The sequence below is a fragment of the Hakea prostrata genome, chromosome 7, assembly GCF_041222555.1.
Source record: "Hakea prostrata isolate BN-2017 chromosome 7, UWA_Hpros_2, whole genome shotgun sequence".
NCBI lineage: Eukaryota > Viridiplantae > Streptophyta > Magnoliopsida > Proteales > Proteaceae > Hakea > Hakea prostrata.
Window position 1 is genome coordinate 69,016,107 of NC_142606.1, and position 72,089 is coordinate 69,088,195.

General features: G+C 36.7%; 2 protein-coding genes, 2 long non-coding RNA genes and 1 pseudogene across 9 annotated transcripts; 2 read left to right on the top strand and 3 right to left on the bottom strand.

Annotated features, from left to right (window-relative positions):
• Window positions 1-9,997: 9,997 nt before the first annotated feature.
• Window positions 9,998-11,961, top strand: LOC149011858 (uncharacterized; annotated as a pseudogene).
• LOC149011859 (uncharacterized) lies at window positions 11,275-15,327 on the top strand. 5 transcript variants are annotated; one of them, XM_089164488.1, is made up of 8 exons: window positions 11,275-11,471; window positions 11,567-11,686; window positions 11,774-12,112; window positions 12,643-13,044; window positions 13,330-13,848; window positions 14,095-14,253; window positions 14,431-14,520; window positions 14,811-15,327. In XM_089164488.1, exons 3-8 carry the CDS (start codon window positions 12,061-12,063, stop codon window positions 14,942-14,944), a joined length of 1,356 nt encoding a protein of 451 aa, XP_089020614.1. In that variant the 5' UTR covers window positions 11,275-11,471; window positions 11,567-11,686; window positions 11,774-12,060; the 3' UTR covers window positions 14,945-15,327. The 5 variants fall into 5 exon arrangements, with proteins under 5 accessions (XP_089020614.1, XP_089020613.1, XP_089020612.1 ...); XM_089164487.1 differs by having other exon boundaries at window positions 11,567-11,660; XM_089164486.1 differs by lacking the exons at window positions 11,275-11,471; window positions 11,567-11,686; window positions 11,774-12,112 and having other exon boundaries at window positions 12,378-13,044; window positions 14,811-14,912; window positions 15,070-15,327.
• Window positions 15,328-26,053: 10,726 nt separating this feature from the next.
• Window positions 26,054-27,685, bottom strand: LOC149011860 (uncharacterized). 2 transcript variants are annotated; one of them, XR_016174702.1, is made up of 4 exons: window positions 27,459-27,685; window positions 27,191-27,375; window positions 27,007-27,099; window positions 26,054-26,892 (listed from the first exon to the last, which is right to left on the bottom strand). It is a non-coding gene; the product is annotated as an uncharacterized LOC149011860 (long non-coding RNA). The 2 variants fall into 2 exon arrangements; XR_016174701.1 differs by having other exon boundaries at window positions 27,007-27,375.
• Window positions 27,686-27,782: 97 nt separating this feature from the next.
• LOC149011861 (uncharacterized) lies at window positions 27,783-37,699 on the bottom strand. Its single transcript, XR_016174703.1, has 4 exons — window positions 37,580-37,699; window positions 37,409-37,469; window positions 34,391-34,504; window positions 27,783-27,869 (listed from the first exon to the last, which is right to left on the bottom strand). It is a non-coding gene; the product is annotated as an uncharacterized LOC149011861 (long non-coding RNA).
• A 22,919-nt stretch (window positions 37,700-60,618) lies between these two features.
• Window positions 60,619-65,183, bottom strand: LOC149011862 (AP2-like ethylene-responsive transcription factor AIL1). The gene is made up of 9 exons (XM_089163234.1): window positions 64,988-65,183; window positions 64,132-64,732; window positions 63,923-64,005; window positions 63,735-63,743; window positions 63,428-63,516; window positions 63,194-63,267; window positions 62,953-63,003; window positions 62,734-62,810; window positions 60,619-61,407 (listed from the first exon to the last, which is right to left on the bottom strand). Exons 1-9 carry the CDS (start codon window positions 65,148-65,150, stop codon window positions 60,779-60,781), a joined length of 1,776 nt encoding a protein of 591 aa, XP_089019360.1. The 5' UTR covers window positions 65,151-65,183; the 3' UTR covers window positions 60,619-60,778.
• Window positions 65,184-72,089: the final 6,906 nt, after the last annotated feature.

Sequence of the window (72,089 nt, forward strand, 5' to 3'; positions counted from 1 at the left end):
GAGCTTCCATCCATTAATGTAATCATTCAACTCCTCTTTATGCTTAGGCAAATAGATATTATGTATCCCATGTGGGTTGGGCCCCTGTATATCACTCTCAAACCTAACTATCTCCTCAATCATAACCCTAGTAGGCCTTTGGGCTGTATGTACTGGAATACTACAGTACATAGCTCACTTGGAGAAAATTATCTCCACTTTCTCCTTTACACTCCCCCACAAGTGCTTCAACTTTGTCTGCTTTTGCTCAGGCCTCCTAAATAGGGCCGGATCATTGCGAAGAATCTCCAAATCCAGATCTATAGCATGTGCTGATGAAGCTTGACCCCTTGTTGGGGCCCATGGGATAGGAACCTCCCGGCCTCACACTCGACTCCTCTTCACAGGGACTTGGGAGCTGCATGTGCCTCCCATACCTTCTAGCTCTCTAGAGGACCCACATCCCATAGCCCTCTGATGCCTCCTCATATCATCGATCCTCATCTACTACTTACTCATCATTATCGTCCTCTTGATCTGTGCAAGCTCTAGATCAGGGTCAAATCCATACTCTCCTTGCACCTCTAAATCAAAATCCTGCATTCCTAGCTTTGGAAGATCATCTAGGCATGCATCATCAAACACCTCCCTCTGTAATCCCTTCTCTTTCCTTTTTTGCTTTCCCCTGCTAAGTATGAGGTCATTGCCTTCTTCACATTTAAGGGCACCTTAGTGCATCCTACAACATTTTTATCTCCCCCAGCTATATGAACATTTAGTCTAGTGGCCCCATTTCCTCCTATTTGTTTCTTGTAGTAATTACACTCAATCTTCTTCCTATCAGTTGTCAGTGGCTTATCGTGTTGCCAAGCTATTCTAACATCTTTGAAAGATAGTGCCGATACAAGAAATACCAGACTAAGCATCTTAAAAAACCCCATAATATACTCCAAAAATTACATACATGCTTCTAATAATAATCTTTTATTTTTAGATATAAAACAAAAAAAATTAAAAATTTTTAAAAAAAAAAAAAAAAAATTTAATATATATATCATACTACTATAATAAAAGCATGTACTCTACCTTTTGCGTAAATCTTTTTTTGTTCTTTTCTGTCCTTAGAATTTTTCTAAATACCAATAATGTTGTACTATTTGTTATTTCTGTAGTTATTTTTGCAAGGCTAATTTGGACATTGTAGTCATGAATTATTATGAATTTATCCTTAATTTTAATCCCGATTTCTCTTGACCTCTTTCAATCTCTCTCAAACTCTGTTGCTTTATCCCTATCCTTCTCAAACTCTCTCTAAATCTCTCTCTAAATCACCACTATTTCTTAACACCTCTCTCAATTTCAGTCTCTCGCTCTTTATATCCCTTTCCCTCTCGAACTCGCTCGGAATACCTCTCGCTCATAATCCCTCGCGATCTCTCTGAACTCGCTCAGCCTCAAGTGTTTTTCTGCGATCTCTTTTCAGACAGTGTTTGGTGTTTGATGACGATGAAAGGGTTGTTATCGATATCAGAAAATCGGAATGATCGATTTCTTAGGGTTTCCAGTTGGTATCTACAAGAGGTAGGCGGAAACAGAACTCTCTCTAAATATCTCACAAAATCAATCGATCTCTCGAAATCTCTCGCACTAATTACTTGCGTCATTCCGACGAATTTTGTAACATTGCAGAAACCCTGATTTTGTAACATTGCAGTAGATGTTGGGTTTGCCTGTAAGTCTTCTACCTTACGATCTTATCGCCTCCATTGCCAATATTCTCTCTACATGTCGTCTAGAATAAGGCTTGGAGCTGCTGAATTGAATTGTTTGAGAATTTGGTGTTTCGTTGCATTATTTTTCTTGACTCTGTTTGCTTTCGGTTTAAATAAGTTATTTGTATCTATTTGCATTATTTTTCTTGATTCTGTTTGTTTGAATAAGTTATTTGTATCTAGAAGTTGTTACAAATTTCACACGTTCCATATGAATTCACACAACCGTTTATTCTAAGGCAATAACTAATTGCAGAAATTTCAGTGATCTCTAATAATAGAAGAACCAGAGAAAGCATTTAGAGATCACACCATTCAAGAAATCATCCAACACAACGTCGAGATCCGTGCGATGCACGACAACATCGAGAGAGCCATCACAGAACATGTGTGCAGCCTATACGTGTAAAACAGAACGATTTAGACGGTTGAAGTTGCATCTCAATCGATTGATGGGTCCGACAAGTTGAAATCAAGGGATATGAAAGATACAATTTTTAAATCATGGCCCTACCCAGGAGATCGCTTTTATTGAACCTGAAACCTAACTGCATATACTGATTGACATACGGATCAAGTATTTAACTACTACGAGGTGGTAGAGTACGTGAAGAATGGGGAAAGAGAGCTTTTCAGATCCTTGTGAAAGAGTACAAGCATCAGGAGTAGAAGAGTACAAGCATCAGGATTAGAAACTCACCAATGAGTAAAGCGATGAGAAGGTCTTGCTTGCTTCACCTTCAAGCTCCCACCCAGACTCCTTTCTCTCCCTTCAAGATATTTTAACTTTATTTTTCTTTAAGTGACTGAAGTACCCCTCCCATTGTAGTTTCTACTTTCTACGCTAAAACTCCAATTGAGCGACATGCAGGAACATTTAGTGGTCGTTGATTCTCGGCTATTTGCTTGCTGATTTTGCTTTTTCTGTTAACACTCCCTTTACTCTAGCCAGTTCAATCCTAACCTCAAATCCAGCCCGTGAAGTTGATGTGATCTCGAGTAATGCTTATCTGAATCTTACAAATTTGAAATATGATGAACCAAAAATCTAAGGCAAAGCTCTTACTTCGCTTCCAAAATTTTATTTTATAAACAGTAAGATTCTAAACTTTTTTTGATCATGAGCAGAATTGAGCTGCCAACGGTCCAGATGTAAAGTGGTTGTCGAGATTCGATCTCGATCACCCGTTTTGCTTTTGTTTTTTTTCCTTTTGGGTTTCAATTGTGTAGTTCAAAAAGAAAGAAAAATACCAGAACGGGTGGTCCAGATTCAACTACATGTCAATCCCAAATACATTTAAACCCATAACATGTTTTGCCATCTTAGCCAATCTTTTGGAGACTTCTATATAGATATTCTTGACCTTAGAGGAATCACATGATTCAATTTTTTGTTTTTATTTCTTTTGATTGATACTAAAAATTCTTTGGATAATAATTAATTACCTTCTAGATTCATAAATTGAACTCACACAAAGTCACAAACATATAGGAAAGAAATGGACCAAACTATCCTTTTCAAGAAAATGGAGCATTCTAGAAAAAAAATCAATTGACTCTTCATATCCTTTTTCGATTCCATTTAAAAGCAAAAACATACTTCAAAATCCCGAAAATTTTCTTATTAATTATAATTTTCCTCATGAAATTCCAATTAATTAAGCAATACGCTGTCACATCAAGATCTCTGCTATCTCTACGACTCTACCCATGATAAATGCACCAAAAAAGTGGGACAGCAAGGCTGTCGACAGGGTGAAGGGAGGGGAAAAAAGGGAAATAGGCAGCAGGGAGACTTCCATACAAATAAAATTATACCTAGGATTTAATGATTAGGGATCTAGGAATAGTGTGTTATAGTTTTAGAGTTGTGGTTCTTAGGATCTAGGGTTATGGTCTCACTGTTTGAGATATTGAACTTTGTTTCTTTTGCTTAATAGATTTCTTTGTTTGTTTTGCTCTTATTTCGTTTCCTTTCTTTCCTTTCATCTGATTTTTCCTTTTTATCATATTATTGTTTCAGTTGCTCGCAGTTCGTATGATTCCTTGAGCAAAGCGTAACCTTAATTATACGGCACATGCACTCATCATATATGCAGGTACTATTGATACAGTTCTGTTTTATGCAGCATTTTTGTTAATACTAGCTTGAAAATCTTGCATGAAGTGTATGTGGCTAGATTTTTGAATCCATTCATTCATTTCATTGTTGCCAACTATCTTTATTTAAGTTTATATTTTTTAAATCCATTCATTTATTTACTTATCTCTTTAGAGTACAATGGCAACAACAAAACTGTCTGAAAATCAACGTCAAAGATATAATGAGAAAAGAAGAATCATAAAAGACCACACAAATGCAAACAAAAGAAGGAAAAATTTGTATTTATCTTTAGAGTCCTTATCTTTTTCTGTCCGTTTTTGTCTTTATCATTGTTTTAAATACCAATAATTTTGTACTATTTGATATTTCTTTACTAATTTTTACAAGGATAATTTAGACATTTTAGTCAAAATTGAAAATACCAATTTTTCATGCAATAGCAATATAGCCGGACTTAAATATTGTGTTCTTCCAATATAATATCTTTAGTTGCTATCTCCTTGTATGACTATTGAGTCTAGCTAGGTTGTTGGAGTTCTTCCATAAAACCAGCTAATATAATAAACTCTGACATATTAGTTTCTTGTCACAAACTAATGCGTTAACCAAAATTGAAGGATTGGCTTAACAGTGAGTATGGTTAAGTTTAGATCTTGGTGTGTGTGTTTTTTTTTTTAGATAATAAAGTTTATATAAAATTTTCTTTCTGTTTTTTGACTCGATATCTTTTCTCTCTCATATGGCTACGTGCATTTGCACGTGTCTTACTTTGCTAGTATATATATATATATATATATATATATATATATATATATATATATATATATATATATATATATATATATATATATATATATATATATATATATATATATATATATATATATATAGAGAGATAGATAGATAGAGAGAGAGAGAGAGAGAGAAAAAAAAAAAAAAAAAAAAAAAAAATGAAAAAAAAAAAAAAAAATATATTAAAAATATTTTAATATTTAAAAAAAAAAAAAAAAAAAAATAAAAAAAAATTATAATATATTAAAATAAAAAAAAAATAAAAAAAAAAAAAAAAAAAAAAAAAAAAAAAAAAAAAAAATTATAAAAATTAAATTAAAAAAATATTAGGTGTTTTACATACATTAATTTGAAGCTTATACATCTACTATACAAAAACAATTTTAGCAATATACATAATTTACAAAATAATTTTTAATAAAAAAAAATTTTAAAGTAGGAAGAACCAAAAATTAATTTTGACACTACAAAATAATAGATCAACACTCTAGAGTAAACATACTTCAATTTGAAAGCAATCCAAAAAGATTTAAGGCACAAACAAAACAAAAATAAAAAAATAGGGAAGTCGGAAACTCACCTAGCAAGATTTGAGAAAATCCACCCATAGATGACCAAATCTAGTGTTTGAATAAGGTGGAGTTCCAGAAATTAGGTGAAATTAAGGATGAAAGCAATAAACTCAAAAAAATTAATTTGAAACTAGTTGAAATCTCCATTTGCAATAGAGGTGAAACTTTCGAAAAGTCGAAATTTATGGTTTTTTGCACGAAGCAATTGATTTTATAACCTAAAAAAGTAACATTTCAACATAAACATTTCAATACGTTTCGAACAAAATTTTGATATGTTTCGGTCAAAACATATACCTTTAGGGAAAATTTTTAAATCTCGTTTCATTTACAGATTTATTGGATATTTCAGTCGGAATTTCAGTAATTTCGACTGAAAATTTTTCCATGCTTTGACTAAACATTTCCTGGCACAGAATGAAGATGTAAAGACTCAGGGACCATCCCTACCTAATCCCTTGTGAAGGACAATCCTCTTAGTCAAGTCACCATTAACCTTTAGGTGACATTTAACTATGGTGATGCATTGCATCATCAACTTTTAGGTGATGCATTGCATCATCCACCTTTCCCACTTCTCATCAAAATTAAAACTCCTTAGGGATGCCTTAATAAGACTATTCTAGGTTATCTAAGCTTTGCAAAGGTCCAACTTAAGAGCCATATACCCCCTCTTTAACCTAGATTTTTTCATGAAATGCAAGTACTCATGGGCCACATTATCATAAATAGCCCTCTATGGGACAAAAGCACTCTATGCTTGGCTAACAATGTTCCCTAAAATGGGTTTTAAACGTTAGCCAAACACTTGGCAATTATCTTGTAGGAGAAAGTGCATAGACTAATATGTCTCAGATAGAAAACTTCTTGAGGGTTAGATCTCTTAGGTATAAAGGTGATCACAGTCTTATTGAGGCTTCTAAGTATATGGCCCTTTCAAAGAAATGTTGGATACCTTGTCAAACCATTGCCTATGGTTTCCCAATTCCTTTAAAAAAATCAAGCTAGGAGACCACCATTGCTAAGGGCTTTATTGCCCTTCATTATAAACAAAGCCTTTCTAATTTCTTCATTTGTGAAGGGTTTATATAGAGAATCATTTACCTAGCCACCAATACATTGTGGGGAGCTTTCAAGAAAATCATAAGGGGGAAGGGGATCAGAAGATCTATACAAAGAAGAAAAATGAGTCCAAATTTCACATTTTATTAAACTTTCCTCAATGATCTAGTGACTATTTCTATCCTTAAGCTTGAGAATAGAGCTATTTTGCCTTCTTAGGGCAGTGGAAGCATAGAAAAATTTAGTATTTCTATCCCTTTCTCTCAACCAACTAATTCTAGACCTTTGAAGCCAGTATTTTTCTTCAGCAATTAAGAAAAATCCAGTGGGTGTCTAAGTCTCAATTCATCCTAAGTGTTTTGATCACTAGGAGGCCGTTGTTGGCAAACCTCTAAGTCCAGTTGGATCCTAGCAGTTTCCTTGGCTGCAGATAGAAATGTGTTTTTACTCCAATGTTTAGAACCTTTGTACAATTATTGATTTTCTTTTGGAATTTGAACATGTCTGAGCCAGTACCATAACATTCCCATCTTCTTTGGATCTGGGTGAGAAGATCAGGGTGATCTTCCCACTTCATTCTGTAGTGGAATCTAACAGGTTTTCTTCTAGATGGTTGTAAAAGGATTTCCACTAAGGTATGATCAGAGCCCACTGTTGCATGCCTATGGCCTGATAACGACCCTGAAGAGATGGAAAAAATCACTATTTGCAAATGCTCTATCCAAACACACATCTACAAGTGCCCCACCCTTTCTCTTGTTAAACCAATAGAATTTTGACCTATAAAATCGAATTTCATGCAAATGACACCTATCTATTGCCTCCCTAAATCTATCCATTTTATTTTGAGGTTCACCTCCAAATTTATCGACATGACACAACGTTTCATTAAAATCACCAATGATAATCCAAGGGTTACTTATAGTGCTTCCAATATGAATCAAATTGATCCAAAATTGTGCTCTATACTCTATTTCTGGAGGCCCATAAATCAAAGAAAGTTGAAACTCTACACCAGAAGAATTTACATGAATAATTACATCAGTTTTATTAGGGTTCAAAGAAATTAAAGAAAGAAATACATTATCATTCCAAAAAATTGTAGTTCCACCAAACCAACCCACATGAGCCAAAAGTAAACAATCCAAAAAACCTAACCTTCAACTTCCAGCCTTAATTTTTTTTAGTTGCTCAGTGATCTTGTAAGAGGATGAAGGCCTTTTCTTCTCATTAGGAAGTGTTTGATCTGAATCAGAATTGGGTGGTTCCTCAATAGAGGCTAGATTTGAAGCTAAAGAAGCCGGCATAATAGAGGGCTAGATTTTTCTAATAATGATAGGGGGTGCTCTTGTTGACGCTCAGGAAATATCTGAGTGGTTTTCCACCTTCTCTCCAAACCCATTGGACTGTCCCAATATTTCCTTACCCCTGTATGAAGCCCCCTCATTAAGGGTTTCATTTTTTGAGGACTCTAAGACTAGGATAGCATTATGTTGTGTTAGAAACTACCAAAAAGTCATCAAGAGTTAGAATGTCTTTGAGAGCAAAAATAGAGCCTTCAATAAAGCCATAATTGACAAATAGTTCACTTTCTCATTAATAGGCTTGATTTCTGAGTGACCCTTTATAGAAAGAGAGTTTGGCCCATTAAGATTTAATGATTGGAAATTACTTTCCTAGACCTCAACAGACATGGACTTCAATTTTTTGAAGTGAGCTAGCATTTCAAAAAGCTTTACCATTATTTATTGTCCTGGTTTTGTGATTACTACCAGACTAACTTTCTTCATCAACTGTTTACCAAAAAAAAAAAACTTTCTTCATCAACTAAAATTACATGGACTTGAGCCGGAATACTATCCTGCAGTGAGACTCTTTCAATCAACCTGTACGGGCTTAATTGAAGCGGACTTGAATCACACAAATCATTGCGCACACCCATGTCAACTCCCTCCTCATTTAGGGTTTGTAACAGTAATTCTTCTCGGTGGCCACCGTTGAGCTAGTTTGAGTTATAGGAAACTATCTCTATCTGATCATCTTTGGTCCTTAACAAATCAGCTACATAGTCAATGAGTGATGATGGAGCTACAGTGAATGCCTCGTTCAACTTAGGTAGGCGAAACTCCATGCTCAATCAATAGAGCCTTAGCAAGAAAAAAACATTGTTTTGCAACCGATGATCAAGCCTCCAGGCTTCCTAAACATAGCCAATCCCTAGATGTGCTATTGCAAAAGTTTACACAGTCACTCTGTTAGGGATTGAAACCTTGGATGACCGCCATTTACAATAAGAAATCTAACCTCATACTTCCTAGAATCGTGTCCAATAACTCCATAAAAATAACTAATTAAAGGAAGCTTAACGTACAGTATAGCAATCCAGATTGGAGCCTTTCTAAGACATGGAAACCTCATTCCAAGTTTAATAGGCTCAAGTATCTTTCTTTCCACACAGATAGCAAAGGGTTTTCCAAAATCCCTCAGGCTGCGTTTGTTTGCAAAGGTGGGGTGGGAAAAAAAACATGTGGGCCCCATGTATAGTGGGGTGAAGGAAAGGAAAGGGTTTTGTAGAAAAGTGATAGTAGTGGGTCTCACTTTTTACTTTTTCAAACTTTTTCACAAAGTCCCACACATTTTGTGGGGTTTTGAAAAGGCTTAGGGTGGGAAAGTTGAGTTGCCACCTCATCAGACAAGTTTCTTTGATTTAAGGAAGCTTGTCTCTCACTTTCCCACTCCAACAATTTACACTTTTAGAATTTAAAGGAAAAGTAAGAAAAATTTGATTTTTTTCAAGAATTTTCCCACCCCACCTTTATTCCAACAAACAAATGCAGCCTCAGAGATTTAGGGGACTTCATACTCTTGAAGCGGCCCAGTCTTTCCCCTATGAGTCTAGCAATTTTCTCCATTTGTATGCTTGCAAGAAGATTTAGAGCATGTACCCATGTTTTCAAACTTCTCAAAACTTACATCCTCAAAAGGAATATTAGGATCCAGAATCTAAAGAGCAAATAAATGGTTTTCACAAGCCACCGTCCATAGTTGAGCGTTGTTACAATTTCCCCAAATCTGCTAGTTGCATAAGGAAATGATGGCTGCCCATTTGCCTAACCTACAGCACTCTGTTCAAACTTCGTGTCTCAGTAAGGGTACTACTTATAACTGGAGCTATGAATCTTTGGATGAGAAGATTTTTCCAATAATCATCATATCCCATTCCAAGCCCTTTGTGTTTTTTTTCTTTAATAGGTTTTCTAATAAAGCTTCAAGAATGGACAAGTCAAAAGAAAAGGATTCACGTAATGGACCGGACCCTAGAGAAATGCTATTACCAAGAAAGGAAATTATAAACACAACCTATATTGCAAGAAATAGAAGAGACGAATCACAGATGTTGCTGTTAGTTTTCCAAAAAAAACTAGAGTTTTTTTCATGCCGCCCGCTCAAATTGGGCCACAACTCTTGTCTATCTACTTAAGTGACAAAATTTGCATGTTGCCGACACTAGCCATTTTGAAAATTTATTACTCTTAAATTGACTTTGAAATTGAAATGATCATTTTTCCCATGGGGTTGACAGAATTTTTTTATTTTACCATTTTTTTCAAATTTACAAACAAACTCCCTGGTTCACTCTAAGTCACCTGAACTCATTTTCCCTTTCGAATTCGGTTGCAAGAGAGAAGTAGAGAACCAAGAAAGGAAGTTTATGGATGAAGAAATGTGAACTGTGTAACCATCCTACAGGATGTATTATGAGTCCAATCAGCCGAGTTTGTGTTGGAACTGTGATGCCAAGGTTCATTGTGCCAACTTCCTCGTTACAAGACAATCGACGAGTTTGCTCTGCCATGTCTGTCAATTGCCAAACCTTGGAAAGCTTCAGGTTCTATGGTTGGATGGACAATCTCAGTTTGCCAAAAGTGTCCGAATATCTGAAATCCCATAGATGAAGGAAGTGAAGTAAATCAAGAAAGCAAAAGAGCAAATGACGAAGATGATGAGATCATCTGAGAATTAAATGCTGACAAGGATGAAAATGAAGATTAATATATACACTGATGATCTTGATGATCATGATGATGAAGATGAAGGTGGAGAGAATCAGGTAGTCCCCTGATCTCCCACTTCGCCTCCACCGATCGAGAGCTCTTTGAGTGGTGATGAATCTTCAATTAGGAGTCATAAAACCGGTTTTGCAGGATCGACCATGCCGTTACCATCAAAAAGGATGTGTGAGAATGCAGATCTCGATTTCCATGCAAGTATCGTTTTGCATCATTTTTTCTTAGAATGGAAAACAATCTCAAATTCAAATCTTCATCTGATCATGTTTCTTCATTTCACATCAACTAATCCTAGCCAGGGGATGAATTTGGCTACTCATCTTCCAAACCAAACGAACATTTGCAAGTAACACCAACTGAAGCGGTAGTTAGGGTTTCAAATGACGAAGAATCATCTTCTTGTGGCTCATTCAGGCCTTTTACTGATTTAGCGTAAAGCAACAATTTTCTCTCACGATCTATGGTAGAGATGTTATCATGTAGAAGATAGGTGAAAGAGAATTCCTTCGTCCAGTTAAGGGTGAGTGAAGTGCATTATTGTCATTTAGGAGTGTTTAGGTCCATCAAAACTTCAAAATATAACAATGAATAACTTGTAATTGTTTAAAATGGTGGGGAAGTGGGTAGCATATAAATTTTGCTTTATAAGTTGGCGGACAAGAGTCTTGTCCCAATTTAAGTGAGCAGCACGAAAAACCCCCAAAAAATAGGTAAGTAATAAAGAAGCCAACTACCCGACTACCGAAACAAAGAAGTATAAAGACCTCAAAAAACAGGTAAGTAATAAAGAAAGCCAACTACGGACAGTAAGTAGCATAAAGACCTCAAAAAATAGGTAAGTAATAAAGAAGCCAACTACCGACAGTAAGTGGTATAAAGTACTGAAAGTCAAGGAGTATAATGGAGATAAGAAGTAGAGGAGATCGTGTATTAACCACAGAACTCGGCAACGAGGCAGAAATCATCGCTTCACAATGGAGAATAATGTGTGGTGTTACAAAACAGTGGAGAAGAAAATGTAGATTTGCCAAGGAAATCGCTTTGAGAAGAGCCTAATCGCAGGCGAGAGAACAGATCTTAGCTTTCTTTGCAGGGAAGAAGACTTGCCCCTAGTTATATGGTACTCTTTGTTACACTATTAAGAGTAATTAGAAGGTAGAAATTTTCTCTTCTGGAGTTCACTCAATTCGAATGTTGTTTTCTCTTTCCATTTAGCTTCATCGATATCAAGCACCATTTCTTGTTCTGCATCCAATACTACTTAATTAAAAGAGGAGAGAATCACTGCTTCACTGCTAAGACATGGAAGGTAAAGGACAAAATTACAGAATCCATGTAAACACCTCTTCCGGTACTTTCGAAGTTCGTTTCTATGCATGTCAGTTGAAGAATGTATAATTTGGTTTCTTCATTCATATATAGGTATGGAAGGACAGAAGGAAACTGATGTGGCATCAGTAACAGAAGGGCTCAGCGATGAAGACATTCCTATGCTGACGGAGGAAAACCATGAAGAATGGAAAGATGAAATGGAGAATTTCTTGAAGAAAAAAGGACTTTGGGATTATGTGATTGGAGCAAAACGTGAACCTGAAAATACTTTCAGCTAAGAATATGAAGATTGGCTGCAGAAGAAGAAAGCAATCATATCATTATTCAGGAGAAAGTGTGAATATGAGAAACTAAAAAATCTTGAAAAGCAAGACATCATGGTACATATTTGGGCCCAATTGGCTTACATGTATACAACAAACACGACAGGTAAGCAATGTTAAAGCAAAAATATTACAATTACTATCTTTTCTTTTTCATTCATTTTGTTTTTACTTGTTATGTCTAACCCGAATGCTTTTATCCGACATTGAAGATTCATCTGATTCAACATATTTTGGTGGGCAATCTAAATGACTTGATTTGTGAGATCTATGATGCGAAGAAAGACCTGGGAGCCTATCATTGATCTCATTTTCAGAATTGGGGAGGTAGGGGGGGGTTGGGGAAGGGTGTACCCCCATTAGATATGGTACGACCCAACCTAATGGGTCGACCCATTTACCCTATTAGAACTCTATGTGAGTTTTGTAATTTATTGAGAGGTCTCCACTATAACCTTTTCCCTTCATGGTGAAAGTTCTTCATCGGTAAACGTAGCACAACACGTTGGTGGATGAACCACGTTAAATCTCTGTGTTCATTCAATTTTTATTTTCTACTTCTTAGTATTCATTCTAGCATCAATAATATAAATGGATTTACTTTCTTCCTAAGTGAAACTGATGAATCATCAACAGATGATGATCTTTACGAGATTCCCACTCTGACAGAAGAAAATGATGGTCTTGACGAGATTCCCACTCTGACAGAAGAAAATGATGAATCATCAACAGATGATGATCTTGACGAGATTCCCACTCTGACAGAAAAGAACTATAAGACTTGGAAAGATAGTATGGAAAACTTCTTGAAGAAGAAAGGATTTTGGGATTATGTGGCTGGAGCAAAACATCAGCCAGAAGATAATTCCAGAGAGTATGAGGATTGGCAGAAGAAGAAGGAAGAAATTATACCAATATTCAGAGAAAAATGTGGAGCCAGGGCACTACCATACATTGACGAACTAGACAATGTCACACATATTTGGAGCCAACTAGTTATCATGTTTGAATTCACTTATCCAACAAATACTACTCTAGGTAAGTAATCAATGTACATGCATGATTTCAACTTTCTCTTCACCTACAGTATTTCAAGTTATAAAATGTTATGTGTCACTCCATTAACTGTGCCTAACACCAATGATGGATCCGCACTGACATTTTTGTGGGCAACTTGGATAACCCAATTCATGAGATCCCTGATGGCAAAAGGGCTTAAGCCTAGCCCATCACTGATTTCTGAATGTTCATTCTAATTTAAAATACAGTATGTACATTAAGTACTGAGCTAGCAGCTTAAATGAAAGTGGTTGATCTTGGCAGGGACAACTCAGAGGAGCACAGCTTACACATGGTGTCTACCTTTGTACAAAGCTATTGTTGATGGCAACCGGAAGACTATGTCTGAGTTACTCTCGGAAAATAAGGGAGCAATTAGAGCTAGGCTCACCACGAGAGGAGAACTTCCAATTCATGTGGCAATTCAAGAAGAAAAAGTTGAAATTGCAAAAGAATTGATAAACATGATGTCTGTAGATGATCTATCAAGAGAAGACAAAAACGGTAGAACGGCCATCCACATTGCTGTTTCTATGGGGAATGAAGAGACAGTCAAGGCCATGGTAGAAAAAGATAAGAAACTAGTGTTGCTTCAAAGCAAATTCTATGGAGATACAATTCCAATAAACATTGCCGCAACGACCGGCAACAAAGGTGTGGTGAACTATCTTTACTCGATCACCATATGCCAAGATGTAGGTGCTCAGAAGCAAGACTGTGACGGCGAGTTTGAAAATTCTAGAACTGCAATTCTTAGTTATCTAATTGAGGGTGAATTCTATGGTAAGTATATATCTTTATGTATATCTCCCACTCCAAGAAGGTTTTCTATTTTTTTTTATCTTTTTTTCTTTTCTTTTCTTTTTTTTACGGGCCAGGGGTGTTGTAAGTAAAAGTGGCATCTGCTCTAATTTAAAACTGATGAATCCACTTTATTTGTCTATCAATAGGCAACCAAATTAATTCATTTGAATGTTGGGTTTCCCAATAATTTTTTATTTTTAATTAAATAATTTATTTGTACTGCAGGCCTAGCTCTTGATCTAGTGCAGAAGTACCCACATTTAGTAATGACCAAGTTCCGTGAACAGATAGCCTTGACGAAACTCGCAGGCGGGAAAACGGCATTCAAAAGTTCATTACCAACCATAAGTTTCGGGAACATAGCATATTATTTTATCTACTCGTGTAAGTATTTTGTATTTTCTTTTAGCTCCACAGTTTTAGTTTTCTTCTTCTTTTTTTTTTTTTTTTTTTTTTAATGTTGATTTTAGCTCTACTGTTAATCGACACAAATGGAAAATGACTCATTCTACCTATCTGAAGTAAAAATTCTCTCTATACGTATGAATATGACCTGAGCAGTGCTAGATGTTCATGTCGATGCAAAAAATACTTGGCACACGATGAGAGATGTAGAAAATTCCTTCAACTCCAACGGACAAAATAGTCAAGGTTCTCTCTCTCTCTCTCTCTCTCTCTCTCTCTCTCTCTCTCTCTCTCTCTCTCTCTCTCTCTCTCTCTCTCTCTCTCTCTCTCTCTCTCTCTCTCTCTCTCTCTCTCTCGTGGTGCTTTCAAATTCAAGTCCAGATCCTCTCCATGAGTGTGGGACCCACACTTGCAGGCCTGGTTGTGTTAGGGCAAGGCAAGGCAAGGCATTGGGTCTCACACTCATATAAGTAGCGGTATATGGCTGTATGAGCAGGTTAGGTGGGAAGGATCTAAATTCTAACCTACAACTACAGATTCCACTGACGAGCCCATGCCTGGTCCAAGCAAGAACCTCTGTCTTCAACTTTTGAAGTCACACTTTTGCATGCCATTTCAGAATATACTTATTAAATCAGGTAAGAAATGGAGCATCACCCTTCCCCATTAGCCAGTCATGATCATCTCCCTGTCGGAGGAACACATATTGTTTTATTCCCTGATGCTTTTTCACAACACAACAGATGTATAGCCTACGTCAAAATACTAATGAAAGGTTTCAAATGCAACCTGTAGTGGGTCATACGTGGGTGCTACCCCTATAGGGGGGTGAAGAAACATCAGGAAGCAATGCATGCTCCCCCAACAAGAAGGTGATCCGGACCCGCCATCACATCATCATATACATTGAAAGATAATCACTCACTCTCTACAGTGGATGCATGGTGAACAGTGCCTAGTTGCAAGGACATTTATGAAGACAAGTTGAAGCATTTTCAAGCCTTAAAGCTACTAAAAGAAATATGGGGGGAAATGCTATTAGAAGTTGATAAAGTCGAGCAGGTGGAGGCAGGGCCTCCTTTCGCAATGTTTTGGGCAACCAAGAATGGAACAGTTGAATTCATCAAAGAATGCATCGAGACCTGTCCTCAACTTTTGAGATCAGGCTCACAAGATGATGCAACAATATTCCACTATGCAATCAAACACCGCCAAGGCAAGATTTTTGGGCTTATTCATCATGTAGGCCCATTGAAGAATGATCTTGCACTAATGCCCAATAAATCAGGAGACTACATATCACATTTAGCCGCCAAAACACCAGCTAATATCGAAAGGCTGAATCAAATTCCTGGTGCAGCTCTTCAAATGCAACGTGAGCTACTCTGGAGTAAGGTGATTCATTTTGCTTTTCATGTAGTCATCAATTCGTGCATTCAAAGTTTGAGTAGTCATGACCATGATGCATGTATCTGAATTTTAAGAGTTCTTTTTCATCTACATGTAGGAAGTGGAATATATTATGAAATCCAACTATCATTGGATTGAAGATAAAAATGGCCGAACACCAAAAGCAATATTCACAGAAGAGCATAAAGAATTACTAGGGGAAGGAGCAAAATGGATGAAGGATCCATCAACACAATGTATGGTGGTAGCAACGTTGATTAGTACCATAATGTTTGCAGCAGTGTTTACAATACCAGGTATCGACTCTGGCCGTATTCTTACAAGAGGAGGAGGAGAAGCCGATAAATACATACATGACAAGTTTTCTACAGTTTTTGTCATATCAAATGTGCTAGCACTGTCCTCTTCCGTTGCTTCATTGTTGATGTTTCTAGCCATCATAACTTCACAATTTGCAGAAGAAGATTTCTTGTCAACTTTGCCTCGAATGCTAGTGTTGGGCCTTTCATCTCTCTTCATCTCTATAGTGGGGATGATGATATCTTTTGTGGCAGCTGTCTTGTTTATGCTTCCGTCCGAGGTTCGTTTATGGGTCTTTTTCCCAATAGTCATTCTAGCAATTATCCCAATCAGTATATATGCACTGGTGGAACTTTCATTATTTGTGCAATTGGTGTTTAACACGTCTTCCTCGGATGTCTTTGGGAAGAGAACCAAATAAGCATGCATGAAAGGGTGTACTAGTAATTAATCACCCACTGGTGTGTTGTTATGGTGAACAATGTGTAGAGGAACTATCCTGTGTGACTGTGTATTAAGTAAAATTTACCAGCTATTGGGTGCAACTATTATTGCAAGTTTAAGCGTTAATGTTCCTTATAATCTTTTTTATTTTTCTTCTTTTAACAAAGCTCATCTTTTATTAAAAAAAAAAAAAGTAAAATTAAATAGCTCGATGGAAAAACCTATCAAAATTTGAAGAAGGGCCAGTCTATTCTATAAAAAGAGCTTTGCAACTTTAGGTATTGGAGCATTAATTTGTTATATATCATAAATATAACGAATATTTGAAGAGTATGATGATGTAAACAATGGTCTAGGGCTAAAGGTATGGAAGTAATTTCCCTAGTTTAGGTTTTATTCCCAGGAAATTCCAGCAAAGAAGAATGAAAATTCTAGGGTTTCAAAGGGGTTTTCACTCTCAACCTCAGTTACAATGTAAGCAGGTTTCTGGATATTTTTATGAATCAGAATTTAAGGCTTTGTGATGGCTCGGCTAGGGTGGATGATGGGCTATCCTTGCTAGTTCTGTAATTTCAGAACTAGTGTCTATAAGTTTGAATTATAAAGTAAGGCCAGGAGTGTGGACAGGTCTGGATTTTTAGAGTTTTAAAAATTCTGTAGAATTCTTAAGGAAGAAGATGAAGTGCAGAAATTTTCTGCATTAAGGGAAGCTGGTTTAATTGGGAAATTAATGATAGGGCTGATTGTGTGATCCCAGGGCAAGGGGAAGGGAGTCTAAAAGGGGTTGGGGAAGCTGTTGTACTTACTTGTAGGTTGAGGATGCTTGCTGGAATTATTGCTTGAATGCTGAAGATGCTTGAAGGAGTTGCAAAACTGGATTGAAAAAGCTTGAAAAATGTAGAACTAGACGACCACAGAATCCCCCTCAAAGGATCCCTATCAACAATTCTGGCCGCAATAATTCAATAATCTTTATTCATCAAAAACTGAAAATTACAATGCACAAATGGGCTATTTATAACCTTCAAACAAAGACACTGACTTAGGTTGGGATTCCCTAATGGACAAGAGTCCCACCTCTTGACCACGACACTTAAAACGGAATATAATTACTTGAAGACTTCAACCCTAGATTTAGAATTTACTAAAACACAAATGTTAATCAAACTATAAATTAACTTATAAAACACAATAATTAAGATAACTTAAGACTCATTTAAAATAATTTAAAACAAAGTAGAACTCTTCAAATCAAATCAAACTCAACTTAACTTACTAATTTGGACTCAACTCAAATTATAAAAACATTAAAAGGGCAAAATGCCCATTTAGTCTCCAAAAGGTGGTCGAGTAGCTTAGGGTAGTTTCTTGGAACCATACTAAGGGCTCCACTTGAGATTTTGGCCAGGGGATCTTTGTGTTCACATCATATGGCCACTTAAATATGGACTTGTACTAAATCTAGAAAATGTTTTTATACAAGGACAATCTAGATTTGACTCAAATCATTGTCCTTATACAAAGACTTTATATCCAACTTCATACTTTGTTATCATGTACGTCAAAAGAAAGTGATAAGAATCATAAGGAATTAAATTTCATAACATATTTCTTGTATGTCATTTCATCCATACTTGATCAAAAATGTGTATAGCTAAGAAGCAATCTTCTATAGGAATTATAAGGTAGTCTGATTATTTAGTTTATATGATACTAAAATTTTCTTAGTTGGTCTCCTTTTTATTATCCTCTTATAGTCTGATCGCAATGTGCAAAGGACTTTCCACTTTGATGATATGGCTGAATTTTATCGTTAAGTTCAAATTGATATTGACACAATGTAACAACCGTGAACTAATAAGTACAATGTGTTTCGGACCTTTCAAATTGATATTGACACAATTATACTATAAAAAAGTAAGGCTTTAAAAACATCTGTAAAATATTTTTCTGAGGCACTAACAAAAAATTGTATTTAATGTCTTATTTTAGAGACAATGTTAATAAATGCCTAAAAAGTGCCACTATTTGTAGATATTTAGAGACATTTTTATGCAAACACCTTTAATAATTAAGTTTTAGAATCATTTTTTTTCCCAAGTTTTTTTATAGGTCACACACCTTAGTGGGAATTAAACTCTAAATACTTCACTTTAGTGGCCTAAATCACATATTATACACTTTAAAATTACAAGTTGCACACTGTTAAAATTTCATCCAAAATTCTTTTAACTCATAAATTAAATGATCATATAGCCCTCACTTAAGTATAATGACATAATTACACCCATTTAAACCCTCCCATACCTAACCCTTAGGTGTGTAAAAGAAAAATCCCTTCACCTATCTTCTACCCACGCCTTGCTAAAAAGTGTCCACCTTCGCCGAAAACCGCCAAACCCCTAAAATCTTTCTACCCCACCGACACATGCCGGAAATCTCTCTTTCTGCAAAGACCAAGTCTAACACATGGCTTCAGGCCGATTTCAATCTAAGATTTTTTTCCTTTCATTTTTTTTTATTTTTTTTGGGGGGGGGGGGTGGAAAATGTACTTTATCAGGACAAAATTTGTTTGCACCTGCCAGTTAATCTGCCAAAATGTTGCTAGACCTAGTTATATCACAAAACTTAAAGATAGAGGCTGTCTATTGATGGCTAAAATAGCAGGTTTACAATTCGAAATTATTGAACTGAAATTGCAACAAGAACTGCATCGCGAATAGCTTTAGGTTCCACCATAGAGGCCGAGGTCGCCTTTGCTCACTCGTCTTTGCTTCGACAAAAGCACTCCCAGGGTCCTATACAATACAACCACATGCTCCTTGTGCTGCAGGTGACTCGCCACGCACCATCTGTGCATATAAGAAAATCCCTGTTAGGTCTGGCTGGGTTGGAAAGACCAAGAATCTTGTGAAGTAAGGGTAGCTGTATTCTCAAGTTATGGGGTAGCTGTATTCGCAAGTTATCAATGTATAACACATCTCTTTGTATCTTGTGATGGATGGGTACCTGTATTCTCAAGTTATCTGTATATAATGCATATACCTTTGTTCAATTTTGCATTAAAATTGCATCCTTATTTAATTCCTTCTGTATTAAATTATTTTACCTGTGTCTTTCCTTTTTTACATCTATAAATAAAGAAGAGTTTGAATGTAGTCACAAGGCAGAAGATTTCTCTTCCAGAGTTCACTCAGTTCGAATTATGTTTTCTGTTTTCATTTTGCTTGATCAATAGCAAGCATCATTTCTTGTTCTGCATCCAATACTCACTCCGCAATTAGAGGAGGAGAAGAGCACTCTATTACTGCTAAGTCCTGGAAGGTAATGCACAAAATTACAGAATCCATGGAATCATCTCTTCTGGTACATTTTTACCCCAAAGAAAAACCTCTTCTGGTACTCTTGAAGTAGGTTTCTATACATGTTAGTTGAAGAATGTATAATTTGGTTTGTTCATTCATATATAGGTATGGAAGGACGGAAGGAAACTGAAGTGTCATCAGAAACAGAAGGGCTCAGCTATGAAGACATTCCCATGCTGACAGAGAAAAACCATAAAGAATGGAAAGATGGAATGGAGAATTTCTTGAAGAAAAAAGGACTTTGGGATTATGTGATTGGAGCAAAACGTGAACCTGAAAATACTTTCAACGAAGAATATGAAGATTGGCTGCAGAAGAAGAAAGAAATCATATCATTATTCAGGAGCAAGTGTGAATATGAGAAACTAAAAAATCTTGAAAAGCAAGACATCATGGTACATATTTGGGGCCAATTGGCTTACATGTATACAACAAACACGACAGGTAAGCAATGTTAAAGCAGAAACTTAACAATTACTATCTTATTTTCAATCATTTTGTTTTTATCTATTATGTGTAACCCGAATTCTTGTATCCGGCATTGAGGATTCATCTGATTCAACATATTTTTGGTGGGCAATCTAAATGACTTGATTTGTGAGATCTATGATAGGAAGAGAGACCCGGGAGCCTATCACTGATATCATTTTTGGAAGGGGGGGGGGGCGTACCCCATCGGATAAGGGTTGACCCAGATCTATGATAGGAGGAGAGATCTGGGAGCCTATCACTGATCTCATTTTTGGAATTGGGGGGGGGGGGGGGGGTGGCATACTCCCATTGGATATGGTACGACCCAAGCTGACAGGTCGACCCATTTACCCTATTAGAACTCTATGTGAGTTTTGTGATTGATTGAGAGGTCTCCACTATAACCTTCTTCCTTCATAGTGAAAAGTATTTCATTTGTAGACGTAGCACAACATGTTGGTAGGGGAACCACGTGAAATTTCTATGTTCATTCAATTTTTATTTTCTACTTCTCAGTATTCATTCTAACATCTATAATATAAATGGATTTACTTTCTTCCTAGGAGAAACTGATGTATCATCAACAGATGATGATCTTGACGAGATTCCCACTCTGACAGAAGAAGACTACAAGACTTGGAAAGATAGCATGGAAAACTTCTTGAAGGAGAAAGGATTTTGGGATTATGTGATTGGAGCAAAACATCAGCCAGATGATACTTCCAGCGAGGAGGATGAGGATTGGCAGAAGAAGAAGGAAGAAATTATATCAGTATTCAGAAAAAAATGTGGAGCCAGGGCACTACCATACATTGACGAACTAGACAATGTCACACATATTTGGAGCCAACTAGTTATCATGTTTGAATTCATTTATCCAACAAGTACTACTCTAGGTAAGTAATCAATGTACACGCATGATTTCAACTTTCTCTTCACCTACAGTATTTCAAGTTATAAAATGTTATGTGTCACTCCATTAATTGTACCTAACACCAAAGATGGATCCGCACCAACATTTTTGTGGGCAACTTAGATGACCCAATTCATGAGATCCATGATGGCAAAAGGGCTTAGGCCTAGCCCATCACTGATTTCTGAATGTTCATTCTAATTTAAAATATAGTATGTACATAAAGAACTCAGCTAGCAGCTTAAAAGAAAGTGGTTGATCTTGGCAGTGACAACTCAGAGGAGCACAGCTTACACATGGTGTCTACCTTTGTACAAAGCTATTGTTGATGGCAACTGAAAGACTACGTCTGAGTTGCTCTCGGAAAATAAGGAAGCTCTTCGAGCTAGGCTCACAACGAGAGGAGAACTTCCAATTCATGTGGCAGTTCAACAAGGAAAAGTTGAAATTGCAAAAGAAATGATAAACATGATGTCTCTAGATGATCTATCAAGAGAAGAAAAAAACAGTAGAACAGCCATCCACATTGCTGCTTCTAAGGGGAATGAAGAGATAGTCAAGGCCATGGTAGAAAATGATAAGAAACTAGTGTTCCTTGAAAGCGAATTCTACTGAGGAAAAATTCCAATAAACATTGCCGCAATGGCCGGCAACAAAGGTGTGGTGAACTATCTTTACCCGATCACCATATGCCAAGATGTAGATACTAAGAAGCAAGACCGTGCTAGCAAGCTTGAAAAACCTAGAGCTACAATTCTTACTTGTCTAATTCGGGGTGATTTCTATGGTAAGTATTATTAGTACTATATATCTCACCCCCAAAGGGGTCTTTCTTTTTTTGGCTGATTTCTATTGTTAAGTAAAAAAGAATCTTCCCTAATTTAGAGCTGATGAATCCACTAATCTGTCTGATCAATAGGGACCTAAACTAATTGATCTTTGAGGTTTTACAGACCATTGAATGTTGGCTTTCCTAATAATTTTCAAAATTAATTAAATACTTTATTTGTACTGCAGACCTAGCTCTTGAACTAGTACAGAAATACCCACATTTGCTCTTTTTGGTATCAATTCTCATTCTCTATTATGCCTATTTAAAATAAATAAGTACAAGAATTCATTTTTTGTCAATAATGAAAAATGGTTTGGTGAATTTTATCGAAAATAAATTATGAAATGGAAAATAAGTTTGGTGTCAAGATAAAAGATTGTTAAAAATGATAGTAAACAAGTGAGAAAAGAAGGAAAAAGTATGGTTGTTATAAAAGAATGTGTATTGACTATTTTACCCTCATCTTACTTATAGAACTTTACGTAAACTTACACAAATGAAGATAATGAAATTCTCATCATAATCCATAATGGACAAAAAGTTCATTATGAATTTTGGAGGTTTTTCTATTATTTTAAATAAAACTAAAATTCAGAATAGATGCCAAACAATTTAAAATAATGAAAATTTCTCATAATTGACAATGATAATTGATACCAAAAAGAGCCTATAGTCTTGATCGAGGAAGATAAATGGATAGCCTCGGAAACACTCGCAGAGAAGAAAACTGCATTCAGAAGTTCATTGCCAGCCCTAAGCATTGGGAACATAGGATACTATTTCATCTACTCATGTAAGTATTTCTTCTTTACCAAAAAAGAACTAATGTGAAGTATTTTGTATTCTCTTCTAGCTCCTATTTCATCTACTCATGTAAGTATTTCTTCTTTACCAAAAAAGAACTCATGTGAAGTATTTTCTATTCTCTTTTAGCTCCACTGTTAATCAACACAAATGGAGAATAATTCCTTCTGCCTACCTCATTTAAAAATTGTGTGTATGTGTAAACATGGCTGGAGCAGTGCTAGATGTTCATGTTGATGCAAAAGTTACGTGTTGGCACACAACAGGAGACGTAGAAAATTCTCTCAACCGTAACAAACTCAATGATCAAGGTCCTCTCTCTCTCTCTCTCTCTCTCTCTCTCTCTCTCTCTCGTGGAGGCTTCCAAATTCTAACCTACACCTACCCGTGCCTGGTCCAGACAAGATGATGTACCACTACCTTCAACTTCTGAAGGTACACTTTGGCAGGCCACTTCAGAAGATACTCACTCACTACAAAAAAAAGGGTTTTCGTGGCGGTTCTATCCGCCACGAAAAGTAGACAAAACCGCCACCATTTGTTTAGTGGCGGTTTATAAAACCGCCACTATTAATATGAATATGCTGGAGGAAAAACCACCACTAAATGTTAATAATTAGTGATGGTTATACATGAAACCGCCACCATTAATACTTAGTTAGTGACGGTAAGTTAGGAAACCGCCACAATTTAGTTGCTTATTTAGTAACCACACAATTTATTGGCGGTTTTTATACAACCGCGACTGATTATGTTCGAATTCTATATAAATTCCCTTGTGATTTTCTATCCATTAGTGGCGGTTTTTGTTTACCGCCACCAATTACGTTAATTTTTTTAAAAAAAAAACCCTATATTTTCTATTATATTATATTTATTCCTGAAAGACCATACAAATACATGAATACAAAGAAAATTCAAAAAAGCTAACAGTATTCAAAGAACACAATTTAAGAAAAATAAATACAATACATATTAATCAAGTCAACAAAAACTACATGTATTACTCTACTTGATGTTACATGTTAATCTAAACACCAATAAGAGAAGAAGAAAAATGGCACAAAAAGGAATAATCCAATCACATTTCGAGGCTGCAACAGCATCAACAGCTAGATCTTGTCTTCACTCTCTCTACAAGGTTAAGCAGCCACTCTTTCTCTTCAGTACCAAAACTTAACACAGGAGTGCGGGTCCACGAGCTAACCATCTACATAGTAAGGAACAGCATTTAGAATACAATTTAACATTCATTGAGGACATTCAGATGATTTCTTCACTTGATAAGAAACAAACACATGCTGCAATCAGATTAGAAAGATATACCCAGCTAACATTTGAGGGACTTATTAAATATCCTGCTACTTGGTAGTAGAAGGTTTAAACACAAAAAAATTGATGAGGATCTGAACCATGCCAATTCCTCAATTCCTGTCTACTTATCAAGTCTGCCTCTCAACCCCAAGAGAGCAGCTCCGGGATCTCTTGAGATCAGATGCAGCAAACCAACTTGATATTCCAACTGCACAAATGCCTTCGATTTCAGTTGATTCTTGAATACGTCAAATGCCGGTTTCACTTCAAATTGGTCGTAGTCAGTGGCTTAGAATCAGTTTGATTTGACCCACTATCAAAGAAGAGAGAAGGCTATACAAAGCCCCCTTTTTTTTCCGTCCAAAACAAAGCCCCTGTTTGATCAATCTTGACCTGAAAGTTGTATTTGTAGGGCTATAAAATCCCTCCTGAAACCAAGTAATCTCAAGTGTCCATAAAATCCATGTGGTCATCCCTAAGAAATTAGAAAGACATCCATGAATACCAATCCATAAGCTGAAATCGTCTAACAACTCCCAAGAATAAAATATAAACACCAGTTCAACTTGCACATAGCAGCGTATAGCGATAAAAATGAACTCAGCTAATGAAAGCTTCAATTGCTTAATTGGAGAACATGTGAAAGCCTGAAGAAAGGAACCTGACAAAAGATATAAGCAAAGTAGAATTCACCTTCACATCTTTTGCATCAATGATAGATCCATTATCAGCTAAGGTGGCTTGCTGAGGGGCCATGCTCAACAAAGAGGTCATAGCTTCGAAGCCTGTGACAAAAAGTCATTCCATAAGGATTATTATTTTTGACATGTCTTTGGTGAGAGTGTTAGAGATTGAGGGAGAGAGAGAGAGAGAGAGGACCTTGAAACTGTATAAATTGTATAACCCATCAGGACAATGGAGTTATGGTGGAAGTTTGGTGACAGATTTGGTGAAACTCGACACTCCAATTTCTTTCTCAAAAGCAGCCCTGCATGAAAAGAGAAAATCCAAAATTTTCAAATTATAAAATTACAAAAGCACTTGATAGAGTCACCAACTCAGATCTGAAACTCAGTCACAGCATGTTGGAACAGCTTAAAGTTGGCACTCTAGGGTTTCAACCACTTAATGGTCCATAACTTAAAAAGGTAACGACAGGACAGCAATGGCCAATAGGTGGTGCAACTGTTCCTAAAATTTTCAACCTTCATTATTCATAAATTTAATTTCTGGGTTTTCTAGGGGGGGGGAAATTACAGCAACTTATCTTGGTTTGAGGTACTGTTGACCAACTAATTAAACAATCTTGGAAATAGATGCAGAATTCGTCATTCGATCAAATACCATACCTTGTTTGAGAAAGGCCACTGCAATTCCTGAACTCTTCATGGAAGCTAAAGATTAAACAGAAACACAAAGGAAACTAAATTAGTTGGGTAAGTGATCAGAACAAATCATACATGAAATAGCAAAAATAACAGAAACCCATTTCAAATATTGATCAGACTTACCAAGAAGCTAAATCAAATCTGAAGATAAGAGCAAATACGAGGTACAGGGTGGACAAACAGGTGATCAGATCCTTGGGAACACCATAATACACGAGGATCAAAATGGACATAAAGACATAATAATAATAAATAATAAAGCAGAAAAAAGAAGCAGCAAATCTTGAAAGATTAATTTGTTTAACATAAACATCAAAACAAATAAGGAAAACCCACAAGAAGAAGAACAAAAAAGGAAAAGAACACAAGATTCTTCACGTGAATATTATATCTCCAAAAAGATCCACAAGAACAATAATTCTATTAAAAATAAAAACCACATGAAAAGTAATTCATCCAATAATTGTTAATATGGAAGATAGAGCGTGTGACAATGCCAACACCAAAAATTATGACCAAGAGACCTATTCCCTGCAATGAAAATGCACCAATTAGTAAAATAAAGCAACTAATAAATTAATTTATGCAAGTTAGATAAGCACAAAAAGTAATGATGAATAATGTCTTACCAAACAAGAACTGTGAGTACTTATGTGCAACCTACACTCCTATTTAACTTAATTAGCTGTTGGTCAATTACAACATAAATAAAAGTTAATTTTCAAATCAATTATACCTACTTAGTTCTTAGCTAAATTATATGTAGGTAAAATGAAACATAATGGTTTATCATTACCTAATACAGAATTCTTGTCCAATATCAATTTTGTTAATAACTCCAATTTCTCCTGCATTGCATCATACTTTTGAGCATTTAATTTCCTTTCTTCTTCTCTTTGTCTCTTTTCCTCTTCTCTTTGCCTCTTTTCCTCTTCTCTTTCTTGTTCAACTTGTTGGAGTTTTTTACTCAACTCTGCAAGTCTACCATCCAACTCCTTGTTTTGTTGGGTTTTTGTTAGCCCTAAATCTTTTGGACTTACTCCCGCTCCTAACAAACGTACCCGACCATGGGTATCTGGTCCCAAATGAGTGGTGAAGATACTTTCTAGGACTGGAACGTCATTTCGATTCTCTTCAGGCAAATTAGCCAACTCTTCATTTATTGCTCTCTGATCATTAAACATTTGTCAACCAAGTTAGCCCACTAAAGACTCTAATATCATATCATATCATTCATGCAGACATTAATCTGATACATAAATGCATACCATTATTTCAGCTGAAGTTGGATCAACAGGAGTTTGATCCTTCCTTGTATGTGTTTCGAAAAACATCTCTATCCTTGTAGGGTCCAAACCTTCAGGATGCTCCTTTTTCTAAAGAAATCCAACAAAAAATAAATAAATAAATAAACAAAGATAAAAATGTTAACTAATAGTTTGCATACATGTTCACAATAATTTAAATAGAGTGACATTTCAGAAACGTGCCTTCATGCGAAATCTTTGTGCATAGCTTCTTCGACCACAAGTATGAGTCATCTTTTGGAGCTTTCTGATGTCAGTATTAACATGACGCATCTTCTGCATAATAACAAAACAATTAAAAGATTAACATTGTATAACATTGACTCTTACTTATAAAATGTATGTTCACAAATAAATGACTTCTTACCGTGTTCTTTTCACTATTCCATATGTCTATAAGTTCTTTCCATTGATCTAATGGAACCACCGCTGGACAATTATTGATTGCATCATCAATAACTCTTTTCTTAGTTCCCTTTTAAAGGCCTTCCATTGCAACCCCATTTTGACAAATACCCATTTCTTACCCAAAGCATCCACTTGATATTTCTTCTGCAAGAAAAAATAATTATTTATCAAAAAAGGAACATCTTAATTGTAAATACTAATGTAGGTAAGATTGTTAATTATTTTACCTGCATTTTATTCCATAACGCTTCCTTGTAGTGAATGGGTACTTTCCTCCAATCGTCATAGTTATAGGGGAGGTTCAAAGCACTTCTTACCTCTGTCCCTAGGTAAGTAATGAACTCTGCTACATAGCCATCCTCCCCTTGTCCATATACATTAACTATGACTTGCTTTATTTCCTCCGGAGCCATCCTTCGCGTCTTAAAAGACACATTTGGACCCCTCTTGTGACTTTTCCCTACAATTGAATTCCAATATATCAAAAACAAATCAAAGGCACATAATTCAAATAAATTAAAAATTATAAGCATATCAAAAACATCCTCACTCAGAGTTGAAGTTGAAGTGCTTGAAGAAGGAGTAGAATCCACTGGATCCATTAAAAGTCACAAAGTGAAACACTAACAAAGAAAAACCTGTAGATGTATAACATTATATTATCATTAGACAATCAATTACAACATAATAGAGAACTATAAAAGACATTCAAATAGCAAGCAACTAAAATAAGATGGTGATTGAGTTGTATCAACAAGACAAATTTGAATATGATATCTTGCACACAAAAAAAATGCATTAGGAAACTTGGAAAATGAAATACTAAGGAAAGTAAACTACTTACGACTGAAAAACAAAACACAAACTATGTAGTTCAAAAACACGTCTGATCATATTCTAATTCAAAATTGGGTTTGTATTGAGCAACACCACAGGGGTGTCAACTATTATTCCATCCACATCTGTCCTTGTCCAGTTAAGACTCGGATCACCAACAATCATTTGTCCAATATTTTGACTATTTAAAAGAGAGTTGTTGGTATGTTTGACTTGTATCTTCAGTGACATCACCTTCCATATCATAATTATCACATACTGATGATTTTAAAGCAACCAACCAATCAGGCCTCAAAGGGTTCGGTGTATAAAACACTTGCTCTGCTTGTGTAGGGAACACAAATGGGTCATCCATCTCATTTTTGCCAGAATGCATCAAATAATTAAAATTGACAAGGGTAAACCCAATATCATCTTTCTTCACTCCTCTCTCAATGTCAGCCCAATCACAACGAAATAAAACAACTCTGAGATTTGCTGAATATTCTATCTCAATAACTTCCTTCAGTATGCCATAATAAGCGACATTTCCTTCAACAGGCCTTGGGTCTTTACTACTAGCAACACTATGAGTTACCGTTGTTACCAAGACACCACTATTCTGAGTTCTTCGACTCTTTTCACGATCCTTTGTGTGAAACCTTATACCATTAATAATGTAAGCACTGTAGCTTTTGTATTCCCAACTTGGACCATTAGCCAACCATCTAATGTTGTCAGGTACCTCTTCCCCACGTTGGCATAGATGATCAACCTACCCAATACAAAAATTATTTGTTATTTGTATAATTAACTTACAATTAATCTATTAGAACTATCTACCATTAGAATCATTACACTTACTTAGTCTCTAACCACTTTGGAAATGATTCTGCATGTACTTTTAATCTGGCTTGCTCACGTACTTTATGACCCATCTTTTTTTTAAGTTCTTGAAGATGTTGCCTATAAAATATAATATTAATAGTCATATCACTCAATATAATCATTAATATGAAAAGTTATAATAAAGTAACTTATGCACTTACTCTTGATACGTCTTAATGCCATCATAATGAATCAATACATATCGATGAACCTGAATTAATTCTTTTGGTTCTAGCCGAAGCAACTGAAGCTTCCCAAGTGGTCTACCGAAGCATGAAAACACAGAAGACTTGTTTGTTTCCATTTTCCCATCATCATTATTCCTTATTGGACGATTTACCATTGTTTCCACACCTCCCAAATACCTGGAACAAAAGATCAGGCATTCATCTGCAATGTATCCTTGTGCAATGGAACCTTCTGGCCAAGCTGCATTTAGCGCATGGTCTTTTAAGTCTTTTGTTAAATCTATTCAAATAAAAGCATATACATAATTTATTCCACATTCCCATAGTTAAGCTTAAGAGATTAGATAAAAATAACATCATGTGTAATATTATCTAACCTTTCAAAAGGATACATCCATCGGTAATGTACTGGTCCACCTAACAATGCTTCCCGTGGTAAATGAATGAGAAGATGTACCATTACATCAAAGAATGATGGAGGAAAAATCCTCTCAAGTTGGCAAAGTGTTTCTGCAATACTTGATTCAAGTTTCTTAAAGTCTTCTGCTTTACCAACTTTAGAACACAAACACTTAAAGAAGCCACATATTGCAATCAATATCACCTTAACATGCTTTGGCAATATATTTCGTAATGCCAAAGGAAGTAGTTGTTGCATAAGAACATGACAATCATGACTCTTTGTACCAAAAATATTCCTCTCTTTAACATTCATACAACGTGAGATATTACTACCATAACCATCTGGTACTTTTAATCCCTTTAGGGTAGTGCAAAACATGTCTTTGTCTTCCTTTGACAACGTGTAGCATGCAGGAGATATTAACATTTTATTAGTCCTCCCCTCAATCATTTGTGGATGAAGAGCTGGTCGAATTCCCATTTCTTTCAAATCTAGACGAGCTTTGATGTAATCCTTAGTTTTATCTTTAATGTCCAACAATGTATAAATAATGTTGTCACATACATTCTTTTCTATATGCATTACATCTAGATTGTGGCGCAGTAGATTATCTTTCCAATATGGTAATTGAAAGAAGATACTTTTTTTCTTCCAACTCAATGGCAATGGATTTTGCTGAACTCGAGCTCTTTTTCTCTTTTTGCCATCATTTTCCATAGGATCCTTACCAAATGCAGGGAAATCAACACCCTCCAATTGGTTTAGCACCAAAACTCCTGAAGGAGATTGAGGTGCATCCCTATACTCTGTTGATCCATTAAAACATCTCTTATCTTTTCGAAATTTATGATTTGAGGGAAGGAACCGACGATGGCCTAAGTAACAATACTTCCCACCATGTTTTAACCAAGCTGACTCTTTAAGCTCATTGCAACAAGGGCAAGCAAATGCACCTTTTGTGCTCCAACCGGATAGATTAGCATATGCTGGAAAATCATTTATGGTTCACAAAAGACATGCACGCAGTCGAAATGACTCTTTCTTATATGCATCATAGGTGTCAACCCCAGTTTCCCACAGTTCTTTCAACTCATCTATTAAAGGTTGTAAAAACACATCAATATCATTACCAGGCTCTTTGGGTCCAGGAATCAACAATGTCAACAAAAAAGACGTTTGTTTCATGCACATCCATGGTGGCAAGTTATATGGGACCACAATAACGGGCCATGTGCTATAGCTTTTACCACTTCTCAAACTGAAAGGATTAAATCCATCACTTGCCAGGCCGAGTCTAACATTCCGTGGGTCTTCACTAAAATGATGGTTCTCTTCTATCAAAATCTTTCCAAGCTTCTGAATCTGCAGGATGACGCATTTTCCCATCATCAATACGATGTTCCTTATGCCAAACCATAGCAGATGATATTTCTGATGACATGTATAATCTCTGCAATCTTGGTTTTAAGGGAAAATAGCGTAATGTTTTTGCTGGAACTTTATTATTATCAGGGTCATATCTTGAAGTGCCACATTTTACACATGATTTAGCATTGGATGTCTCCTTCCAGTACAACATACAATCATAAGGGCATGCATCAATATTTTTATAAGTAAGCCCTAGGTTCTTAATTATCTTCTTTGCCTCATATAGTGACTTTGGTAGAGCATTATCTTTTGGAAGTGCTTTCTTTAATAAATCCAACAATAAAGAAAATGACTTATCACTCCACTTGCAAAGGAATTTTATATGATATAGTTCAACAATAAAAGACAACTTGGTGAATTCCTTGCATCCAGGATATAATTTCATCTTTGCATCTTGCACCAATCTTTCAAATTTATCTACATCATTACTTACATCCAATGTGGCATTAACCCCCACTCCTCCAGACATATTATCCCCAGACGTATGTTTGCCAAATGCATCATGTAACATGTCATGCATGTTATCAATATCGTTGTCTTCTTCAACATTTACCCGATTGTTGTCTTCCTTCAACATCAACATACTACACGATTGTTGTCTTCTTCAACATTTGCAAATTCTTCCCCATGGAAACACCAAATTGTGTAGTTCCATATAATTCCATCACATATCAAATGTTCAAACATTTCAGCCCGTGCTCTTGGCAATCGATTATTGCAATTTATACACGGGCATACAACCTTCTCCAAAGTAGATACTTGTGAAAATGCAAAATCCAAGAATTGTTTGACACCCTTTATATATTCAATTTTTACACGGTATCCAGGGTCCCGTGACTGTGTAATCCAATGCCTATCCATTTAATGAAACTAGCATAAAATATGAATCTCTCAAATATGTATAAATAGGAACTTGTACATGTATAACTTAACTTTATCATTAGACATTCAATTGAGAAGCATTAAAGTTAACATATAACCAAGAGACCTCAGATAATGTATATCATCTTAAATTTATCACATCATAGTATTCTAAGCAGTTTCTCAAGTATAAAAACAATTTTTATAAATGATGTAAGAACAACGACATTAAGAACGACAACTTTATCCAAAAAGCTCTCAAATCTTAGCTCTTCTCTCATCTCTTGGAACAAATCGATGGTGGGAACTAAAGAGGAGAAAAACAAATCTTACCCTTTGGAAAGAAGAAATGAGAAAATTGGTTCATAATAGAAAGTGAACTTCTGGTAAATTTAACACTGGTTATGAATCAACAAGAGAGTATGTGGCATGACAAATTGAAGTGTGATTGAATCAAGGGAGGTGATAAGAACGTGAGGTTCTTTCACCTCAGCACTCTCAAACCAAGGGCTTTTAACAAAATAAGAAGGTTCAATCATGAAGGTCTTCATGTTTCAGATACAGAGCATATTGCAGCAGCTTTTAATTCTCATTTTCAAGACTATATACAGCTCTTCTTCTCCTACCATAGAAAATTCATATTTCTGTCACATCGAAGGAAAAGTTTCAGAAGAGGGAAGCAGGACTCTGTAAGCACCAATTACAGATTTGGAAATTCATGAGGCAGTGCACAGTATTGGAGCATACAAAGCATTAGGCCCTAATGGGTTTTCAAGTATCTTTTATCATAGATCTTGGGTACATGCGAGTCTGACATAGTCAAATTTGTCAAAGATTTCTTTATGACTGATAGCTTCTCCACTGCTCTAAATCATACATACATCACATTAGTTCCTAAAGTTGATTCTCCAAACTCAGTTGGGGACTTCAGACCTACAGGATTATGTAATGTTTGCTATAAAGTTATTTCCAAGGTTATCATAAGTATGCTTAAACCTTTGCTCAAGAATCTAATCTCATTTAATCAGAATGGATTCCTTCAAGGTCGACGCATTCATATTGTTTGGTTGGCTTTTCTTATTTATTTTAAAGAATCTAATCTAACAATTCTCAGAATGCATGCTGGACATTGAAGATCATAAAATTTTTGAAGTGTCTACCAGACGCTGAGATTTCTTGATGCTATATATAACGTTACAAAAGATGTCAATTTCAAAGTAAAAGAACATAATGATTATCAGATTTATGGTTTCCTCTCACATTTCTGTATGATTCTATGTTCTTTATACTTGCCCCTAGAAAAAAGGGGGTACTCACTCAAGTTTGGAAACAGTCTCACTGAGAAAGAAGCATGGGTAAGGCTGCATCACTGCATGCACTATCCCCCTGACCCACAATGATTTTAACCTCGTGCACTGGGTATGCCCTGTTTTTTTAATTTTTCTTCTAGATTAACTAGGACCAGAAATGCAACCTCCTGGCTTGATCAGCTCCATGTTTTAGACCATAAAGTTATAGTGTTTGCATTATCTAAGCCCCTATATTTCTTCAGGTGCACTAAAAATCGTTCGTCTTAGATGTGTGACATTGACAAGTTTCATCAGATGACACAGAAGCATGTTTTTTTAGGACATGGAAATTCTCAATTATGATGTGTCAAGATCAGTTTGTATAGTCTACTCAACGAATGCAAATGGGAAGTTTCAAAAGAACTATGTCAGTAAGTTTCATATCAAGGGTGAAAAAAAAAAACTGCCTACCCTCATCCAGATATTCAATTGGCAAAGTAAAATATCTATCTCACTAGAACCTGGGAGCTAGAATATGTTTCTTTCACTACAAAGTGCCTCCTAAGACAGGATTTCTCTTACGGTCAGTCTCTAATAGACTAAGAAATTAAGCCAATCAGATGAAGTTACTGTGAGTTTGATACTGTTCCACAATAAAAGTGTTCAGCAATTCACATTTGTGAATGCATATATGGTACACAACACATTTTCTACAAGCATCTAAACTTGAGGCTGTAGGTCAGCCTGCATGAAGAAAAATGAACACCATAGTTGTCAATCTGTCAGTGCCTGGGCATCCAGGTGCTGCATGCCTTGTCTCCTAGGCAATACCTTGTAGCCTTGGTCAGTGTCATCTTGATCTTTTACCACCCTCACCCTCCCCTCCCTCTGGAATGCCTTGCTTGCCTAGGCACCATAACAACTATGATTGACGCTATGTCTTCCAAACTTGCACCAATTCCATCCACAAATTGGACAAGAAAGGTGCAAAACTAAAACAGGAAACGAATCAATATTATCCAGCAGATACACAACTAAACCACCACAGAGAGAGAGAGACAGAGGGGGTGCAAAAATCTACAAGCTTGCCAAGTACATACAATCTAAACTAGAATATTTCTTAAACAAAAAAAATGCAATACAAATACTGAGCAATTGAATCATGAGCTCTTAGATTGATAAGATATTTCTATAAGTAGAAAATTATCAACCTGTTTCCCTAAGACCAAAAATCATCTTTTTTACAGAAAACAAGTTCATGAACAGATCTTGGATGTAAGATTCACCTGCATTAACAACAAGACCTTTTGAATTTCTGCCAACTCCTTTTCAAGATTATCTTCTTGTGCGGCCGGCCAGACTTCGAGTTGCCTCAGAATTCTTCTGAGCAAAACTGCCAACTGAACAGGAGAATAATTAATATTTAGGAATAACAAAAAAGTAAAAAGAAAATGGCCAGTTGAATGGTAAACTGGATCATATATATTCATCAAAGCAACAATATTAATTAGCTACAATACATATTAGTAATGATAGAAAAGGTGCAATATTCCCCCCTCCCCAGGTTAAAAGGCATGAAACTGATTTGCCAGGTGATTTAGCATTAATCAGATGCTCATATCTTGCACCCTTAATTCCTTTTGTTGCAACTGTGATTACACAAAAAAGGTTCTTTAAAATAAATAAGAAAAGCCAACCAAACAATATGAACATACTAATGTCTTCCACCATCAATTAGATCACAATTTTCTATTCATTTATTTATTTATCTTTAAACAATAAATAAATTCACTAATCAAAGGAGTGAAGGGGAAAATTCATATTTGACAATGCACCACATTTCGTTACAATAAGGGAAAAAGGCCTATAAGAAAATAACTTCCATGGTTGGGTGGGAGCGCAATCAAATTCATATAAATCTCCAAAACCGCCCCTAAACTTCCGTGTTTTTTTCTAATTAGTGGCGATTTATCCAAAACCGCCCCTAAATATCAATTATTAGTGGCGGTTTATTAAAAACCGCCACTAATTAAACGTCAATAATTCTACTTTTTCTTGTAGTGAACTGTGATACACAAAAAAAACCAGAATTGTAGTTTCAAGAAAAACACTTAAAAGTTCAACTTACAGCATCCCATCAAAGGAGGCTCTAGTAGTCCCATTCAAAGCCCCAGATAAAGAAGAGGCTCAAACCTCTCTACAGAAAGAGGAAACAACATCAGTTCTCATCACTTCAATAGAAGACTTAATTAAGCGGTAGCTGAAAAGCTAGTCATTTCCACTGCTCTTCAATGGCTACATCAATTTCTGCAACTGGGTTCAGAGGAGGCCTTTCTTCTTCCTTCCATGGAAACTGGGGGACTTCATTTGCTGGTGGTGAAGATTGCACTGCCCTTGCAAACTCAGTACCCAGATGGGTTCGTGTTGCTAAGCCAGTCTGGTCACAACCAGTTATGAAGAACGTTAATGAAGGTAAAGGTGTATTTGCCCCAGCTGTTGTTGTTACCCGGAATGTAATTGGCAAGAAGAGGAACGTTTATCAGAAATAATAGAATCGTGCTTGATATAAGTAATCTCTTGTGTTTGATAGAGTTACTTGGAACATTTTGTGTTCAAGATTGACTTTGGATGCTAAGATCAGGTAAGATTTAGGCTAGGTTTTTTCTGCTTTGTTTTGATGTGGACCATGGAGGGTGAGATAATAATAGCTGAAAAGTCTTGATAAGTTTCTAAGTTTCTTACGTGCGGAGGAGAAAGATTTAGGGACTAAAGGGGATAGTTTTTCTGGGTTGAGTACATCCATGGACTTGAAGCCATATTTTCTATCACAAAAGAGGTTGTTTGTTTGAATTACCTACACAATTTTGTTTTTATAGGTCATTGGAGAGCAGGGGATTGGGGATGATAAGGAATTAAGGTTGGGATGAAATATGGTAGGCTTCTTAAAGAGCGAGGGGTTCTAAGCTTGGAAAGGCTAACCTGGGTCTTCAGTTGAATCTCTTTAGTTAAAGAAGATGAGGGGATTGGGTTAAGGTCAAGAATTGAAAGTCATGGGAGAAGATGAAAGAGGTAGCAAGATAAGGTAATGGGTGACTTATGCCTTTCTGTTCCTTTTCTTATTCTAGGGTCAAAGAATTGAAGGCATGGGGGAAGACGGAAGAGGTGGTAGGAAGAAAAATAGAGACTTGCACCTTTTATTTCTTTTCTTGTTCTGGAGATAGCCTGACATCGAAATTCTGGAGATAATAGTCTCATTTCTCAGCCAAATGCCATGTTGGGAAGTCGTTAATAAAGAAAGTAATATCCAGGCAATTTACCTTTTCTTGTTGAAGACTCTAAAGTCCTGGTGGTTCTAATGCCAGATTCTCTTTGGTGTTGAGCCCTATGATTATTCAAAGTGCTGATAGTTGAGATATTACTATGCATACTTCCATTTATTTACATTTTGTTTTCCAAATTATAGTGGATAGTCAATTCTAAAGCACCCAGAAATTTTATTTGTACCATCAATATTTTTGTCACTTAGTCTTGTCCTCCATTCTTTTCCTTTTTCTTTATAGGAAAAATGAAATCTACCATGACATCTACATGATGGCACCCCTTAATAATATGGTTTCATAGAAAGACAACTAAATAGAAAGAATACAAATAGAAAGACAATTAAACAGTCAGTTGGACTTGTCCTACTAAGACTATTAAGCAACATTTGAAATACATCCAAGTTTTGAACGGTAGTATCACCAATAAATAAACCGAAATAGTACAACAATTCAAACCCAAAACATTTTCTACTGAACAGGGAATCCAGAACATTGTTCAAGATCATCTTTGAACAAAAAATCTGTAGTTATCACATAGCACCAAACAGCTAAACGACTTGGTAACTATAACATATCTAAATGAGAGCTATCAAAAAGTCATAATATGTATCAGTGCTAGTCCTTATTTATATAGCCATGCGGGTCAGAATGCTTCCAGGAATTATAGTTAGTAACATTCCAAGTGCTGTAAGAAGCTTCAGTTCATCACAACTCTGGATTGGAAAAATGGCACAGGATCCTATTTTATTGAACCATGCAATCACAAGGAGAAAATTCATATTTGAAAATGCACCACATTTCGTTACAATAAGGGAAAAAGGCCTCTAAGAAAATAACTTCCATGGTTGGGTGGGAGCGCAATCAAATTCACATAAACCTTACTCAGAAACTTAAGTTTTGCAAATTTAGAAATTATAGCATTAACTGAGAAGGCCTCTAAGAAAAGAACCTCCATGGTTGGGTGGGAAAGGAAATTGATTTTACCTGTCCAACTCAACCAAAACAAATCACATCGACAAGCAGCGAGGAATTGCAAAATCTGATTCTGCATTCCATAAACAAGTTTACGTTTATGAGCAAACATAATATTATTTAAAAAATATAACTAGAAAAGAAAACGCTGCTGAAAGATGAAAGATGAAAGCTGAAACTCACACTGCTGAAAGATGAAAGCTGATCCCTGCCTTCAACCTCACACACTTGATGAAGTAGTTGTTACTTTAGGTAACTAAATGGTTTAACACCTGGGAAAAAATATCTTTGATTGTGAAAACTCTCAAGACAGCAAGCATTGATTGTGCACATCAACCTACTCATAAGTGTGAGTAAATTCATCCAATGGGAAGAAACCCAACCCTGTCTCTGCAATCTGATATTACAAAAACACTCCTAATTTCCATGAGTCCAACATGAATATCGGCTGAGAAACCACTAAGTTATAGGAATTTGGAAATGATAGGTTGTAATGCAAGCTACATCCGTTGGATAATTCGATTTGTTCTGCTCATTAGAATATTCATCAAACACCGAATCAAATTAGCAGCATGAACAAATGTCAGTTTCCCTAATTATAATATATAAAACATGAGTTACTGCAACAGAAGGAACATTTAATGTCAAAACTCAAGGGAGTATATATGTAGAAAATCAATGATGTTAAAAACAAAATTTCTCGGTTCAACGGTTACATGACTGCATCAACTTCACAAAATTGCTAACTAATATTCACTAATGAATCCTGGTTGATTCTTGACTCAAATGAATTAAAGCTCGGGAGGAAGGTTACAAATCAGTAGCACATCCACTCATGGACAAGCTTCAAAATGCAGCAAAGCACAGCAAAGGATGATGAAATTTGTGTCTAATGCTTTCCCCTTGATTTCTGTTGGTATAACTAATCTAGAAAACTATGTAGCAGAAAGGGACTTAACTCCACCTAAAGCACAATTGATTATATGAATTGCTGTCAAATTCATTCCCATCCTCTGCATTTGAAGAATACTCTTAATCATGAATTCCATTTCCTGCATTTGAAGTAGTTCACAGCAAATGGTATCTATAATATGAGTTCAGTAGCTTGGGTTTTAAGCAGGAAGGGCCTTATGTGATATATTAACCCAATCTCTAATAAGAATCATATGATGTTTTTATTAACTGAAAAAGCATTTACAAGTCTGAATACAGAGTGAAGCATCTATTGCACTGGTCATCTATTGCACTGGTCATCTATTGCACTGGTCATGTGCTTAATAATTTACTGTTGCTGAGCTTATTGAGTTCAAAATGATTTTTTGTGGATATATTGTAACGAAGAGAGCTGTATTTTGCTGAGGAAGATTTTATTATGAAATATGGTCATATGGTCTGCTAAATAATTGGTGCAATCTAAATATATCATTACCAGGACCAAAATGCAAATAACTTCAACTCTCAGAACTCTAAAATCAAATCGACAAATAAAAAGAAGAGAGAAACACAACACATGCAAGTTCTGACAGCCGCACAAAATCAAATCCAAAATCCTATATTCAGAAGAGAGAAGAGGAACTTACAAATAGAAATAGAAGATCACGAATCGCCTCACCTAAATCAAACTAATGATCCACAAAAAATATCAAGATGAATCAGAAACCCTAACAAACAATACAAAAAGAACAAAACTCAACAATACTGAAAACAGAACCAAAAATATACCCTGAACTAGAAAAATAAAACAAAACAGGGTGACTAGATTACGATAGCAGATATTAAAACTAAAATGACTCGGGAAACTAAAAATTCAAGATAGCAATCGCAGATCAAGAACAAAATAAGTTAAAACGAAGTAAACACCGATAATGAACTAGAGCAAAACACATTTCTGAAAGCATGAAACCAGAAAACTGCCATGAAGAGCCATAAACCACCGTATTTACCTCAAAACCACTCTCGAGATACAACTTTCACTTCACAGGATGGTTTCGCACTTTCCTTCGCAGGGACTGGTCTCCACGCTCAAATAAATCAATGTACCAACAACAAGGCGAAGAGAGATAGAAGCAACCAAGAAATCGTGCTGAGTTGAGAGGACGAGACGAAGAGACACAGAAGAGGCATATGGCAAAGTTTTTCAACTCATCGTCTTCCGAAAATCGAAATTGAAAAGTAGTGAAAAATAGGTGCGGGGTTGGGCGGGAGGAGTGAGGGAAAAGCCGGCGGTAAATGGAGAATAATATCTAGGAGCGGTTCTGATAAAACCGCTTCCACCTTCGTATTCAGTGGCGTTAACACAACAAACACCACTAATATTTTAATATTCAGTGGCATTAATAAAAGAAACGCCACTAATATTTTCATAATTATCGACAGTTTTAAAAAACCGCCACTAAACCCCTCGACCTTTTTCTCACCCTTTCACTCGCCCTTCTTCCTCCCATTCGGATCGGTGTGTGTTTTTTCTTAATTAGTGGCGGTTTTCAACAAAAGGCCACTAAATATACATTATTAGTGGCGGTTTATTATAAACCGCCACTAATTAAACGTCACTAAATCTGCTTTTTCTTGTAGTGACTGAATTAGGTATGAAATCGAGCATCTTCCTTCCCCCATTAGGCCGTCATCATCGAGTGTGGCTCACCTCCATCAGTGAGCACATACCATGCTCTCTTGACGCTTTCACCACATATTAGGTGTAGAACCCACATCTGAAATACTGATAAGAGTAATTCAGAAGTGAATCCCAAGAGTCCTACCCTAGTTGTGTGATGGAGAAACAGCAAGGAAGCAATATATGCTCCCCCGACGGAAAGGTGACTGTGCTCATCATTGTCAGTCTAGATCACAGTACACTTCCTTGATGCTACTTCACTAAACAATAGGTGTGACACACAATTTGAATACTGAGAAAATAATTCAGATTTATGACCCTCAATGAGTCACACATAGACCTCACTCCTACTGTGTGGTGGGAAAACCAGACACAGAGGTGGTTCAGACTCATCAATGTTGTCATCTTCATCATCATATACATGAAAGATGTTCAATTAAACTCTACAATGGATGCACGGTGTACAGTGCCTGGTTGCAAAGACATTTATGAGGAGAAGCTGAAGCATTTTCAAGCCTTACAGCTACTAAAAGAAATATGGGGAAAAATGCTATTAGAAGTTGATGAAGTTGATAGGGTGGAGGAAGGTCTCCTTTCTGCAATGTTTTATGCAACCAAGAACGGAACAGTTGAATTCATCGAAGAATGTATCAAGACCTGTCCTCAACTTTTGACGCTTTCATCAGACTCACACGATGATGAAACAATACTCCACTGCGCAATCAGACACCGCCAAGAAAAGATTTTTGGGCTTATTCATTATCTATGCCCAATGAAGAATGATCTTGCACTGATGACCGATGAATCAGGAGACTTCATGTCACATATAGCTGCCAAAAGACCAGCTAATATCGAAAAGACCAGCTAATATCGAAAGGCTGAATCAAGTTCCTGGTGCAGCTCTTCAAATGCAACGTGAGCTACTCTGGAGTAAGGTGATTAGTTTTCCCTTCTTACATGTAGTCATCAATGCATGCATCCAAACTTTGAATATTCAAGGCATGCAATTCTATTCATCCATCATCATGATCATGATGTGTAGGTGAATTTTAAGATTTCCTTTTTTCATCTAATATAGGAAGTGGAATATATTATGAAGTCCAACTATCATTGGTGCGAAGACAAAAATAAGCAAACACCAAAAGCATTATTCACGGAAGAGCATAAAAGACTTACTAAAGGAAGGCACTACATGGATGAAGGATACATCAACACAATGTATGGTGGTAGCAACATTAATCAGTACGATTATGTTTGCGGCACTGTTTACAATACCGGGTGTCGAGGACTATGGTGGTGATCTAACAGAAGGAGAAGCCAATAGATACATACATGGCAAGTTTTCAACAGTTTTTGTCATATCAAATGTGTTAGCACTTTGCTCTTCCGTTGCTTCAATGTTAATGTTTCTAGCCATCATAACTTCACGATTCGCTGAAGAAGATTTCTTGTCAACTTTGCCTCGAATGCTGATGTTGGGCCTTTCATTTCTCTTCATCTCTGTAGTGGGGATGATGATATCTTTTGTGGCAGCTGTCTTGTTTATGCTTCCATACGGGGTTCGTTTATGGGCCTTTGCCCCAATAGTCATTCTAGCAAGTATCCCAATCAGTATATACGCGCTAGTGGAACTTCCATTATTTATGCAATTGGTGTTTAACACATCTTCGTCAGATGTCTTTGGGAAGAGAACCAAATAAGCATGCATGAGAGGGTGTGGTAGTAATTAATCACCACTGGCAATGTGTTGTCACGAGAACAACGTGTAAAGGAACTAGCTTGTGTTACTGTGTATTAAGTGAAATTTACCAGCTTAGTGGAAGAGCCAATTGGTGTCAGGCAACAAAAGATCAAAATTTGAAGAAGGATCAATTTATTCTATAGAAAGAGCTCGCAACTTTAGCTATTGGAGCATTAATTTGTTATATATGGTAAATACAAGGAATATTGTACAGTATGGCCTTGAATACAGACTCGTACTAAATCTAGATAATGCTTTTGTACAAGGTGTCTAAGACCATCTACGGTTTCTATCAGATCATCGTCTTTAATAAAGACTTGATCCAACTTCACACTGTTATTATGTACGTCACAAGAAAGTGACAACAATCATAAGGAATTGAAGTTGGTAACATATCACTTATATGCCACTTCATCCATACCCTTCTGCAATACATCTGAACTTTTCTGGATCTGCCTCTACTCCTCCTGAAGATGAAGAATCCGAAGAAAATCACTTTTGGTAGCATGAAAGTGCATTTTTTTGATTGAGGAATAGCTACTCTGCCCTCAAGACATCCATTACTCATTGTAGATGCTTCAGATGATCCTCCGGGGTTTTGCCATACACCAAAATATCTTCAAAGTATACTACCAAGAACTTCCCAATATAGGGTTTGAGTACCTGAGTCAAAACCCTCATGAAGTTACTAGGTGCATTGGTCAAACCAAAGGGCATGACCTTCTATTCAAATAAGCCTCCTCTAATTCTGAATGCTGCCTTCCACTCGTCTCCTAGCCTGATTCTGATTTGGTCCCGCTTTTGAGATCAAGTTTGGAGAAGACTGAAGAACCAAAGGAAATGTCAAGCATATCAACAGGTCTGGGTATACAGGGAATCAGTACTTCATTGTGATTTTGCTGATGGCTCTACCATCTGCACACACCCTCCATCGTCCATCCTTCTTGGGGGTTAACAAGGCTGGCATAGCGCGAGGACTGAGGCTTTCGGTCACAAATCCCTTCTCCATAAGATCCTCAACTTGTCTTTGTAACTCTTCATGTTCGGCAGGGCTCATCCGATAGGCTGGTAGGTTGGGAAGTGGCGCTTCTAGTAAAAGATCAATGGTCTCTGAATGGGGGTTGATCCATCAGGAAGATCTTCTGGTACTACATCTGAATATTGCTGGAGATGTTCTTTGATGGGTGGAGAATGCTCTTCTTCAGGTTGTGGTGTCTCTACTTTGGTGACTCATGCCATGATAAGATTGCTTTCTTTACTTCATCCCTTGGGTGGAACATACTTTTTTACACCTTGGGTGGAATAACCAAGATTTGCCTGAGTGGGTGTCTGCTGGTTGGTTTGTGGGTCTGTTTCTTCCTGATCTCTGCTGGTAAGTTTAGTGGTAACAATACGATTCTATCCCTTATGTGAGAATTTAAAAGTGTTGTCCCTTCCCAAGATTGATACATCATTATCGTATAACCAAGGCCTCCCTAAGATGATGCTAGCTAATTTCATAGATATTACATGACTCCAAATTTCTTCAGAATAGCCATAGAGACTAACAGGAACTAAACACCTATGAGATACTTCTAGTCTATCATTGTTGAGTAGGGAAACTCTGTAGGATTAGGGGTCCCTCACAACTCTCAACCCAGTCCTAGTGGGGGAAAAAAAACCTGACCACATTAACACTATTCCCACTATCGACTATGACTGCGGCTGTATGGCTACCTGATTTGAGTCTGGTGTAACAGATACAACTCCTCCTACAGTCTTCTTCCTTTATCAAGGATTCAAAAGCTGGAAGGAGAGAATACAGGTGGGGAAGGGCTGGTATGAGACTTACTTGTAATCGCAGGTTGCTGTTCATAATCTTGGAGAGAACTTCACTGGTTGCTGCAAGGCTTCTCAAGCCCTGAAGCACATTGGCGAACTTCCTGGCTGCAATTCTCATATTTTCATTCATCACAAACCGAATTGAATTACAACCCTAGACTTGTTTTTATAGATAGTACTAAGACTCCTACGTGAACTCTTAAAGAAACTCTAATTAGGATTACTTAGGGGCCCACAACTAATTAACTAAAGAACTTCTGCTCAAACTAAAACTCTTAACTAACTCATGAAATAGGACTCTAACTAACAAAAGAAAAGTAGAAAAGGACTCCACAAAAATAGCTGAGATTATTCCAACTAAATAGGGCTTGAACCAGGGGTGGATAATGAACAAAATGCCCCCATATTGGTTCAGCCCCCCATGGGCTTGCCACGAACTGCTAATGGGCTTGGGCCCTCTTTCAGCCCCTCCTAGGCTGTCTCTGGCTGGTTACATCACTAGAGTCCATGAAATTTTTTTCCTTCATGCGTAGGGTAAACTATGAGTTAGAACTTTCATGATGTAGCTACTGCAGACATGAAGAGCACCAAGTGGAAAAACGTAGGTTTATAAAGGCAAAGATTGCTTTAACAAAGAAGAAAGAACCAACAAGTACCATTGTATCATCCAAGGATGATTAGATGCAGGAAGGGGGGCAGTTTTGGAATTTCATATGGTGAGGAGGAAGTGGAGAACAATACTCCAACTTTCTCTAGGAAGGAATTTCTCAAGAATTAAAATTTCCCTCATTGGAAATACACGCTGATGTGGAATTGGGTTTGAGTAATTTTTGAAATGGAGTGGATCAGAGTCCAGGTAATATTCAGACTCTTTCTAAAGAGGCGTATGTTGAAGTGGGTCCAAATCCAGATCATGTTCAGCTGTTGACCAAATCTGTAGAGGTGCAAAGTGGGCTGACTCAAGTTTGGGGCATCCTAATTAGTTCAAACCATGACAGAACCCGTTAACACATGAATTATTATTGAGCAGGGCCATGAACCTACTTTTGACAAAGAAGAAGAGGTGGAGAATTCTCATGGCCAGCCATACCACGTGGCGCTTGAGGGGCTGATATCTGAGTGTGATGGTGAGATTAGGGGGGGTTCTTAACTGCCAATACAAGATCGACAGGAGTTCAAGGTGGCACATCCGAAGCAAACAAAGGCAAACTATGAACCCTGTCGTGTTGGAAAGCCTGCTGGTCAACATGATGGCCAACGGAAGGGAGTTACAAAGTAGACGAGAAGACCTCTTCAAGAAAAGGGTGTAGTGGCAACTACCGAACACACTGAAAATCAAAATGGAAAGGCAGGAGTGTCTTTCATTCCATTGTATGCAGCAGATGAGCAGCTTGTGCAACGAAAGACACATTTTGGGGGGGGGGGGGATGCAGGTCAGTTTTGTTCAAACCGAAACTTTTAACTCTTTTTCATTGTTTCCATTATGAAAGTTTTAGATTGGAATATTAGTGGTGTAAGAAGAGGGCTGACATTAGAGAGTTGAGTGCCGTCCTTGAGCAATACAACCCAGACATTATTTGCTTGGCAAGGCCGATGATTGACACTGCTAGTAACCCTCTCTATTTTTTAATAGGAAGGGGTACTCAGTAGATATGATTCCAAACACAGTAGGGAAGGTTCCTAGCTTGTCAGTGATACAGAGGGGTGTTACCAAGGCCAACAGTGGTTCATTCATCTGAACAACAAATCTCAATGGAAATATGATGGAAGGTTTAGGTTGTAGGATGACACTGATCCATGCTAACATTAGGATGGTTGATCCAAGGCTGCTATGGCAAGAGCTGTTGGCACTTCAAGTGGCAGGGATGAGCTGGTCAGTGATAGGAGACCTTAATGCTGTTTTATATGAGTCAGAGAGCGGGTGACCAGGTAGATTCAATGCTCAGTCTGCTGTTGGTTTTCAGGAAATGGTGGATAGGTGTGAGAGCTGCTACAAATGCCATCTCAAGGAAGGAAATTTACTCAGAGAAATAACCGGCAAAGGGGTAGTGTTGCAACTACTCTTGATCGTAGCTTCTGTACAGCACATTGGCTAGAAAAAGGATTCACTGGGGGGTGGGGGGGAAGAAATGAAAATGACAAGAAAGAATAAGTTAAATAATTAACCCTATTGGTTTAGCATCATGTCGCACATATGCTGTATGTAAAACAGAGATAAGAATAAAAAGAAGATAACCAGGTTTCAAACCACACTCACATGAATCTCACTGTCCTCTTGGATTCATAACAGCGCTGACTCCCTCTATCCTCTCAATACTTTATTTCATTTTATGTACAGGCCTGGATTCTATAATGGTTCAAATAGAAGAAGAAAGAAAAGAAAAAAAATAGACGCCTAAACTAATAAAATCCTAATCTGTGTACGTTAACTTAGTTGCTAGTTACAACTTAGGTAATGAACTTACAAACTTCTCCTTGAAATAGGAATAAACTAAAGCAAATAAAAAATATGAAAACTAAGCTCCTTTGACCTGGTTGGTTCACCCAAGAATGGTTGCTTGATCTCCATAAACCTAGCCCACATTAAGGTCTTGTTCATGCTAGTTCGAGTTGTCCAACCTACATCATGGAAAGCCCAACAAGATAACTACTCAAAGGTGAACTTGCGCCAACCGGAATGCCACAAGCACCTCAGGGGCCTCTCAAGCTTGCGCATAGGCCGCCTTATGGGATTAATGTCCAATGCGATAGCACGACCAACAACATAACAAATAATGAACAACAGTCAGAAGTCTGGGTGTCTTAACATATACATTATGCTTACACAAGACCTTTTTCCCAAATAGAAACGCACAAACGAAAAGGAAATTCTTTCTTGCAAATACAACTGCTTTATTCATTATCCTCACTAGATGAACTTATCTGAGAGTCCCCAAAAGGAAATTCTCCTTTCCAATTTTCATCAAATGGAAACTCAAGCACATAAGTTTTGTTGTTTTGATTATATCTAGACCTAATTCAGAAAATCAACAGTTATATTTCTTACTCTTAAGAATAAACTGTATACAAAATCAAAATTAGGAGCACTCTGTGTGTGTCTTCCAAGCAGTCATCAGAAAACATATAAACCAGAAAAAAAAGAACTGGCTGACAATATAGATACACAAAGGGCAGTCATTTGCACATTTCAACTGCAAAATATGCATTCCAACATGTCTAAAGAATGAAATGATTCACATGGAAAAAGAGAAATGAAAAGTAAAAGAGAGAATAAGTTAGACAACTAACCTTGATTGGCTTAGCAACTTGTCGCTCATATGCTTTGCCATTGTAAGATCGTGCAGCTTCCTTTGGCTGACCCATTATTGCTGATCCACGAAAATTATTCACAAGTTAGGTGAATAATCTGACCATTCGGACTATGATTCCAAATTCTCTCTCCCTTGTTTACAAATGAAAGTAACAGTAATCCTATTCCAAGTCAAATAACAAAGCTTAATAGGGATAAAAGAAGACCAGAAAATGTGCATGTAAATCATGCTTTGAAAGAAAAAATTCAATGCAACTGAAGCAACATGTAAAGATGACATAATGCGGATATACCGTTTTTCAAGCTAATTTAACATTTCTCATACCCAGAAAATTTTTATCCTACTTCCTTTTGAAGTGCAACAAACTGTTCAATGGTAACATGTAAGCAACAGCTTTTAAGCAAGAAGCACCTTCATCAGAGGATGACAGCATATGTAACACACTAACACATTGAAGTAATGCATCATCGCACTAGAAGCTATTTGCCAGTACAAAGCAATTCATATTTTTCACAAAGGTCAGGACCTCCCCCGTCCCTTTCTTATAAACTCAAACGAAAAAAGGAATAATCTCCTTTCATCTCAGCTTCCTGTCCAATCTCACACCACTATCAAAAAGGATTCTAGTTTTTGTGTCCATCTTCTCTATCTTTTCCTTCAAACTACAGTAACACAGTAATTATACTCATTTTTTCGGTTGATTACATGCTCCCAGAGATAGGATTGATACCAGAATTTTTTATCGCAGATTTTCATCCAATTCAGCAACAATCAATCAAAATTAGCCAAAAACAAAGATCTGAATCAATTTGAATGAGGATTGGTCTCAACTAATTTGAACAGCTATCAGTAAGAAGGAAACTGTAATATACAACTCGCAACAAGATACGGTAAGGATCAACAAGGTGCGAGAGAAAACACAGTAGCAAATAGCCATGCAATAATCATCTATAGATAAGACTAAAAGAGGACTGAGGAAAAGATGATAAGTGACAATGCGAATAATGCCTTGAAAGTTGAAACTCTCCAACTCAGCGAGAGAGATCGAACTCCGCCTCTGCAACTCTTCATGAGACGATAAACCCTTGGTTTTTCCATACTAAACCCTCAAGCAAAATCTTACTAGCTTTAACACTTGAAGCAAACCCTCAAGAAATGAACCAAGCCACAACGATACTCTCAATCTCCCCTTGAGTCCCGAAGCCCCCGGAAAAGAGAACCGTAGAAACCCCCCAAAGCAAAAGAAAAAAAAAAAACTTCTCCATTACGCTTCTTATCTGGTTCTCTCTCCCCGAATCGTCCCCAGTTACTGTCTTTCTTCTTCTTCTTCTTCTTCTTCTTCATCTTCTCTTTTTTTTTTTCCTTTTTCTTTTTTATTTATTTATTTAAATTTAGAGTCACGTTCTAGTCTACAACTTTAAGTACACCCTAAGTTATCAAACAAACAATACCAAACCAGAAACGTGGGAGGTGTAGAATGAATGACAGAACAGAGAATATTGGGAACATGCTCCTTTATATGCCCGGCGATGTGCTATGTTATTGTTTTCTCATCACAAATCAAATTGAAGGGCGATTTGGCAACAATCTTGGATAATAGTTTTAATTTTTCCAACAAGGATCCCTATCTTTGTGGATCATGAGATCAATAACATCCCAGTTATTGCCTTCGAGTATCAAATTAGTTAGCCCCAGGCCTCTTGCCCAACTTAGAGCTTATTCATTTTCATAGCAAATGTGAAAATTGATGTGCACAACCTTCATGAAAATAGAACAACATCATTCCTTTATGATTGCAAATCACACCTCCATATCTACTTCTAATGATACCGTGGTGATCTTTGAAGTTTGCTCCATCTATGTTTATTTTGAACTAGCATTTGTTTGGTGGATTCCATCTAATGAGATCTGATTCCCTGGTTGTTGGAGTCTTGATTTCCAAAAAGCCGATGTAGTCTTCCATCAGTCTACTGGATTCACAAGTTGTGCTACCTTTCCTATGGTGAAACACATTATTATAGTTTTTCCATAAGAGCCATAAAGATGTGAGATAATTGGAGATGAAGATGTGAATGCTCGCCCTAGAGTTGTAAACCAAGTTTATTCCAAACTTTCTTGATGAATTTACAATTGATAAGCATGTGTTCTACACAGTCTAGTGGTAGATGGTATCATTTCCTACAAAGTAGATCTGCAATAGGTAATTTGTGATGCAAAAGTTTCCAGATAAAAGTATGAACTCTAGGAGCCAGACGTAGATGCCTTGACTTGACGAGCTCCGAAGCAGAGAGAAACAACCCCTTTCATGGGTGATGTTTTCCTTTCTTTTAATTCGAATTTATGTTTAATCAAGAAAAGAAAAAATCGAATTTTTGGGTAAATCATATTCGGATTTTAAAAATTCTTGAGTAATTTTCATTTGGACCATGAAATTTGATCCAAGTCATTTTCAACCTGAAAAGATTGATTTCTTGCATTTGTCTCCCCTATGGTATTTGAAATGACCAATTGATGACGCATTGATCTTTAATTATCAAAATGCCCTTATATTCCCAATTTTTCCCAATATGATTGACCATCAGATTAGTACCATGTATACAAATTCTAATATGATGATCCCAATCAAAAAAGTTGTGGCATGCTTATAATTTTGAGCAAATTGCACTGGCACCCCCAAATAAAGGCTTTAAAACACTGACACCCCACTTTATGTTTAAAAAGCACGGAGACCCCAAAATTGGATTTTCATTGGATATATATGTCAAATTTATCACTAAAAACAGTTAAATTACTGTTTATTTTCAAAAATATCCTTATTATAAACAATGTTTGAAAGGTTTTCAGTGAATTGGATAATATATCCAATGAAAATCTAATTTTGGGATCTCTATGCTTTTTAAACATAAAGTGGGGTCCTTATAATAAACAGTGTCTGAAAGGTTTTCAGTGATAAATTAGAAAAATACATCCAATGAAAATCTAATTTTGGGGGTCTCTGTGCTTTTTAAACATAAAGTGGGTTGTCAATGCTTTAAGGCCTCCATTTTGGGATGTCAGTGCAATTTGCTCTATAATTTTAATAATATTTCTTATCATTGCAAGGTTGGATGGTTGATAAGACCAACACCTCTTAATGAAGAGGTCATGGGTTCCATCTTACCTACTGGTATTTATGTAATACCACCATCCCTAGTATATATAAAATAGCTTGTGTCACATCCCCCCAGCCAGTAGACTGCAATACCCAGAGGTAGATCTATAATCCCAAAGACCAAGTCTCAACATACCCAGAGGTAGATCTATAATCCCAAAGACCAAGTCTCAACAATCATCCTCCCATATAGCACAATAGTACAATCATGAGCAATAAATAATCATTGTATTGATGTAATTAAAAGAATAATCAAAGTATGGATCTCAGAAAGATCTTCAAACAATATCAAAGTACGGAAATAATACCAAAATAATTAGAGTAAAAGTGTGCAGAAGTGATATCAAATAATCAAAATGCATAAGAATGGTCATAACTAACATATTACAACTGAAAGAAATAAAGAAGTCTCGAAATTGTTCTAAGTACTACAAATAGTATGTTCCTTTGTCAAAAAGGTAATGTCTATATTCAAAAATCTTTGTATCCAGTACAGGGTAGACTAGCTCCAGAGTCGCACTAATCCTAGTACGCACAATAGACACACGAACATTCCTCACCGTGATATTTGTGATCGCCACTAGTCGGGTCTCATACTCCTGGGTCTCGATATCATCAATATCTGCAGCAAAGTCTAAAACAAACATTGTCCCCGAAGTGTGAGCTCAAAAGAACTCAACGAGTAGTTCACATATAATAACAATTACAATCCAATTCAAGAACAAAGCATGATGCAATAGGATATGATATAATATGCAAGTATGCAACTAACTCTAACAAATGCTAGTCTCTAATGGCAGACACGCATTAAGATAGAACACCAGCCTCCTCTGGGAAGGTCTTTGTCACTTTGATCCTTCACAGACTGGCTACATCTTTTGGGATCCAAGCAAGGGGTTACGGGCATCCCTTTTGAACTATCATCATTGGTGGGGTTTAGGTCACTGCTCTCTCATCACACCATTTAGTATGAGTACTGGTGCGTGTCAGGGTTATACCTAGCCCAGTGCAAGTCATCTACTGAGTCACATCAACTTAGGGCTGGATACTTCCCTCATGCCTCGCACAACCAGTTCCAATATCCTTCCCCCTAAAGTCATCGTATCCTATGGCACCAACCAACTCGAACTATGAGCTCTTAACCCTATTAGTCATCCACATATAATAAACGGGAAGCTCTCATGTCCTCTCACGGGTTGTCTACCGGTCTTGAGCGCCCATAAGTCCAAGCTTATTATGATGCGATCCTACCAATGAATGGCCCCCACCATGTGATTATGTCCTCTCACAGGTTGGCTACCGGGCTTGAGCAGCCACAATCCCCATTGCTGCTACTAGTCACTCAGCTTCAATACCCACACCGATAAATTGTGATATGACAAAATTTCTAACCTAGACATCCTAGGTATGACATCCAGTAATGATGGAAAGTATCAAGGGGCATCATAGGATTGTGTCCCATACCACCTCCACTGATGTCCCATGACAGAAATACCCAATTGGCATTCCCCATTCCACAATCGCAACCTAAGGATTCACATTACAATATGATTACAATCACATCATCATATCATAATTCATTCACATTCCAAACATTCACATATTTAACAAATATGCATAACATCATTACTAATAATACTATGAAATTACAGAGGCATAGAAATCATGTTTAAGCCATAAAACAACAATATAGAATACTATTACAAATAAGAATGTAATTTAGGTTATATGTAAGTGAACGTCCTCACCTTATTGTCGACTTGAAACCCTTAAAGAGTAGATCAAAAGATGAATTCAAACTTGCCAAAAAAAAAATCCTCACAATATGATGATTTAATGTTAAGAACAAACCTTAAAGGTTTGAAGATGAAAAGAAGGCAAAACAAGGCATTTTGTTGTCAGCACCATAGTTGGTCACTTGGCTTGGTCACCTGAGGTTCGATTTTAGGTTTTGTTGTCCGTACACAGTAGCCTTGGTCGATTTTAGGTTTTGTTTTCTTTTAAATATCCTAACCTTCTAGAATATATTATTGCGGAGTCATTGGAAGAAATATTGGCTAAGATTTGCTTTACTTACTTGAATTGGAATCTATGTTCATCAGTGTAGATCTCATGCATGGCACCATTGTTGATCCACCAAAGATTATCAGCTGGAACAACACAAATACACAACCAGGCACTAACTATCTTACCTGGAGAAAGAACAACCACTTTGTTCATGACTGCATCAATGCTACCTTGACCGAATAATTATCTTCCATATATTGAGCCTAGAAACTTCAAACACATATGGTTTCTCTTGAAACCATATTTCAACAACAATCAACGATGGCTAGAAGAACATAAATGAGAAGTGAGTTAGAATATATCACCCAAGGTTCTTCCTCCATTATTGACTATTTTCAACAAAACCAATTGACTCTTTTGGCTGCCATCGACGATAGGGTGAATGTTTTAGAGCTAGTTGGGTAGACTCTAAATGGCCTCGATCTGGACTACATTACCTTCATCATCACTGCTGAACCTCAATTCACTCATCTCCTTTGCAGATCTAAATGCTAAGCTGTTAATTCATGAATAAAGACTATGATCCAGGTTTAGTAATCATCGTTGTGTTGCAACTATGTGCCTTTTACAACTGCATTACTATTATATACATTATGGCTCAAACCATTAAACCAGATCAAACCACGCAAGTGAGAGAACTTGACTCAAATCCGGTTCGTTGGATCCGTCTATCACTTCTCGGCATAGCACTTGTTGGAATATCATTGGCTTTGAAGGACACTTCTTTGTAAATGCCATGTGGCATGTTAGACTTCTCGAATAACCCTTGTCAAGCTCTTGAGAAGTTACATCTCGGCAAAAGTAACGCTGTAAGGGGGAACAGGTCATCTTTATCCAAACGTCAATCAAGGCATTGGAGCATTGCATGTATACTTCTACTCAGTTAAAAACTCTTCAAATTGTTATAAATAAACATGGACTTTTATACCATCAAAGGATTGGACTGTTAGTAATGACCAACACCTCTTAGTGAAGAGGTCAGGGTTTGATTCTTCTCTATACATAGATATACAATTGGCTTTATCCCCAGTTTATATAAAAATCACAAAACAAACTCTATCACGTTGAAAGAATGGGAATTAGAACCAACAAACCCTAGTTAGTTTAGAATTCATAAATTCTCAAGAAGCTATATATGAGTAATATTTAGGGGTTTTTTTTATTTATTGGGTCAACGTAATATTTAGGTTTCAAGACTAAGAAATATTGAGATTTACTGATAGGAAACAGCCACCTCAAGAACAATTATGAGCGAAATGGAATAAAAATCTGTTCCTAGAACAATATTCTTTCAAGTAATAAACCTCAATAATTCTAAATTTTTAAGCATCCATCATCAGCCCAAAAACAAATTCACCAAAATCAATATTCATTGAATGTTAATGGCTGATTAGAATCCAAAGCATTTTCAGACCCCAACCCCCCCCCCCCTACCCCCAAAAAAAAACCAAAGCATTCACCATTTTCCAGGATCATAGATCCTTTACCAAAAAAAAAAAAGGATCATAGATCCTCTATATATATACTCCGATTGGATGATCAAACTAAACAAAGAAAGCTTTAAAGCTTTTAACAATTGGGAGTACTTGGGCGTCCCCACAGCTCACAAAGTGAACAGGTACACCTATGTGCATGTTTGGCCAGATACAGGCTGCATGCTGCATGCATACCCTAATTGAACACACCTCCACGCCACCCCTTGCCGTGCCAAAGCCGTAAGGAAGGAGAAGGGGCAAAGCGGGACATAGATCATATAGATGTCTCAAACAGTCAAACCCTTTAACGTGACTTCCACCCATCAACGTCAATGCTTGAGAAAAAGAGAGAGAGAGAGAGAGGAGCAATAAAACTTAATAAGGCAAAAAAATGCCAGAGAAATAGACAGGGGTGGCAAAAGAGTAGGTAGGGAAGACTGATAATGAAAGCGATGAGATGGGAGTTTCCCGACAGGGTAACCAGAGAAGGGTTTCACACCTCACCATGGGTATGATCGGTTTTCATGCTACCGAAATGGCAATAAGCTGTCCTAGTTCCTGCAATCAGGAAAGAGGAATTAAGGTGGGTGGGACTTTTGGGAGGATGGGTAGTTGTCAATTTGCTGTCATGTTGAATTGCAGATACAGCAGAGAAGTAAATAAGGGAGGGATGGGGTGATGGGTCACAGCACCTTCTTCCATGCATGGGATGGTTACGTACTCGGTACTACTGTGTTTTAAAGAGAGAGATGATATAAATGTAGCATCATAAAGTACTGAAACAGGACTCAGGAGGGTCAGAGATTCGGCTTTCCCTTGAATCCTCTCTTCACATGACTTCCATATCTCTCTCTCTCTCTCTCTCTCTCTCTCTCTCTCTCCATTTATTGTTAGATTTAGCTAACTGGGCCTGGGTATCATTCTATCATGCCAGTATCAACGATAATTCCAGGAAGGGCATGGCAAACTCTTATGGCTTTGTGAATAGCAAACGGTCGGGAATCTTCAGGGACTTTGGATGTGTTTGAAGGGTTTTGCTTTTGCCTCAAAGAAAGAAGACGCTGATGGCAGCAGATTTGTCACAGATGCAGACGCAGGGAAGGAAAGCCGCCCGCAGTGGAGCAGTGCAGTGCTGTGTGCAGCCCAGCGCAGCGCAGGAAGGAATGGAAAAGCCAATGCATGCAAAAGAAGGCCTAGTGTCTGCTTAGCCTAGCCTAGCCTAGCCTAGCCTGATTTCCAGTATGTGACTTCTGAGGCCTGGTGGGGCCTGGCTTTGCCCTAACTGTTGTAGTAGTGTGTAGTGTGTACGAACTGAGGCGCTAGCAAGGCAAGGCATCCCAGTGAGAGAGAGAGAGTGGGGATGCGAAGGGAAGAAATGGAAGGGCTGGAGAGAGGTACAAGTCTTTTTTTTTTTTGTAAAAGAAGTCTATCTATATACTAAGGTGATAAGGAAAGTTCACTGCGTCAAAGTATCTTGTCCTCTAGATTTTGTCCATGGGAGAAGCAGAACGTAGGGCTCTAATAATGCCCCATTACTAGCCAGGTTTTCTGAAGAATCTGCCAGGTTTCTGTATCTGTAAGATCCTATTTAAAATGGGCCATTCCTTCAGTGTGTGGTTTCTCTCCAGTGACCTCACTGAGGTTTTATTATCAATTATCAGATAATTTTTTATTATTTTAACTTGTTTGACATCTTTGTTTTTATTTAAAATAAAAAAAAGTCTTCAAAATTCATAATAGATTTTTTTATTTTTATTTTTTTTTGTCTATCATGGATTATAGTCATGGTGCGAAATTTTAGTGGGTATCACTTATGGCGATAGCTTCAGAGCCAAGACTCTCCATGCCCCTGTTCTCGCTAGTTTGATTCAACCACCAAAAAAGCAAAGCTTGAATCCAACGCTGTCTACAGTCTCCCTCTCTCTCTCACCCATTTCATCAAACACTTGATCACCATTTCTAAAGATCAATAAAACCAAACCCATTTGTGGATTTGAAACATCTTTACAGTTCATCTACTTCAAGGAATTGGGGATTCGAATTTAAATTGAAAACCCACCCTAACACAGAACTAGTAACACAGAAATCTAAAGAGAGACAATGAATAAGTCATAAATGAAACTTTAGAACAGATCCACCATTGACGGCAATGGCCACTTTGCAACTAGTTCTGGCCTCAACGTGATGGGTGAAGAAACGCAAAACCCTAACACTACCAGCCATTCTCATCCTCGACTCGATCTCCAAGTTGAATCCCATCCTGAACCCATCGAAACCGGCGGTCTCCATAGTTATCATCTCCGGCACAAAAGTCGTCAGAGGGAAGAACTGAACAGAATATTTTTCGAGATATCGCCGAATAGCCAGTTCGGCGATAAATGGAGAGATATCTTGATATCGCGGTTCGGCCTTCGTTTTGTTTATGAACCAAAACTACGATGAAAATTTTATAGGTAAAATGAAAAGAAAATAGTCTATACAGATTCTTTAATAATAAAAAAATCATATTTTTTTTCTTTTTTTTCCTCTATTTTCACTTGTTTACTATTATTTTTTATTTTAATATATTAAATTTATTTTTTATCTATAATTTATAAATTAGTATAAAATTCACCTCATTTTTTATTCTCGAGTAATAATAAATTCTTATACTTAATTCTTAAATACGGAAAATAATAATTGGTAAAAATAAAAAAAAGCCTGAGTCCATACACACCAGTCACCAGCCGTCTTATTTGAAAACGAAAGGGACACATCGGTCTCTCTCACTCTCTCTTTTTTTCCTTCAAAATTCTCTCACTGTGGACCCACATCATACCCTGAGATGAGACAGTGAGAAGCTATACGTGAGCTTCCAGAGCGGCTGACCCGATCGATGAATCTGACCCCATCGAATCTATCTCTAAATTTTTTTCTCTGGCAACAATGGCGTACGAACACAGAAAGGAACAAAATTCATGTTATATATTAATAAATATAAATTGTAGCTTTGCCTGCAGCAAAGCAAGCAAACGTAGCACATAGAAACAAACAAGGGGCAAGCAACGGGTCTCTCTGGGACTTTCTGAATTCTGGAGAGAGAGAATGAGGAATAGGCACGCAATTTAAGGTGGGCCCCACACAAATTCTCCACTGTGCCGTGGACTTTTTTACCCAAGGATTCACAACATCTCCCTATTGGAACCAATCGGTTCAAACCAGAAATTAGACCGTAAACGAGTGAATCGACTGTTTGTTGCGGTTAGACCAATTATTGTTCGGTACATCACAAGTAGGAATTGTATGGTAATAATTCTATTCCGTTTTTCTATATTTAGAGAAGAATTAGTTTTTTGCTGTTTCTACTTTCTACACAATTTTATTTTTCTATCATAAAAATAAATACATTTTCATTATTTCTCCCTACTTTTGGATATTGAAATCAAGTATGATTACATAGGGAAAAAAAATATATTTTTGTTACAAAAAGAAAAATGAAACTGAGGAAATTTAAATTTCAAAACAAGAGGCTATGTTTTGTTTATCAAAAAAAAATAAGAATATCCTTCCACCTTTGTAGGAAAATTGTTTTTCTTTTACAAGAGACTCTAAATGGAAAACTATTCTTTAAGTGACAAATTCACTTAAAAAATGAAAAAAAAAAAAAAAAAAAAAAAAAAAAAAAGAGAAAAAGTAAATAGACCAAACGACACATTTGACTTTTCTATTCCAAACATGCACAAAATATATTATAAACAAGCATAACATTACGATAGTGTTATACAACCATGGTACAATATGCAGGTGATATATAACTGTGTCGATGGTAGGCGATGTTGTATTATTTTTAACATAATAAAATAATAAACGTTTCATTTAAATTGGATTTATAAGTGCGGAAACTTTCCTTTTTTGTTTATTTTAGGAAAGTGTTTGTTATATAGTCCCACATTGGAAACCGAGATGTCGGAATTCAAGTTAATTAATAGGTATTACCTATTAATTTTGATTTATTATCATAAGACACGCCTGCGTGTGCAGTGTACGAGCGAAGACGGTGTACGGTTTGGGCAGTTTAGGCGCACGCACTTAGCACGCTTCGAACGAGATCAAATCTGAACCGTGTATTCTGATCAACGGCAGATCTAGGGTGATGGAAGTAAATCCATAAATGTCTTTTTGATGGTTCAATCTGGACCGTTAGATCGTGCGACCGAACGATCCAACGGCTCAGATCTGAACATTGGCATTTGTATCCCTACAGAGAGGTGCACTCATACGAACAAAGTCATGAACTGCTCAGTAGAGGCACCTCAATGCTTATAAATACCCTCTAGTTTCTAAACAGCAAGTAAGTTGAAAATCCGAAGTTTTCTCTATTCTTGAGTTTTGTCTGTGCTTTGCAAAACTCGGGAGAACAACCTTGAGTTTGGGCTTCTTTGTATCCTGGGAGACGTTCGCTAGTACCTCATAGCACCTTCTGTGAGAGGTGAATTACGTCTTAAGGATAACGACATAGTAACGTGCCTAGAAGCTTCAGCTGTCATACTGTTATCTTGTGCTCTTGATTACACCAAGTTTTTTCAATAGGCGACACGAAACGATAGGGCGACATCAATTTTTCCAGAAAATCGATGATATATTACAAAGAAATCTGTACTGTAAAGTGAACAGTCAATTTATCTATGATATATTACCAAATTTCAGGATATTTAGTTGAATTTTGTTTAATTTTTATTCGATTTTTGTCAATTTAACTTTATTTTGCTCAAACTGCAAAAGAAACTCTAATGCCCAAAATGACGTAGGGCTTCTACAAGCTCCAAGGGCGCTGGCCTACACCCCGCCTAGGCAGCCTCCCCTAAACCCTGTATCCATCAGCAACAGAATGTGAAGCATGAGTCATACTCAACATAATTGTATAATTAATTTTAAACTTTATTACCTTCTTCTTCTTCTTTTTTTTATATATATTTTTTTAAGATAATACTTTTCTTCACTAGTTGTGTATTTGTGTTCTCTTTGCATGTTTACATTGGTTTATGAATTTTTTTTTTGTCACCTTACAACAAAGCAAGCGCCAATCAGAAACTTTAGTTTAAGTGATGTTTTAAACAAAAATAAACTTCACAGTATATTTATTGGCCTCAAATTAGACTATACAATAAAATTTGGGCAAAAATGACCCTAAATATCTCCCAAAACTAGTGGTCGATTTTTCATTGATACGAATCCAATTGTCAACGACATTTTGCTATGTCTATGGTGTCGACAGCCACTAATGCCCAAAATATCGGCAACATTTCGAACCTTGCATAGAACCTATTTTTATAGAACCGATCTCGTACCAGCCGCTTACACCCAAAAATTCTCGTACCGGCCCAATAGCTATATAAATCGATCTTGAATTAACCAAAATCTTAAAAAAGAAAAAGACTTCAAATAAACCGAAACTCGATCCGAAACGTCATAATCAAGTTCTGTTTTTAGGCCAAGGAAATGATCCTGATTCCTGAGGGCGCATTGTAATCGGTGACCGTGACCTCATTGACTCTAGAAGACAAAATCCTGAGTCAACCTTTCGTTATGGCGTGAAAGCTTAGTTCTCACACTTCGCATGGGGCCACGCGCTTCCATGCCATGATTGATGATTCATTGATTCCCACTTTCCCAGCAAATACGTCGAAACCGAGACTAGAATAAAAAAAATGAACGCCAAGCGCACTTTAGCATAGACCACATCTGCGAGGGCCGGCACGTACGATCACGACGGCCAAACCCTAAACACATATTTCCAATTTGTCGTCTTGTACATCCTCCATACTCCATAGTCTTTCACGCGTCAGGTAATCTGATTCGTGTCTCCTCTTCACTCGGCCATGTTTTACTTCCTTTAATTACATAAGACACGTGGCATATAATCCCTCTGGCGTGGCAAATAATGTTTTGGAGATCGTACCTTTTTTTTTTTTTTGGTAGATTGGAGATCGTACCTTGATGCTCTGTTATCTGGGATAAATTTTATTGAACATTTTGGTGTGTAATAAAGCATGAAAATTAACGTCATTCCTAAATGTTGTTGCGTTTGTTCGCAGGGTGGGGTGAAAAGAAATAGTTAAAAAAACAGAATGTGAAGCCAGTTATAATAGAGTGAGGGAGAAAGAAAGAAAATGTAATATTTTTGTAATGTGTATTTCATTTTGTTATTTTTCACATTTCTTTCACAAATATCTATCTATTTTATGAAATTAAAAAAAATAACATGCCACCCGACATTCAAGCTTTTTAAGGTTTTTTTTTTTTTATCAATTATCATTCATGATTATGAGAATTTTTTATTATTTTAAATTGTTTGGTATCTATTATAAGTTTTATTTTTATTTAAAATTAAAAAAAAAAACCTTTAAAATCATTGTCGGAGAATTTCATTCTTGTCATTTATGCAAAGATTTACTTAATTTTACAGTTAAGATAAGGATAAAATAATCAATACACATTCTTTTTATAAAAATTCTTATTTTTTTCTTCTTTTTTCTTTTCTCACTTATTCATTATCATTGAATAATGATGTCTTGTAATTATTTTTTTTAAATAAGCATAATAAAAAATGAGAATGAACCTACATCATTGTGCGTAAGTTCTTCAATTTATCAATAAGATCCTTTATAAGATGAAAACATGTAACTAACACCCCTTTATTATTAAGAAATTATAATTAATTGTTAATATAAACAAATTAAATTTTTTGAAAAATAAAATGTCTCATTTATCAATTTCTTCATCTCCCAATTATAAATTCTCACAAAATTTTTAAACAAAATTAATTATAAGTAATGTATTACAAACTGTATTAATAATAGAGATCCAATTGATAAATTCAACAACTTAAAAGGATGGCATTAATATTAAAAGATAACTTAGGGTGACAAAGTAATAACCAATCAGATTCCAAGCCAATTAAAGGTTGAGCCTTCCATAGCCATGGCATGCCTCAATATCTCGTGCAAATGGCAACATGAAATGCTAAACTCTAGAAAACCAAAATCTCCGATTACCAGTTAGAAGTAAGGAACGGTCAGAACTAACAATACAGAGTTTTCGAGTTCCGTGTACAGAATGAAATTTTTTTAACAACCCTACTGAATACGTATTCCCAGTATACCATTTCAAAATGTCTAACTAATTCTTCTTCATTCTATCTCTGATTTCTCCCAATCTCACTGTCAGTCATTCCACAAAGCGAACATGGGAAGTTGATGAACTGTTGATAGATTCGTTGGCCTACTTGCTGCCATCCAATCCATATTTCCTCCTCCACTGTTGCTTGCACTGTGATCTTCTTCACCACCACCACCACCACCACCTTTGGTGTCATCTTCATATTTAGGATCATCATGCAATGAGGAGAAGAATGCTTGCGAGAATTCTCCTCCTCCAATTCCATACTCGTTCTGCAATGCACCAGACTGCTTTGAGCTTTGCAGACTTGAAGAACTTGGGTTGCTCATTGAAGACAAAGTGTTACTGGAATTAAGGTTATGTTGCTGCTGAACTTCTGTGCTGTTGGCCCATATCACATCTCCCAAATCATCCGACTCACCATTCGAAATGGCAAGATGTGATTGAGTTGGTAGAGGTGGTGCAGAGGAGTTTGCAGAAGAGCTGTTGTCTTCAGCAACAACCACAGCAGTTTCCCTCGGCGAGCGTTTTGCTAGTTCACTTGTAATGAGAGTGCTGCTGGAGCAAATACGCTTGACATCATACTTGCTAATATCAAAATTTGTCACTGCACCAGTCCCTCTGAACTTGATTGCGGCAATATCATATGCTTCTGCAGCTTCCTCCTGAGTGCCTGAAAACAAAATAAGAAGTTAAGAGATCCTTCATTTTTCACCTTAAGCAGCTATATAGTAGCCTTACATTCTTCTTTTTTTCGACCCAGTTCAGAATACATTCAAATACTCATCACAAGAACAATCCAACTTTTATTAATTTAGAACTTATCTAACCTTTGATACCTTGTTATACATAAAACCAAACTCCCATTTAATGATGTACCCATTAAAAGTCCAAACTCCAAAAACCTACATTTGTACAACCATGACCAACCCAACCCAAGTCATCAGTGCAACCTAGGGTCTCATACTTGTATTTGTCTCCTACATTACCTACGTACATAATACATACAGTTACACTGTGACCCCCCCCCCCTCTTCCCCAAACAACTAATTGGTATGTATTTCTGGCAATTTCTGTGGTTTGGCCGGTCCTTCCAGCTTTGACTCCCAAAATACCCCACCACCATGGGAGGGCTGCTCCCATAATACAGGTCCAAGTCAGAAAGAGAAATGCCACAATAACACTACCACCCGTATTTAGAGATGCTAGGGTAGTGTCAGATCTGAAAGGCTAATATACCACAAGTGCATAACAACTACAAGACATGAATCGATACCAAGAACATCTACGGTTTGTGGCACAATATATAACGGGCAAAGAGCAAATACCCAGAGCCATAGGCTTCCACACAAGCGAGGCCCGGGGGCAATTTTCGCCTTGCCCCAACAGTTTTTGCTGAGAGGCTGTTCAATGCCTTGGCACATCTCATATAAATTTATTCAATCCATAGCATAAATTACCATTGATCCTGGACTTCAAATAACATCTTAAAAATCAATCAAACAAGAGTTGATATATCATTCTATGGAGACTACAACCTACAATAATGCATGAAAAGTCCAATAACAAGACCCAAGTGTCTCGCAGTACATATTTCTCCCCCTATATTACATGCACCCACCTAGGTGCCTAATAAACATTTACATTTAATACATAACATACATACAAAATTTTTTCCAACAAGGGCAATGTTATTTCACATGTAACACTCCTAAAAATATTGTCATTCACACATCCTCGTTAAAATTATAATCCACCTCCTAAAAGAGTGACAATTCATCAACGAAGATTATCCATAACCAGTAAAAGCAAATAATTTCTACATTCGTTCAAGCTTCACCACAGCTCAATTGCTAGTAAACAAATTCTAATGATTTAGTAAGTTGAACCAGTTTATGTTGCCCCCTGTCCTAGCAATTTAAGAATGAGCATAAAAAGAGGAAAAGAAAACACGAAACGGGGAGAGGGAGAAGACAAAAATATGAAGCTCAACACTCACTGAATGTTCCAAGGTACAAGTCCTTGTTTCCTGCAACCCTTCCTATTCTTGCTTGCCACCGTCCATGCTGATGATGTCTGTTAAAGTTAAGACACAAGCTTAAGAATAAAATTAAAGGGAGTGTCACCTACACAGAGAAGTCATGGACAGATTAAATGTCTAATTACTGAAAAGCAGTAAATAATGGAGTCTTCAACAATAAAGGTATTCTGACAGGACCTTGTCACCCCTCTGTACATAGAAGCTCCTCTAGAGAAGCCACTGCTTTTCCTGTATACATACAACAAATAGATGAAAATGGACATCCATTACATTGCTTCCTTTCCAGTTCCCCCCATTAATTATTTAACTTTTTTAAAGTATTTATAGAGACAAGATAATTTCTCAACATTTACAGCACTATTCAGATCAATTTAACTCTTACTGTCCTCTTCCCAAAGAAAGAAAAGTAGAAAAGGACCTTCTTAAGCTGGCAACAAATTCCTGCCTGGTCATGTTCTTCATTTCTTCAAGCTCTTTCTCATAAGTGCTCAACTGAAATTGAAAACAAAGTTGCATAGACATGTTACCATACAAAGAAATTGGTTGGAACAAGTCTCAAAGTTGAGTTTCCAGATTTGCACTGAGAATGAAAATGACGAGGGACAATGATGGGTGGGGTTCACCATAGAAACCCCTTTGTGGCAATCCTTACCGAAAAATTAATATGAGTAGTAGGACCCCAGTACTTTAGTGCAGCCAAGTCATACGCTCTAGCTGCTTTTTCTTCCTTGTCATACCCACCTAATCAAATCAGCATTACATAAAACTTTAAAAAAAGAAAATGAATAAATAAACATTGCACAGCATCCAATATCTTCTTCTTCTTCTTCTTCTTCACAGAACTACAGTTTACAACTTCACATTAAAAGTAGTAAATATTTACTCCCTGAGAAAGATCAAGTAATCTGACAAAACGAAAAGACATGAAAATGGAAATAGAAGCTTTTACTACCGCTTACCAAGGTAAACTGCTCCAATGTAGAAGCAATGAATTGAACCACCAGAGAAAGCCCAACAGATAAGAAGAAGAAACAGAGCTATTAGTATATTCCTTCACGAAAACACTAACATGCTTCAGCTCAGACATTTAAAACGGCAGAAAGGGAAAGAAAGGGAGATTTAGAGATAGATTCTTCGTTCCTCTCACCTTGTCTTCCTTTCCTTGTTTGTCCTTCCTTCCTGCAACTGTTATCCCATAGATGTGCTTCGTATCTCCCAGTCCATCTATGCCTATTTTATTGTATCACCCACAAAAGAATAATAATAATAATTTAAAGATGGCTCCAAATGAAGAGGAAGAACATATCTCAAACCCCAAAACAAAATAAAAATGATTCCAAAGAAAGAGCAGCTAACCTTGTGACACCACGATACTGAGAAGTTCTTTGTCCGAATGTATCAATTGATTTACGTGGAACCGGTTCTCGGATGAGAGCTTTGGCAACAGAGCGTTTCCGGTTCTCAGAGCCTGAGGACGAAGAAGGTGCAGCAGCTATGGCAGTTCCAGACTCAGAGACATGGCTTACAGACAGCGAGAGTGAGTCAAAATTAGAGTTGTTTGCTTCAGAGGATGATTTGTCACCTGAGAATGGTGTTTGACGCAACCATGACTTGAACCCAGAAATTGAAGTTCCATTCTCGAGAGGAACATGGAGAGGAACAGAGGGGATCAAAGCGTGGGTGTCATCGTTATAATGGTAAGATTGGATTAATGGTGATGGGTTTGGAAAATTTTCTCCTTCACCATTAGTGTTGAAGCTTGGAGGTACATTCATATTGATCCCACAACCATTCTCGGGAGTCTCATCACTTTGATGAATAGGTTCTTGCTCGCTTGGGAAATAGACATTGTGGTTTTCTTGAGATGGGTTAGAGTAACCGCCCAAGAAATCTTCAAGTTTAGGTCCTTCTCTATCAGGATTAGTTGCAGTACCCATGCTGCTCTCGAATCTCCAATCTATGATAAAAACCCATATCAAATAACAGGTTTATTTTGTTATCTCAAACCATAAATGACAAGAAAAATGACATAAAAATGAAGAACACTTCCTTTTGCAGATATGAAACATGCACAAGCAGAAAAATGAAAAACAAAGAAAAAAATTTAAAAGAGAGTAAAAAAAGTGAAAGAAACAGTAAAGGTTAAACCCATGAAAGAGAGAAATAGAAATGATAAGTGCTAATAGATTATAGTTGCAGCGCTTCATGGTACCTCCACCATTAGAACGCCTGAAAGCATCCAAAACACAAAGAGAACCATCAGAACGCAAGGGCATGACCGACATGTGTGAAGAGTAACCTCCCTCTCCATCTCCACCAAAACCTTCGTCGATACTCAGGTGTGGAGTCAGAGAAAACCCCAACCAGTTACTCATTTTTCTACTAATAAACACAAAGTCTCTCTCTTGTTCGTTTTGTGAGCTCAAACTTCAAAGCCCAATCTGTTTTATCTAGTAGGTTAGAGAACAGAAATCGAAAAACCCATGAAACCCATTATCAATTATCACGAAATCTAGTTTTTTCCATTTTTTAAAATAAACTTTTCTCTAACCGGAAAAGTTATGTAAATTTGGATTCTCTCGTTTCATTTTTCTCAACCTTCTTCTAATGTTGCCTCGAAATTTGTTCCGCCCACCTCAGCTGTTGCAGGCTTGGAAAAGAACTGAGAAGGAAAAATTTTCAAGTCAAAATATTTAATAGAGAGATGAGCAAACAAGACTATAAGACACCGAACAGTTCGCCACCGTTTCAAAATTCGCTTGGCCGACCTATATACAGAAAAAGGGTTACAATTTGGACGTGGTCCCACCAGCTTCACATCTCTTTAGATCCTTCTTCAAGAACCGCTTGGATTGAGACCTTTCTGTATCAAGCGTTGATGAATGGAACAGAGGCTCATCAAGATGTCCTGCAAAAAATCAGTTCTCACAAGGAAACGATTGCAGGGTGCAGGGTGTGTATGTGAGAGAGACTAATCTAATGGCTGTTGCACATTCTGCAGTCGGCATTTTTTATTGTTATCCACATCACAGATTTTTCTTTTTCTTTTTGGTCAAATAAATAGGGAAGACATAAAAACGAAAGGTACCATACCATTTGTTTTGTAATAGAAAGAAAAGGCATAAATGTAGCTGAACCTGCCAAGTAAATCCTACCATTAAATTTATTAAATTATATTTGAATCATTGATGATGGATGATCCAAATTTAATCTTACTAAATTTGATTTCAGGATTTCTTTGAGCGTTCAACTGAGCAACGTGCACTGCTGCTATTGAGCCACCACATTCTCATCAAAAGTAAGGATGGAAAAGATAAAAAAAGTGAGACCTACAGTTCGTAGAAGAACAATACCAAAAATGAAAGGATTTTATAGAAAAATCAAAAATGTGAGTATCATGATAAATAAGATAATATTTGTATTTCATTTTTTTCATTTTATACAGTCACACATAAAAATGCAGGATTTTTAAAAGAAATGGGGTGGAAAAATTGTAAAAATCACTTCTCACCACAGTTACTAAATTTGCGTATTAATGTATATTAAGCATACACTTTGTCATGACTGCAGTTTTCAAGGCTTGGTGGAGTCCACATTACAGACATTCAACCAGGGCACGTGACAATTCCTCTCAATTTGAATTTGTTTATAGCCAACTAAAAACAATACTAAAATAAATATTTTGAAGGATGAAAACTGATAACCTATTTGACAGTTTGACTCGTAAACATATGTATACAGTCCTTGTTATGTTTATATTTGAGTTTTCAACAGTATTTAGTTGAGTACATACAACCTCAAAATAAATATATACATTCACAAATCCATTTAAGAAAACATTAGTTGTAACAAAAATAAAAAGGCTTTTCATTTTCTACTTTAAAGGCGTTATTAGGTGGCAACACCCTTGTCCTTGTCGTATATTTGGGGACTTGTCAACATTTACAATAGTGAGCTTCGCGGCCCAATAAGCAATATAGACAACCATGTAAATAAGTCAAACAATTCATCATGTATCGATTATCACATCAAAGTTATATAGCATTATGCATTCCAATTTTCTTTTCATTTTTCTTTTTATTTTTATTTACACCTAGTATAAGCACTATCTGTATAAAGGACACCTTCAGCTTAAACCACACAAGTTACATCAGTCTCAGTCTTAGTCTTAAAGATTCTCATTAAGAGATTCTCTTTTCAGTCTTTTAGTACAAGGTTAGGTGTTCTCCATAGGAGGTTGTTGCGTCTAGAACTTCTTCGAGAGCCGGATATTGAGATGACCACCTTAAGAGCTCTCCAACCAAGTTGGAATAACTGGGATGCCTGCACACACAAAGAAAGCAAGAACGGTCCGGCCTAGTTTTGGCCGGGGAACCGTCTCTGACGCTCAAATCAGCCTAGGCAACAATAATGGTTCTTGAGAGAGTTCTCAAGAACGTAATGAGTAAGTACTCAGATAAAAGTTCTCGTTACCTTTCTCCATGTAGGAGGTAGGTTTATATAGAAGTTACCTGGAGGCGGCGATTCCTTAAGTTCCGGATCGATAGTTGAGGAGTGGGTGGAGTAGTGGAATAACAGCTCCTTCTTTGTCGCACCTGATAATGCCGTTATGCTGACTCACCTCCCCAATTCTCGGAATAGATATGCTGAGTGTTTATGCGTAACTAACTCTTCTTGACTTAGTCAAGAGAGTCTTCTGAGAAATGCTAGAGTTGGATATAGATATATATTTTTCCCAAGTGTGGCACTTCTCCAACGAATAAATGAACCTGCCCAAGAGGGAGGTGTCTCTCCCGAATGAGGCCCTCGGGACCTTCTTCAAGGAAGAAATCAGACAACCCAAAGGGGTGCATCTGTCCCGAGTGAGGCACTCGGGACCCTTTATGAGGGAAGAGATGCACCAGCCCGAGGGAGGTGCATCTCTCCCGAGGGGGGGGGGGGGACTCGGGACCTTAGTTCCCCACAACAGAGGTCATCATCTATCTAATCTATCTTTCCACTTTTTAGTCTTGCTACATGTCCTCCCATTTAGATACACTAGGACTAGGTACACTAAGTACCAGGACTTACATAAGCCATTAATATTTTATTTCTTTATTTATTCTTATTATTTCATCCATTTTCTTTCCACTTTTCAGTATTGCTTCATGCCCTCTTATTTGTGTACACTAAGTACCAGGACTTACTGAAGCCATTGACATTTCATTTTTTTTATTTATTCTTACTATTTCCTCAATTTTCTTTATTTTTCTTATATTCAATTTCAGTATTGTATTACTATACCTTATTTATTTCAATGTACCTCTTGCATTTTAATCATCAATAGTCTTATATGAATAAAACTTAAAACAATTCATACAATCCAATCATTTAAATAAGAGAACATGATAATTCTAAATTTAACAATCATATGCATAATTTCAAATTCATAATTTAACACTTCAAGCATATTATCATCATTTCAATTCAAACACTTCAATCAAGTTCTTAAGCTGTCATTCAATTCCATGCATTTTTATTTTATTCACAAAACAATATATCATGTACTTTCTATAGATTGCATCAGTGAATAAATAAGATAAATTTTGTATTAACATGTGAATGCTACCTGTCTATTAAGTGGAATCACACACTTATAACATACACCGGTTGGTCAATATCACTTATCTGTTCGTATTCCATATACATTTATTGATCTTGACTTAGTGAAAGCCTGCCATTTCTCCTGTATTTAAGATGATTATCGGCTATTCCGAGTACGCAGAAACCAAACAGGCTTTCCCTCTCTTTCTCTCTCTTTACTTTCTCTTTCCTCTCCTCTTTGTCATTTTCTGTCTGCGTTATCTCTCTTCTCTCTCTTCTCTCTCTTCTCTCTCTTCTTGTCCCTTTAGCTCTCTCTCTCTTCCCGTCTCTTTCAACTCCCTCTTTCTCCTCTTAATTTCTCTCTTCTCTCTCTCTCTACTCTTTTTCTTCACTTTCTCTCACCTCTCTTCTCTCTATAGTCTCTTTATTTATGCAGAACCGCCTCCACGTAGTTCTATCTTTTCACTTCTCTTTCTTCACCTTATTACTTTAACAAATACCTATGATTTATATGCATGACATTTCACCCACTTTTGATATCCACGTTAGTGTGGGAGGAAGAGGGGGTGTATTATTGTGAGACCCATAAGTGATGTCAAATCTCGACCAAAATACTAATTAGAATCAAATTCTATTTAAGCTATCATTTAATTACGCTCGAACTATTTGGTTAAACCATCTTGACACATGGTCCAACCACCATGATCTTTTAGTAATCTTGAGAATTGAAACATTCCAACTCAATGATAAAATAATAATATAAAAGAAGCGGGACATCACACACTTAATGTCATACCCCGACTTGGAAACCTACCCATAGCTATTTTCTTACTAATTAGTGTATTAATTGGCATACTAATTGGTTTTATGTTTTATTTAATAAATAAAAAACCATAAAAAACCTTAATCCTTATATGTGTTCACAAAACCCTCATTCCTATTGTGTTCCTTTTTCTCTTCATGCTTCTTCATTCGCAAATCAAAATACTCACAACTTGCCATAATCAACCGTCACCTTTATTGGTTGATTTAATATATTTGTAAGTTATTTAGTTCATTTTCCATAAAATGTCATAATGTGAAAAGCAACAAGGAATTGAAAAAACCATGCAAAACAAATTTTGATGCTTTAAATATATTCATAATATTGAGGATGGCCTAAGAGTAATGGTTGCATCATTAAAATGTAGGGCCAATAGGCATTGCAAGTTGCAATTGGGTGCAGTGGTCACTAAAATAATACAAAATTCATGGTTTAGGGCTAAAAGAAGGGATGTATACTTAATTTAGAACCTTTGATCATAGAAACAAATATATTTTTATATGAGGATATATAAAGGGTAAGGAAAGTTATCATAGATTATTGCAAAAAAAAAGGACATGTACACATTGCAACAAATAACATCAGAGTACAAGAACATATTGGAATTGTTTGACAATAAAAATTAAACAAACATAATATATCATGCACAAATGATTTTTTTATGTTTTAAACATTGTTTTGTGGATTTAATGAGTTACATGACAGATATTTTTTATATATTTGTCTTATTTATTTAGATGTAAAGATCTAAAGAATAAAAATGGGTCTCAAACTTATTTTTGTGGGTTAAAGGCTTTTGGTTATGTAGGCATGAAAACTTTGAATTTAATTGCAAAAATTAGTTTGCTCTTGATTTTTACGTAGACTAAAACCCCATCTCACCGAAATTTGGATCTATGACCCTGATGGGGAGCACTTAATGCTCTCCGAACGCTTTTCGGACACAGAATATGGGGGGGCACATGGGTACTACTATGAGTTCCACTCCTTTTAAAAATATTTTTTACTCGTGGGCCCCACCCAATTTTATGGCTGAGAAGTGTCCGGAGAGCACAAAGTGCTCTCCATTAGGGGAGATGATCTAGACTCATCTCATCCCCCATATTTTTGCTCTCGTACTTATAAAAATCAATTGTATTAAAACACGTATTAACCATGTAAAATACAATTGTTGTATACAACTTATTGGATCGAGTTATTGCAAAATATTACTTGCCACGTAGACTGATTAATTGCCATGCGTATCCATACCTGAACTTATGAACTATGAGTTCTCACAATAAAACAATTTCACAGGGTAGGGTGTGTATGTGAGAGAGACTAAATCTGTTGGCAGTTGTACATTTTTGCATTCGACATTGTTTGATTGCTATCAACGCTATAGTTTTTTTTGTCAAAAATTGAATAATAATAAAATAAAAGAGAAAAATCAAAGGGTTAGAGATCGTTTGTTTACAATAACAAAAATTGGATGGGAAAGATAAAAGGGTGAGATCCACCGGTAATAGGATGGATAATAGAAAAAGAAAGGAAAAGAAGGAGAAGTGACAGATCGTTTATTTGCAATATTAATAGGGGTGGGAAAAATAGAAAGGTAGTGAGGTGGGGAAACAAGAAAGAGAAAATGAAAGTATTGGTGGAAAAGTTGAAAATATGGATCATAATAAATACAATAATATTCATTATTTATTTTACAAAGGTATATATCCCTAAGATCGACTCGTCAGCTACATGATACTATGTGCTTGTGGTTACTTTTATTTTGCAAACAAGCTACAACTCACGATGCCACTACCAGAGAAAGATGGGTTTCTTCCTCACTACCTAAGGCCCTCCTTAGAGGACCTCAGTCTTGTCTGCTTCTGTAAAATCCAGCTTTTACCTAACCTTGACCCGACCCGGTCATTGTTGTGTTTGTAAGTCCGAAGACCCGAAGTGGTGGTAGGAGGGACTTGTGAGCCCTACTGATTGATGACGTAATGTCCGAACTCCAGTTTATGGACATTGATGATGCTGCTCATTCCTTGAATACATTACCAGTGTTAGGTTAGAATCTGCGCACTGATGAAGAGTGAGACAGTTGAGATATCAAACGGACTCCGGTGCAAAATCCGAAGGTACTCCCTAAAACTAGATCTCTTGAGTGAACTGTAGGAGAAAACCTCATGCAAATTGACCTTGTATAACCATCCAAGTCCGCACCTAAAGTTGTTAAACTATTCTGTGAAATTCTGCAGAAACTGTTTTGGTCGATACTATTGGTCGATACTATTGACCAAATGTATCGACCAACAAGTTTGCTGAACCCAGATTTAAAGATTCTTGGAATATTATTTTATAATTATTTATTCCTCGAGACTGGAGCCCTATTCTCGCGTTTTTAACATCTGTGAACGTGGGAGAGCCTCCTAAGAACTCCTCCTTGGTAGTGGTGAAGCATCTTCTTCATCAATCATTGCCAACCACTCCTTCCTACTTTCTTGTTCCACTTTAAAGGCATGACTCTCTCTCTCCTAATCACTTTCTCACTCATCTTTTCTCTATTTTACTGTTGGGACCATGGCCAAGGTGCTGCAACCTTGCATACACCTTGCCATGAACCTTCTAAACCCCATACAATTATGTTTTCACCGATATGACTATGATTGATTCACCTCATGATCATTAAATACACATTTCCATGATTTATTGCTTACCAACTTGCTTTATTTACCAAAACTGAGATGAAGCTCATGAGTAACCTAATGTATACTTTGCATATGTGTTCCATGTTACTTCTAAACGATTCTCTACCTAATCCCCCATGTTTTCCCCTAATTTGCATTGAGATATAGCCAATGCCATGACCTACAACTCTTAACCTTAATATGTCGATTTGGGGATTTCCAAATGGACCATTAGATTATGA

Excerpts from the sequence above, each read along its gene's own strand:
- LOC149011862 (XM_089163234.1), bottom strand. The coding sequence starts at position 65,150 with ATGAGTAACTGGTTGGGGTTTTCTCTGACTCCACACCTGAGTATCGAC. Across the intron at positions 64,006-64,131 it reads CAGTATCGTGGTGTCACAAG|GCATAGATGGACTGGGAGAT; the intron begins GTTAGCTGCTCT and ends ACAATAAAATAG. Across the intron at positions 61,408-62,733 it reads CTTGTACCTTGGAACATTCA|GCACTCAGGAGGAAGCTGCA; the intron begins GTGAGTGTTGAG and ends TTTTGTTTTCAG.
- LOC149011859 (XM_089164485.1), top strand. The coding sequence starts at position 12,519 with ATGAACCACGTTAAATCTCTGTGTTCATTCAATTTTTATTTTCTACTT. Across the intron at positions 14,254-14,430 it reads ATATTATTTTATCTACTCGT|TGCTAGATGTTCATGTCGAT; the intron begins GTAAGTATTTTG and ends TGACCTGAGCAG. Across the intron at positions 14,521-14,810 it reads CAACGGACAAAATAGTCAAG|ATTCCACTGACGAGCCCATG; the intron begins GTTCTCTCTCTC and ends CTACAACTACAG.